Source organism: Stenella coeruleoalba (assembly GCF_951394435.1).
Source record: "Stenella coeruleoalba genome assembly, chromosome: X".
Taxonomy (NCBI): Eukaryota; Metazoa; Chordata; class Mammalia; order Artiodactyla; family Delphinidae; genus Stenella; species Stenella coeruleoalba.
In genome coordinates this window covers 110,185,219-110,257,307 of record NC_137152.1, presented here as the reverse complement: position 1 = coordinate 110,257,307, position 72,089 = coordinate 110,185,219, and the positions used below count along the sequence as shown (strand labels likewise).

Below are 72,089 nucleotides of genomic sequence, written 5' to 3'. Positions count from 1 at the left end.
TCAGAGAAAAACAGGATGCTCGACACCTAAAATATTCAGAACAAGCCCCGAGCTCATCGCTGCAAAAATGCTCTTATATAATGGGAAGCAAGGGAAAAGGGAAGGGAGCCATGGGCGGCTGCCGCTGCCCCCACCCCAGAGCACATAGCCCCTTGCAGCTGTCACTCCAGTGGCCAGATGACTTCATTTCAGCTTTCCCCTGCCCCAAATAAAGGGGGTAATAATCTCTCACTTGGGAGAAATACCATATGGTAGATGCTTTGAAAAGTTGTAAGAAAAGTAGAAATTACTTAGGGGGAAAAAGCTACTTCCAAAAGCATGAAATTTGTCTAGAAAAGGATCAGGCAGTTTCTTTGAAATACCATAGCTTCCTAGAAAATCGAGTCTAAAGCAGTGGATTAGGTAACAAGAGGGGCATTATCAAGGCAAATTGATGGGGAGATCTCTTTCTTGTGTTTACATACCTTTAGTACAGCCCAAATCCCCAACACTTATTCGCAAAGCCCTCCCGTGACCTGCTCCCGCTGGAATCTCCAACCTCAAGGCCCACCACTCTCTATCTTGTACTCCAGACTCAAAAATACATGACACAGTGACTTCTAATTCCCCAAAGGCTCAGGGCCATGTGGTTTCATGTCTCTGGGCCTTTGCTCATGGGGTTCCTTGTTCTAGAAGGCCCTTCCTGCCCTTCAAAATTCAGCCTCCTTATATGTACAAAATAAATAAGCTACAAGGATATATTGTACGGCACAGGGAATACAGCCAATGTTTTATAGTAATTTTAAATGGAGGATAATCTACAAAAATATTGAAGCACTGTTTTGTACACCTGAAACTAACATAATATTGTAAATCAACTACACTTCAATGAAAAAAGTGAAAATTCAGCCTCCTTTGTCTGTTCCCTGACCCTCCCAAATATGTTCGGCACCCCGTCTGCTGTGCTACTTAGGGCTCTTTTGTACATATTTCTCCCATGGTATTTACCACACTGTTGAGTCATTTGTTCGATTAAATGACTGATTTCTTCCACCAGATCAAGAGCTCCTTGCTGTCTGATACATCTCTGGATCTCCAGAGCCTAGACAGTGCTGGGTTCGTGGGAAAGAGCTCCATATTGCCCAGGTGTTCTCCTTTGAACCACAGCTATATTTTCCAGGGCTTGCTTAAGTTACGGCTCCAGGTTAAGGTCTCTAGAACACAACAATCTGTAGTCCTGGGTTCCTCAGTGTGAAGCTCCAGTCAACTGAGTCATTGGCATAGTTCCTTCATGAACTTTAACCCAACTCTTCCAGTCCAATTACTGAGAGTCTCCCAGACATCTCCTTCTTATCCTTCGGGTCTCACCCTCAATGTCTCCTCTTCTGAGAGGCTATCCCTGGACCCACAGTCTCGGGTAGGTCTCCCCATTAGTCTGTCTTGGCTCACCGTTCTTTGGCTTTATGTCACTCATCACAATCTGTAACGATTTGTGATATTTCTTTCTTTGTTTATGGTCTGCCTCTCCCACTAAAGGGTTAGCTCCACGAGGGGCAATGCTATTCAGTGTTGTAGTCCTGGCCTAGAACAGGACTTGGCATTTAGTTGGCATTTAATAAATACCTGTTGAATGAATGAATGCCGTGAGGTCTGAGTAACATAATACACCTCGAATGTCCCACACGTCACCATCGCCTAGAGGCATGCCGTAAATGTTTCTTATCGACATCTCTTCAAACACACTAATCCCAGGAAACAGCTAGGATAACGAAGCGGCATTTCCCCCATTACACGGCTTGCAAAAATGCTTCCCTCTGTCTACAGACAAATGAGAAGGGAGATGAAAGCCAGAAAGAAGGCAGTTGTCATCTTTCCTGGACAAATAAGATGTGTGCAGAAGTTGACAGCATTCATGTTTCCTGCAAGGGCAGCAGAAGTTAAATTCCCCACAGCTTAAGCAACTGGGAAAACCAGAAATGTTCACACATCACCTTAAAAGTGGGTCTGACCATACTGCAGAGGGAGACAAGCCCGGAGATTATGCCCATATAAGGCCCTGCAGGCCGCTCCCAGGGGAGCCTGAGATAATTTGGCGCCTCTCAGCAAAGACCAGCAGGACTGCTCTCAGGGCTTTGCTCACCAAGAACCCCAGATCTGCCGTCTCCATTTTCATCTAAACATTTGAGGAAAATTCTATTACTACCCTAAACATTTCAGGCCTCACAGACTTTGAAGGAAGTGCTGAAAATAAATCAAATGCGGCCACGGTGGACATGCTCGCTTGAGGCTCCCTGAGCTGCTAGGAGGCTGGGGTGGGAGGCCAGGGCTCTGGAAGCCACCTGAGTTCAGACAAGGGCTAAGAGCTGCTTCCTTTTCTGCCAGTGACCTATAAGGCCAGGGGATTGGCAAACTCTTCCTGTAAAGAGCCAGATGGCGTTTTTGACTTTGTTAAGGCCTCCGTCATAACTCCTGAACTCTGCCGTTGGGAGTGGAAAAGTCTTAGACCATAGATAAATGAATGTGTGTGGCGGTGTCTCAATAAAACTGTACAGATGGACACCGAGATTTGAACCTCGTATAATTTTCCCATGTCATGAAATAGTCTGCTTTTGATTTTTCTCAACCATTTAAAAATGTAAAAGCCATTCTTAGCTCTCAGGCAATATAAAAACAGGCAGGCGGTGGGCCCGATTTGGACTGAGGGCTGCAGCGGACTGCCCCCGGAAGCAGGCAGCCACGCACAAGGAACACAGCCTCAGGCATCTGGCCTCACTTGGATGTTTCAAGCTTACCTCTGCCACTTTCTGGCTAGGTGACCTGGAGCAAGTCGGTGGAATCTGAGCCTCAGTTTTCCGCATCTGTGTAGACTTCCCTGTCATCTGTGGAATGAGGATTTGAAGAGATAAGGAATGGGGAGCACTCAGCATAGCTCTTGGCACATAGTAAGCACTCAGTAAATGTTAGCTACTGTTATCTGAAATGCCCTTTGCTTGGAGCCGGGGTTCTCCCTTCGGATAACCCAAGTGCCTAGCACAGTGTCTGGAATGCGGTAGAGGCTCAGGAATTGTTTGCTGAATGAATGGAACTCAACTGAAATGTAGCAGCTGACATTAACTAACTAACTAGCTAGTTAGCTAGTCGCTAACTAGCTGCCCGGGCTGTCGAGTTTCAGCCTGTCTCACTTCCAGACGTTTAGTTTTGGCCCAGTGTCCTGGTTGGGTCATCACTGGGGACAAACGGTTGGTAGCTGCTCAGTAATCACTCGACAGATGAATGAATGAATGAACAGCTACTGCCTAAGCCACGCCTTACGGTGTTTGAAGTCCAAGAAAAGAGATTCCCTTCTCCCCTCCCCTACCAGCCCTGGGGCTCCCGATGTTGCGAGGGGTCATGAGGATGCGGGGGACCCCTCTGAAAGTCTGCTTGGGGAGGCGGTAGGTCATTGTAGGGCGCTACCTGTTTGCCTTCTTCTCTTGCCTCCCTCGGCTGGCCCCCCACGGGGGCTACTGGCCTGCCTACCACCTGCCTCTCTAGGAGACGTGGCTCTCACACAAACTGTTTGGGGCTTTTTCAAGGCAAATTGCTCTCTGCATCTGCATCCTCATCCAGAGGGGCCTTGTTCCAGCTGCTAAGGTAAAAGAGGGGTTAGCCAGTGATTTAGGCCCATGTGCTTCATGGGGGGAAGCCATTTATTTTTCTATAAACAGCATATGGTGCTCATCTACCCCTCCCAAGGAGGCTGTGGGGATTCCTGGCACGTGGGTGATTTTAAGTTTCAAAGATTCTCCTGGGTCCTGGTTAAAAAAAAAAAAACTGCAGAAAAGACGGAAAAGGAAATTATCTTGAGCAGTCCCTAAACCACGAAGAGCATCACGGGTGGATTGGAGGCTCCAGCACAGGCCTCCCTGGAGACAGGAAGGCCCTGGTGAGGCCCAGCCAGGCTGATACGGTGCTGGTTTTCCGGCCGGAGAAGCAGCGCGGGCATCAATGAGCGCACTGTGCTCAGCCTCGGGCGCCACCGAGAAGAGGCCTGTGGGCTACGTGAGCACTGACGAGACCTTTAAAAGCTTCCAGCTTTCCTCTAGAGGAAGTCTTGACTTGGCTCCGGCTACAAATACTGTCAACCACATCATAGCTGTTTCACAAAAGCACTCAGAAAATGGAAAATGTGAAGGGCATTTGTGGGAACCAACAAGGAGCCAAACACAAGCACGGCATCACTTTTCCCACCACCCAAGGAGCCACCTTCCTGAATCTCAAAGAGGCAGAAAGGGGAGCCGGGGGCCTCATGCCCGTTGAGCTGGTGAGCTCCGGAAGGCCCACGAGAGTCGGCATCTCAGAGCCTCCTTTGGACCTCTGAGCCCATGGCACCAGCCATCTCTTCCGATTAAGAGTAGGGATAATATCCGTAACAGCCACCACGGATAGAGTGGTCACTGTCCCCCAGGCACTGGAACTAAGCAGCCCTGTGACCTCGGACATTCACTGAACCTCTCCTAGCCTCAATTTCTTGCTTACCTGTAAAAGAGACACAATAATAGCGCTTACACCAGAGGATGCTTGTGAAGATTCAGCAAAGCAATGCGTGGGAAGGGCTTAACCCTGCCCCTGGCCCATACGAGGTACTCAATAAGCGGCAACTGTTATTATTACTATTCCATGTGAAAAGTATCAAATGATTAGGATCAAAGAGGGAAACGAGAATGGTCTTAACTCTGCCTTCTGTCTCCCCTCACCCTCACTCTTCTCACCTTACCCTAGCTCTTTAACACAGACCCTATCCATTTTCTCCCTATCCCCAGAAGGGCAGCCGGGACGAGGACTGACCTGACCGTCGAAAAGCATGAGCTAATCACTCACAGGTCTGGGTGCCCGTCAACCGCCACTCTGAGCAGACTGCCTCTTTCTTCCTCCCGGCCAGGTCCATTTTCTGCAGTTTACATCTCCTTGACAATGCCACTTTGGCCTGGTTCCACAGGACAACGCACGAGGCACGCCCTGGCAATGTGAAAAGGCGTCAGTTGGCTATCTTGCCAGACTGTGTAGCTGTGAATCAGAAATACCAAGGCAACTGAAAGCAAAAGCCACACCTTCTGTGATGGCCACCAAAAATAATGCCCCCAAAGGTATTTTTTCCCCTTCCTCTTCTGAGTGTAAAGCAGAAGAGAGGGAAAAAGAAAAAATGAGTGGCAGCAACCAGTCCTATGAAGAGAATGTTTCATCTTGGTTCGTGCATTTGTTCATTCATGGCATTCCTAGCGTCTCCTCTAGGCTGAGTAATATGCCACAGGTATGGGGAAAATGAGACGAATAAGACAACGGTGCCTGGGCCCGAGGGGTGCACCATCTACTGGGGGAGATGGACAAAATAAATGAGCAATTGTCATATGGTGTGGAAAGTTCTCTGCTGTTGGGCCCCAGAGGAACGGGCACTGAACTCATCCTGGGAGTATGTTTGTTTTAGTCTGAGAACAAGCCAGCGACAACAACAAAAAATAGGCTTTGATGAAAACAAATGGAACTCAGCAGCCAGGAAACCAAATACAGAGGGCACAGGGCCTGCAAAGGCAGCTCTGGATCTTCTTCCTCTGGGTCATGGTGATTCTGCTGCTATTTCTTGTCCATTCCTGAGCCTGCTGATTGGGCTCTTGCCTCCAACCCTCAAGAAAGAGTTAATCCTTAAGAAAATGCTCACAATACTGTTTTAAATGAAGTATAGTTGATATACGATGTTTTAGGTATACAGCAAAGTGATTCAGTTATACATATATATTCTTTTTCGGATTCCTTTCCATTATAGGTTATTACAGGATATTGAATATAGTTCCCTGTGCTATACAGTAGGACCCTGTTTATCTATTTTATATATAGTGGTGTGTATCTGTTAATCCCCAATTCTTAGTTTATCCCTCCCCCACCCCCTTTCCCCTTTGGTAACCATAAGTTTGTTTTCTATGTCTGTGAGTCTATTTCTGTTTTGTAAATAAGTTTATTTGTATCACTTTTAAAAATTCTACATATAACTGATATCATATGATATTTGTCCTTCTCTGATTTACTTCACTTAGGATGATAATCTCTAGGTCCATCCATGTTGCTGCAAATGGCATTATTTCATTCTTTTTTACGGCTGAGTAATATTCCAGTGTGTGTGTGTGTGTGTGTGTGTGTGTGTGTGTGTGTGTGTGTATGTGTATATATATATACACATACATACATACCACATCTTTTTTTTAACATCTTTATTGGAGTATAATTGCTTTACAATGGTGTGTTAGTTTCTGCTTTATAACAAAGTGAATCAGCTATACATATACATATATCCCCATATCTCCTCCCTCTTGAGTCTCCCTCCCACCCTCCCTATCCCACCCCTCTAGGTGGTCACAAAGCACCGAGCTGATCTCCCTGTGCTATGCGGCTGCTTCCCACTAGCTGTCTATTTTACGTTTGGTAGTGTATATAAGTCCATGCCACTCTCTCACTTCATTCCAGCTTACCCTTCCCCCTCCCCGTGTCCTCAAGTCCATTCTCTAAGTCTGCGTCTTTATTCCTGTCCTGCCCCTAGGTTCTTCAGAACCTTTTTTTTTTTTAGATTATATATATATGTGTAGCATACGGTATTTGTATTTCCCTTTCTGACTTACTTCACTCTGTATGACAGACTCTAGGCCCATCCACCTCACAACCAATAACTCAATTTCGTTTCTTTTTATGGCTGAGTAATATTCCATTGTATATATGTGCCACATCTTCTTTATCCATTCATCTGTGGATGGACACTTAGGTCGCTTCCATGTCCTGGCTATTGTAAATAGTGCTGCAATGAACATTGTATACCACATCTTCTTTATCCATTTATCTGTTGATGGACATTTAGGTTGCTTCCATGTCTTGGCTACTTTGAATAGTGCTGCTATGAACATTGGGGTGTGTATACCTTTTCGAATTACAGTTTTCATTTTTTTTGGATATATGCCTAGGATATATTTATTTTAAACATATTTATTTTAAACATCCAAAATAAAAATCCCAAATCCTGTATACAGTAGGATTCCAATCTTGTACTTGTTTGTTTCTGTATGTGGGAGTTCATAATGCACATACAGAAAAAAGACTGGAAGGAAACACATACAAACATTAACAATAGTTCTCTTTGGGAAGCATTTTTATATCTTCTTGTTTCTTAAATATTTTCATTTTTCTACGATGAACATGTATTAATCTTTGTTACCTGAAAAACAATGTTAATTTTAAAAGCGAAGAGTCTGTCTGCAAAAGGCTGCGTTGTTATGTGATTCTGTTTATATGACCTTCTGGAAAAGGCAAAACTATATAAACAGAAAACAGGTTTGTGGTTGCCAGGAGCCTGAGGTGGGGAAGGGACTACCTACAAAGGGACACATAGGGCTTCCCTGGTGGCGCAGTGGTTGAGAGTCCACCTGCCGATGACGGGGACACGGGTTTGAGCCCTGGTCCGGGAAGATCCCACATGCCGCGGAGTGGCTAGGCCTGTGAGCCATGGCCGCTGAGCCTGCGCGTCCGGATCCTGTGCTCTGCAACGGGAGAGGCCACAATGGTGAGAGGCTCGCGTACTGCAAAAAAAAAAAAAAAAAAAAGGGACACAGGAGGATTTTTTGGAGTGATTAAAATGTTCTGTATCTTGATTGTGGTGATAGTTACATGATCGTATGTGTTTTTCAAAACTCACAGAACTGCACACTTAAAAGGATAAATTTTATCGTATATAAATTGTTCCTCAATAAATCAGATCTTTTTTTGTTAGAGTCTGGATCATTTCTCCAGTTCTATTATTTTTTGAAGAATCTAATGGACCTAGGAAGATAATGACAAATCTGGAGGATATGATCTCAAAAGGAAGATTAAAGAAAGAGATAAAAAAATTTTCATATTCCTCTCAGTCTCTTCAAGTTCAGCCAGAAATGGCTGGGGCTTGAGTTTGGTGTTTTGGTTTTACTCCTTTTTTAAAGTGACTTGAGACCAGGATATATGAAAGACATAGTTTTTCTTGGTATTTAATGAGGTGACTTGAGTATGAATTCAAGTATATGATTTACAACTGGAGTGATAACTTTATGAAACATTTACATCTGTGACAACATCTAATAAAACTTTTTATTATTATTAGAAACATTGCTTGTATGGTTAGAACAGACTGTCAAAATAATCCCCCTTGGACCAGACACATCACAAATTGATCATTTACCTTGTTGCTCTTGCCAGTATCATATCTAAATTCAGGGGACTTCCCTGGCCGTCCAGTGGTTAAGACTTCGCCTTCCAACGCAGGGGGTGCGGGTTCGATCCCTGGTCGGGGAGCTAAGACCCCACATACCTCGTGGCCAAAAAACCAAAACATAAAACAGAAGCAGTATTGTAACAAATTCAATAAAGACTTTAAAGATGGTCCACATCAAAAAAAATCTTAAAATTAAATACATAAATAAATAAGTAAATTCAGTCTGATGGAGAATCGAGAAAAGGGCCAGCCACTGACACAATTTTCTTTACGAAGATTGGGGTTTTCATTTACTACAAGGGACACAACATAAAGACTATCTTTGAGTAGGAAACTACATGACCAGAAACTGGCAAGAACATAAGATTATCTGTAGAAGGAGAGAGGGATGCCTAGACACAGACCCTCCTTCACACGAAAGGACTTGAGGACCCCCTGTGTGTATGGCATAGGGATGGGTGCTACAATTCCTGTCCTGAGTGAGCAGGGTAGACACTGCTGTTCAAATTCAGTCATATCATTTAAATATTTGAGGCTGCTTTGCCCTTTATTTCATATCGAATCAGATCATTGTCTATAAACACTGACATTCGATGCTGTTATAATTGAGGTAGCATCGAAGCTACTTCCACTTCTTCCTTAGGTAAACAATAACAAGAGGAGATTCTAGAATAAATCAGTGTTATGGAAAGGAGATGGGCAACAGGCTCAATACAGACAGAAGAGCTGTTCCAGTTACTTTTTATTAACCTGTAAATTCTTCTGTTTCTCCTCAGAAGCGGCTTCAGATGTGTGGTACAGAAACTGCATGTACACATGCTCCTGGTTCAGATAAAATCAGTTGAGAAATCACAGAGAAATACCGAAAATTAGAAAATATCTAAGCGATGGGTCCTGGTTAAGGGCAAAATGAAAAGATGGCATGGAGTTTTCTACAGAAAAAAAATTGGCCATGTTAGTCTATTTTATTTACAAACTAGGAAATTCGAGCTCTAGACCCATAAAGCCAGAGGCCCACTGGACATCTCCACTTGGGTATCCCATAGGTACATCATGCTCAGTGTGTCCAAACCTGAATTCCTTCCCTTTCCCTGTCTCCCTGCTCTGCTCCTCCTGGGTTCCACATCTTGGTGAATGGAACCACCACTCACCAGTCACTCAGTCCAGAAACCCGACAGTCATCCTTAACCTCCCACTCTTCCTCACCTCCCATATGCAAGCAGTCAAAAGGTCTCCCCTAAACCTGCTTTGTCATTCGCTTACTGTTACCACTGGTCTCCATATTCCTGGATCCAATGGATGCTCTCCTGTCTTTGTATGACTTGATCTCTTTACAGAATTTGACACTATTGGCCATCCTTTCCTAATGAAAACTCTTTCTCCTTTAATATCTGTAACACTGCTTTCGTTTTCTACCAACCTCTCTAGTCTCTTTAAACATCACTGGTTTTGCTTGCTTGTTTGTTGTTGTTTTGTATTTTTTTCTAGGACTCTTCCTATTATATACTTTCTCTTGGGGATCTCATCTGCTCCCAAAGTCCAGATTTTTCTCCTGTGCTCCAGGCTTATATATCTAACTTATCATTTAAGGCTCAATTCAACATGAACTTCCTCAGGAATCACAGAATAGTAATTCATCTAATTACAAGTCTGTCTCTACTACTAGACTGTGAGCTCCCTGAAGGCAGGAACCATGTCTTATTCACCTCTGAATTCCCAATACCTTGCGTAGGCACTCAGATAAAGTTTGTTGAATGAATGAATGGTTAGTAGAATCAAGTCATTGGTCTCCTATGAAAGGTAGAGGTTTGAATCCCCCTACTGACATCCCTACCATTGGGTCAAAAAGAGTAGAGTTCAGCTGGATAGAGTATACTGTAATGAGAGCAAAGTTGCTGGCTACATTATTACCCAGACCAGCCAAATTTGTCCTGGACGGTAACTCTAGGCCAACTGTGAACTCTGACCAGCTGTCTTGAAAACGTAATGTTAGTCATCAAGAGGAGTGGGTGAGAATGCAGCATCACTAACCCAGATGGTGGTAGGGTCTCACCCCAGTAAGTAATCTTCTCCTCTCATTGGTGTCTCCATCTGAGCCCCCTTTTGGGGTGGGATTGGTGTCGGCTGAAGAAAACCTTGGGGAGAGGGAGAGGACACTTTTTCTTCCTAGTGTCTCCAGGGGCTACACATCTAACCCCGCCGTCTACAGGGAAAGACTGAGGTAAGCCAATGAAGTTTTCTGTCTAGGTTAAGGGCATACTTTGTGAGGTTCTGAGTTTAATATACATTTTTAGATCAGCACATCAGTCCTACAATCTCTGGATGGGGGAATAAAATCCTGCTGAGGAAGGAATGTAATCATGAGTTAACATAAAAGCAATTTTAGGAACTACCTATCGGGATCAACGTTACTTTTTTTTTTTAATGACAGCTCTCTGTGGATCATCTTTCTCTCAAGGTAGTTCTGAACTGACTTTTCCCAACAACTCCGGAGGCAACGAAGACTTCGTTTTGGAAACATTGGCTGGGTGAGCTGATGACTCACACCTCAGATGAATTAATAAAAGTTAAGAAAACAAAAACCAGATGTTTCCTTCATCTTAATATAGGCCTCTATGCTCTCTTTTGTCAGTTATACTGTCAATTGCTGGTTTCCTTCTCTTGGGGCAAAAATCAATCTTTAAAAAGTTTGAATCTCTCTGCATTTTTTGATGAACTCTGTCCCCACAGTTGCTATTTGGCTCAAATGTCCACAAAGACTGCAGCTCCGGCACCGACGGTTTCAGCAAGCGAATGGCACACAGTGCTTGAGGACAGCATACCAGAGGGCTTTGCACGCTACACTGGATTTGCTAGAGAACTCCTGCAACAGTCTCTGGGGAAAAGCACAAAGTGAAGCAGTCTCCTTGCTCACACGTAAACCTCCCCAGAACCAGAAATGGTCTGGCCAACTAGCCGAGGCTTCCTTTCCAGATCCAGGATTCATTCTTTGGCCCTTGACCCTCCCAGAAAATGCTAAGAACTGTATTTTAGAGTGCCCACAACATATATTTTCATTCTCCTGGCCAGACCAGTGGAGGATACACCGAAATCCAGAGTGACGCACTCTTTAAAGTTTCCTAGTAATACCACCCATCATTCCCGGAGAACGTCGGAAGCATTCTGTTTTTTGTGAGGGAAAATCATTTATTTTTTCCTCCATCTATTGTACTTTGCTTAAGGCAATTATTTTCCCCAGATGCCACCCCAAGCAGAAAGCTCCAGATGTTGTTCGGTCATAATGGGAGAATGGACTGCAAGTCCTAGTGTTTTCCAAGCTTGCATCCTCTCATGCCCTCCCAACTTTCTCATTCGGAGCCCTGAGCTGCTTTCTCTCACTCCTCTTTTCCTGCTTGGGTTCCATCTCCCCTCACCTTCCAGAGGCAAATTTAGATTTGCACCTTTCCTGCCTACATTTCTGAACGTCTTTGTCAAAAAAGGGATTCTCTAAAACTGCAGTACTACCAGTCCACACACCCATTTGCCCAACCCAGATCGCTGGGAATCATCGTAACCCACTTCACCCCTCACTCATTCACCGCATTTAGTTTCCAAGTCCTGTTGATTCTATTGACGACATGTCTCCTGCGTTTGTTCCCTCCGCTCCATTCCTCCTGACGTTTCTATAGTCCAGACCACACCCTCTTTCACCTGAACCACCATCCCTGTGTTCGCTCCTCCTCTGTCCGGAAAAGCCATCCTTCCCACTGCAGCCACAATGAGAGTGATCCCTCTAGAACCCAAATATGGTCATGTCTTCCACACACTGCCACTCCCTGGTCAGATAGTGGGCGTGGAGGCCTGGGAAAATCCCTTACACCAGTGAGTAACATGGAAGTGTCCGTTAAAGCTAGGCTAAAGCCACAGAAATGGCAGGGCATTCCCCAGCCTCCTGACCCCTCTCCCAGCTGGGCATTTATCATCCGGACTTTCCTCCATCCCAGTGCCATGTTGCCTGCGTACTTGCTAGTCTCCCTCACTGGACGGTGGACTCTGGATCTTGTTCAGTTCTGAACCTGCAGCACCATACACAGTGCCTGACACAGAGCAGACACTCAAAACTAAATAAGAGACAAAATCCCCTCTCCCTCCAAGGCAATGTGTTAGTTACCTACTGCTGCTATAGCAAATTACCACAAACATAGTGCCTTAAAACAACCTGCACTTGTCCTCTTACGGTTCTGTAGGTCAGAAGTCCGACACAACTTCACTGGGCTAAAATCAAGGTGTCGGCCAGGCTACTTTCCTTCCAGGGGTTCTGGGGGAAGACTTTGCTTCCTTGCCTTTTCCAGCTTCTAGAGACCGCCTTCCTCTCTCTTCAAAGCCAGGAATGCAGCATCTGTCTGCCCCTGCTTCTGTTAGCCATCTCTTTTTCTGAACACAGCCAGGAAATGTTCTCCAATGTTGCGGGCCCGTGTGATTGGACTGGGCCCACCTGGATAATCCAGGATACTCTCCCCATCTCCAGGTCAGCTGACTAGCAACCGTAATTCCATCTACACCTGTCTCTTTGCCATGTCACTATTCACAGGTTCCAGGCATTAGGGTGTGGACATCTTTAGGGTTCATTATTCTGCCCACCACAAGCAGTAATGGGTAAGGGCCCTGAATCCCATATAGCGGTCCCTTTCTAATGCTTTTTACATGATTGCAATGCTTTTACCTAATTGGCTGCGGCTGCCTTTATATCAAAACCATGATTTAAGTCACCTCTGTGTTCCTAGTGCCTGGTCCAGGGCTCAGACCCTGTGAGGTGCTCAGTGTTTGCTGACTGGAAGTTAGGAAGTAAAATACTGGTTGGCTGGAATGTTTAAATAGCAGCTTCTTGGTTCCCCTTAGAAAAGGGAGCTTTGATTGCTGGTCCCAAGAAAGTGTTAAAAAAACAATTTTATAGCACAATCAGGGGGTCCTATCACCATTATCTTGCTTTCTCACACTAAACCAGCTCTCAGATTGGAAAAACAGTCAGCTTCCATTATCTGACAGAAGTCTTCCAGATTTTTCAGATGAAAAAACAGCTCACATGCTTTCTGCCTAGTCCACATGGGAACACAGCTGTATAGGAAATTCAAGCGAACAAAAGAAAAAAAATCATGCAATAAAGCCTTGTGACTCCCCAGGCAACCAAGAACTGAATACTTCTCAAGCAATTTTGGTAGGATTAGTATTTAAACACACAGTGAACAACCTCAGTTCCAACAAATCTGGAGAAATTAAGCCTTGTTTCCAAGAAGCGCTCACAGAACTTTCAATGCGTTTTTCCATCACGGCGAAAAGAAAGAACTTGCACAGCTAAGCTGCATCTCTCGAGTGGGATCCCACGCCCACTGGACAGCAGCAAGTTTAAAACGAGCAGGACACCGGGGGCAGGGCTCCCAGGCTGCAATGGCGGTACGGGTGCCTGGTAAAGGAGAGGGGCTCTTTCACTCAGCAGACAGAATTGTCCAGAAACTATCAGGTCTCATGGAGTTCAGGCTCCAGCAATGACAGCCCCGGCTAAGCCGGTTCTCAGAGTTCAGCCTTCACCATGGCAACCGCTTGGGAAACCTCCAACTTGCTGAACTGGAGATTCTGAAGGAAAGTCACCCACAGCAGAAGCACGGTCTTCAGAGAGTTTTCCGTAGTTTATTCATATAGCACCTCATCAGCAAAACCTGACAGAATACTCAAGCTCAATGTCAAGAGCCTTCTGAATCCCGGTCAAAACGTTTCAAGGTACATCACTTCACCTGATCCCCCAAACAGGCCTGGCAGCTACTCGCGGCTGGAATCATACTCCAGTACCTACCACAGGGCTGGCACATGACAGCAGCTCAGTAAATGTTTGCGGGATCCGTGACCTGTCATCATTCTATAAAGGAAGAAACAGCCTCAGAGAGGCTCAAGCAGCCTCCTCAGCATGCCGAGCAGCAGGCAGGGCTGGCCTCCGGCCTCTGGCTTTCCCACTCCACCATGCTGGCCTTCTAAAATCCAACTCAGTAAAGGGCAGGAGGACGTTTCGCTCCTTTTCGACAAACATTCATTGAGCGTCTACCCTAAAGCAGACCTTCCCACCACTCCTCGCTGTCCTCTGCCTGAGCAGTTCCTTCAAGCCTTGGTTTTAGTGTCACCTCCTGAGCAAGGCCTCCTCGATGAGCCCTTCCACAGCCACCGGGCCACCACCGCCTCGCACCCAGTACCCTCTATGCCGTTTCCTGTTTGGTACTCATCCCTGTCTCTAATTACTTGATGTGCGTATTTGTCTATTTATGGTTGGCCTTCCCCGACTGGAAGCTCCGTGATGGCAGGGTGCCGGCTCAGGCTTTCTGGTGACGCCATAAGATGAGGGAGACGAGGCCACTGAAACAAACAGCCAATGTGCTCTCAGGTGCATTCATAAAGATGTCCAGAACAGTGGACTTCCGGCACGTGTCTGAAAGACAGGGAGGCGATGGGGTTGTCAGCACGGGGCGGAAAGACTCAAGGAAGACACACCAGCTCTTCTTCTCCAACGTCTGAAGGCTGCGACCCAGAAGAGGGCCGTGGACTTGCCTCAGAGGAGCGGTGGGAGAGGGCTGGAGGGACAAAGTTGCAGGGGCAGGCTTGGGTTCAAGGTGCTCCTCGTTAGGATTGTTGGGTACTTCCTGTCTTGCACACTGATGTGTGAGTACTAAGAGGGTGGCCGGCATCCATTTTATTCCTCTCGCTATGTAAATAGCGCAGTACCTGGTATGTTTGTCACTCCATAACTATCTGATTGAATGAATGTTGTGTCGAAGATCAGTTACAGGCGGAGGCTGTCACTGTTCACTCTGCCTGGAATGTTCCTCATCCCCCCCGCCCCCGCCGCCTGTCATCTGCTTGACCCTCTGGTTACTCTGTGGTCTAACCTTAAATATCCCGTCGTCAGGAAAAGCTTCCCTATCCCCCTATCACCGAATTACAGGGCCCTCTCAGAGCCTCCTGTATTTTTCTATCGTGTGATGATTGTATTTGACGTTATTTGCTGGTTATTTGAGGTAGATATTCCCCTACCCGAAGGCACTCAGTCTCTCTTGCCTGAATGATCCCCAACAATGCCGTGAGACAGCTGTTGGCATCCCCTGTAGAGTATGCTCTGTGAGAGCAGGAACTGCTGTTATTTGCTGCTATAGCCATCGCGTGGGGCACAAAGCAAGTACGCAAATATTTCTTGAATGAATTAACTTTACAACTAAGAAACTGCTGAAGGCTCAGCAACATGTAAGTGGTCGACGTTACACAATAAGCCAGCAGTAGAGTCTAGATTTGAACCCAGGTCTGTGTAACTCCAAACCCTGGTTTTTTTCTACTACACCAAACTCTGCGGGTGCAGAGCCATTGTTCAGGACCTCGCGGTCTGCCATAAAAGGTGGGCCCCTTGGTGGAAATGTTGGAAGGCAGAGTGTGAAGGCATGGCACCAGCCAGGTTGCCTCACCTATGGGCTCAAAGAGATACAGGAGGGCACTTCACTAAGAATTCGAGAAACTTCCCAACCAGGGGAACTTGTGTCTGGCAGCCAACAGTGCAGCAGACGGAAGGACTGAGCTGAGACTTCATGCCCTACCCTGGCCTGATGGCAAGCAGGTGGTGGATGGGCAGCAGGATGGACGTCTGCAACTCCTTTCATCATCCTTCTAGTTATACTCAAGATGGACTAGCCCATCGCGTGCTATTGGAGCTGGGAGAGTAGCAGGTAACAAATCTAGACTTTGGATTTGAATCCTGGATCTGTCACTTACTAGCACTGTGACAACTTCCCTCCACCTGAGTTCCCTTATCTGTGAAAGGAGAATAACACAAAGCATGATTAAGATTAGATTAAAATGTGGATGAAAAGAACACCTCCTATATACACTGCCTGGATCTAAGGGGGCTCAAAAAAATGAGCACTATTTTTATCATTCCCAGTTTATTTCAAGCCTCATACCCCAATGCTGCATCATCTGTGTGCAGTACTTCCTGGCAAGGACTTTCTGATTAAGTCAAGACATCTACATTTTCATCTCCTTACACCTGTGCCCTGAGTCAGGTAAACAAATAGACTTGCTCAAATCTAATGCAGGGTTTTATTTGTGAATTAGGAAACATGCGTTTGTTCAAGAAACGAGCATCAAAGCTGCTGTCACCAAACCCCAACCTACAAAACTTCTTACGTACAAAGAGAAAGACCTGTCTTTAACTTGGAAAAAGGACTATTTGTGTGATCGTGCTCTCAACCCAACTTGCAACTGCCTTTCTACCTAACTGGATACAGAATTTACTCCCCCCATATAATGGAACTAACATTTTCATGACATTATCCACCACTGAGCTAACAGGCTACAAATCAATGTAACAGATTCGACTGCTTTGAGTCGTATTTCTTAAATGGTCCCATAAGCAAATACATCCAGCCTCACACATAAGCACCAGAAATTTGCCACCCCGTAAGTTACGTTCTGTTAGGTTTCTGTTTGTTGCTTTTTAAAACATCAGTCTTCCCCCTTTCCCAGTAGGTATATAGGTAGAAAAATAAATGAAGTCAGCACTCTTCACTTCTCACTAGAATAAACTGTGACTCAAACACTGTGAGTGGTTATTTGCAAGGCTATAATTTTTTTAATGACAGATTTTCCTAAAAGAAACCACTATAACATCTGTCCAAGAACTCCAAGGGAAAACAAAAAATACATAAAAGATTAAAAGTCTATTACTTTAACAGCACATTGCCAAACACGGACAACTAGGATAAAATGCCAAGGAACCTTAAAAAATAACTTGAAAAGATGCAACGTTCAAGTCATTCAAACGTGTAGGGTCCACAAAGAACAGAAAAACAAGTCCGAGAACAGTTCTACTTGTGCATGATGGGAACTCAGACTGTACCTCATCCAAGTTCATTCAGGTGTCTCAAACCAATAGATGTATGAGCAGAGTTTGTTTTTGCTTCTTTGCTTGGAGATGCGCACGCAGATTAGAGAGGAGAATCTTCCAGGTGCTGATGTAAGCGCAGCAGACTTGGTTCCCCTCTGATAAAGTACGAAGGCAGATTTAGTTGACTCAAACTTTATCAGTTTCCCTAAGAAAAGGTCTTATGCATGCTGAAACAGACGAGTTACTGAATTTGTCATGCTAAGTATTTACAGCAATTTTCATAAAGTGAGCTCAGTAACTTGACAGGATAAAAAAGGTAGTTGTGAATTTCTTATATAACCTTTTACAACGTGAATGACTTCGTGGGTAAATGACGCTGAAGTTCAAAGCCCCTCAAACACACATTAACAAGAAATTATTGACTGCATGAAGAGGCACACATTGTAGAAAATGCACACTTCACGGGGTTCCTGCATAGCAGGAAAGTCACTACCACTACATAACAAATGGCTATGCCAACAGTTAGAGCTGCCACTCAAGGGTCCAACAGTAGAATTCCCTCAAAATCGCAAGGAGTGTTTGCATCACAGCAAGGAAACCTTTGGGAAGACAAGTACATATTTTGTTTGCAAAGATATTTTGTGTTGGACAATTTGAACATCGCATAAACAAATCCGTTTTTGAATTGGGTACGATTTAAGGCAATGCTACTCAGACCTGAGGGGGAAAAAACCCACAGAAGTTTCTAGTTTTCTTCTGAAACTTTGACGGGTCAGAATCAGTGTCGGAAAGGATCCCCCCGCTAAGATTCAATGCACCATTAGGTATCTGCAGCTTACAAAATAGGATCCACTTGCATACTCTGAATACGAAATGGGCAATGTTATGTACTCTTCCTTGAAAACTGTAAAAAAACAAAACAAACATGGCAGCTTAGGTATTTCATATTAAAATGTCACATGAGCATGAAGACAACTACACCTGGTGCACACAAAGGAGCAACCGCCCTCACAGCAAGCTCTCCGCAGCGCTGTACTTCTCTCATGACTGGCTGTGGTGTAGTGTGGAACGGTCATGGATTCATAAATTAACTTTTAACATCAACTACAGACTAATGAATGACAATTAGACACAAGTAAGTTCAAAAGTTTTACATTTTGCTCCTGTTTGGCTGCTAAAGAGCAGCGATTTAAATTCATATAAAAACTTCTGACCACAAAGCTTGCTATACACATAAAGTACATAATCAAAAAGTAAGCAGCAATTGAATTTCTTATTTAAACTTATCTGGTATATATTATTTACATATTTGGGGGGAGAGCTCTCCGAAACCACCATGCTCCTTACTCCCCTTCCTGGCCTCTGCCCCCTCTCCGCCTGCCCCAGCCCCTCCAAATCGAAATCAAGTGCTCTGAACTATATACAACTGTACTTTGGCTAAGTGGGCTGGATGGCGCGACTCCTTCCCAGGTCTTGGAGTGGAAGAAAAGAAACAAAGTCTTGGAAGTCATGTGCAGCCTTCTTTTCCGAGTAGCAGTGTACTGTAGCCAACAAATCTGTTCTTTTCATGGCAAGGGGGGCAAAGGGCCCCCGCACTTCACTCCCCAATCTGAATGGGGCAAGATCCAGAGCCACTGGCCTCTTGCACCACAACAGGCCACCGGACAAAAAGGAAAGGAAAAGGTCACGACAGAGGCAGCAGCAATCAACACAAGTTTCCCGACAAAGGAACTTCTCCTGCTAGCACTCCCCCCTCTTCCTCTCCCTCCCCTCCCACAAATTCATTGCCTTAAAATTAATTCATATCACGAGAACTCGGTACTCTGGTTAAGTGTCAAGTAAATATAAGAAAGAGTAAATCTGTCACCTTGTATACTTGAACTGGGACATAAAGCTGGGACACACGACATCACTGAAATTAACTTTCTAAAACAGATCCGGTCTACATAGTGCAGCCAATAAAACGTAAGAGTTTGTTCACAATCTGCCTTGTACAGGGTATTTATAGTCTTTCGATGCCATATAAATAGCATTTATACAGCTTAAACATTCAGAGACATGCACTGGGACTTTTTAGGTAGTACGAATTTCTTCACAATCACATGTGCAAATTTTACAGATCACTAAGTGAGTTATGAGTAAGCTTAGGCTGGACCGTGTCTTGTATTATCTAACAAATTTAACGGGGGTTCAGAGTCATCCATAGGAAGAACCAGGCGTGTTCCCCGAATGACCAGTTCATGGTCCCCGAATGCAAGTTCCCGATCCAGGGCATCTTCAGAACTGTTTCCCATAAATCTCCTAGGGGCACCGGACGATGCTGATTCAGTGTTCACGGTAGAATCTCCATACGTCAAACTAATATCACCATCATTGAGAATAAGATCGGAGTCATCATCTTTCAACTGTTCCTGGTTCTAAATTCAAATAAAATAAGTTTTGCGAATTGTTATGAAATTCAAGAAACATTTCCAATAGCAGAATTTTCAAGGATGCCCTATTTAAAAAGCTTCAGGATAAAGTCAAAAGTCCTCACCTTGGCTTAAAAGACACTGTGCGACTTGGGCCCCTCAGCTTCATCTCCCACCACCTTCTGTTTCTCTGACCTCACCCGCCTCACCGTGTGCCCGAAGACTGAAGTGCTGACAGCTGCCCCAAATCTCTCGTGCTTTCTCTTACGTCCTGTCCCCTCTCCCCTCCTTCATGTAACTAGCGCCTACTTATCACTGAGGTCTTGGCTGAAAAGTCACTTTCTCCCAGAAGTCTTCCTTGATCATCCAAGGCTAGCTTAGGGGTCCTCCTGTGTTCTCCCTAGCGTCCTGTACTTAGTCTTCTCCTTAGAGTGGCACTTACCCCTTTGCGTAACTGCTCAGGCAGTGGTCTGCGCCACACCCCACACCCCCCCCCGCACTAGACCCTAAGTCCCTTGTACGCTGTACTTCAATCACCTAACAGTTTGGGGGCACAGAGAAAGTATTCGCTAAATATAAGTTCAATTGATTGTTGAACAGATTTATATAAATGAAGCTTTTACTGCCGTATCAACAATACCTAGAAATACTGAACCCTCACTACACACTTGTCACCCAGCTCAATGGGCGTTGGTTCTAATGGAAACTTTGGGGCCAAAAAGAATATAAATAAAGTTCCAGAAAAGGGAAAAACGTCTAGCATATATAGTGCCACTGTGGCAAATTAAAAAGTGTACATGTGCACAGGAAAGTCTAGAAGGTATTCAACAAAATGATGATAGTTAGCTCTGCATGACAGAATTGCTAGTGGTTTTTATTTTCTTATGTTTTTGTACTATCTGAAATTTTATTATAATGAGTACATATTAGTTTTAAAAATCAGAAAGTCATTTTTAAAAATGTAGAGTAAGAATTATTCTAAATAGTCATATTGATCTAGCAAAAAAAAAGTCTGTGACTAACACTCCTTGAGGGAAGTAGAGCTGACAGAAACATCCTACACTCAGCTCTCCTATCCTGTGCGTGTTTAAAATCTTTAAATTTGTCTAAGATGGTCAAATAGACTGAGGGCATGATTGGACAAAAATTTTTAAACTTAAAAAAAATTTGCTGTTGCTAGAAATTTGCCTAAATACTCAAAGACAAAGACATGTGAATTAAAAACCAAACAAACCCATTCCACCAACCAGCCATAATCCCTTCCTGCCCAATCCATTTATAACAGTTAAGTCTAACAAGCGTGTCTAACGCTTAATTCAGCAATACTCAAAGCTCTGTGGCACCTTCACTCGTCAGCAGGGGCTCTTCAGCACCTTCTAATGACTTTATTAAGTTTCAGGTTTGGGGCAATATCTACCAAATTTTAAAATGCATATGACTTTTGACCTAGCAACTTAACCTTTAAAATCTATTCTTTATAACTTTATATTCTTGGGTAAATTTATATACACAAGGATATTCACTGTAAACATTGTTTGTAATAACAAAAACACAAAAGGAGGAACAATGTAAAGGTCTAGCCACAGGAGACTAATTAAATCAATCTTGGCAAAACCACACTGTGCAGCCACCAATAGAGAGAAGGTAAGGGATCTCATGGACTCTTAGAAACATATCCATGCTGTATCATTAAGTGAAAAAAGCAAGTAGCAGGACAATACTCTTATTATGATCCCATTTGTGTAAAACAATAAAGAGAGCTATATATACACATATAAGTTTGTGTAGATAAACTATAGCAGGGAGTATCCAAAATAAACCCTTAATAAAGACTGCCTCTGGGGGATGGAGGTGGGAGAAAGAGAGCGACTTTTATTTTTCACTTTGTACGTTCCATACTGTTTGAATATCTGGCTGTAAGCATGCTACTTTTATAATTTAATAAGTAGTTAACATAGCAAAAATTAAATTAAAAAATTAAGTTTTATGGTTGTTATGGGTTACATGGTATCTCCCCCCCGCACCCCCCCCCAAGAGATGTGAAATCCTAACTCCCAGTACCTGTGAATGTGACCTTATCTGGAAATAGAGTCTTTGCAGGTGATCACATTAAGATTAGGTCCTTGGTGTGGGCCCTGAGCAAGTATGACTGGTGGGTGTCCTTATAAAAAGGGGAAGTTTGGAGACACAGACGCATACGTGCACACAGGGAGAATGCCAGGTACAGATGAAGACAGAGATCTGTGTGATGCATCTTCAAGCCAAAGAATGCCAAAGATGGCCAGCAAACCACGAGAAGCTGGAGAGAGCCCTCGGAAGGCCCCAACCCTACTGGCACCTTGACCTCAGACTTCTAGCCTCCAGAACTTGAAACAGTAAATTTCTGTTGTTAAGCCATTCAGTTCGGGGTACTCTGTTATGGCAGCCCAAGGAAACGAATAGAACAATGCCGTATTTTGCTATCCACAGGACACACAGGCATTGTGGAACTCTTCTGGCTTTTGGTGATGGCGAGTGGGTCTTTGGAATCCCAGAGCCAGACCTCAATGACTTAACTGACAAAGCTGGCTGACCCCTCAGCACAGAGCCACATGGGCTAACAGGGTAAAGAGGGAATGGGGGCCGTGCTTGATATGGGAGCCTGGGCAAAGTGGCAGGGAGGGACAAGACAACACGGGGTGTTCCCCCCAGCCCACCAGTAGTCTGTCGGAACTGTGCACTGACTCAACATAATACAACGCTGCAGGGTGCTCCTCCCTGACCCAGGTGCCACCCCTGCTAAGACTCCTCTTCCCCATCCGTTCTCTGTGGGATCTGCTCGAAAACACCACAGAGGCGGTCACAGGGAACTGGAGGGTGCACGTCTACACTGCTTTACCACAGCCTCATCTCTCAACTCAAGGTGTTGCATCAGAGTAGTCAAAATTGGTGGGTTTTGTTAACATGGGTACTTTATTTGATGCACCAGATTATTTTTGAAGGGTTGGGTTAGAAGTAAAGGTTTTTAAAAAAGAACTTGAAAAATTAAATGTTCATATTTTAAAATAAAAACTGGTTAGCATTTGTCATTTCTTTCTTTGTGGCAATACCTGCTGAATCACTAATCTTATGTCGGCAGCTAAGGAAAAAATATGGAATCTAGATTATATCTAGATATATCCATGCCTCCCAGCAATACGGTACACAGGTAGATAAACTTTCCCTAATACCCGAAATAAAAGAGCATCTGTTGCACTTTAGGGGCATCAAAAAATGTTTTAGTAATCCTCTCCATATGACTGTGACGATCCTGATTTATAGATTACAATATACGCAGTTAGTACTAAGCTCAGGCCACATGCTGCAAATAAATGAAAACCAGCATGGAAATAGAATTATTTACTAAAATCACTGACAGTAAGATGAGATGCTATTCTGTATCTTTTTTCAAATGACGGCTCAAAGGCGGTGAATTATATTTATAGATTTCAGTGCATTTTCTGGCTGAGCAAAATATGTTTATATTCCTGCTTGTGGATTTTATACCTTAAACGCAAGCAAAGCAAAACAAAACAAAAAACCAGTAACCCATCCACAGAACAGATAGTTTTAAATTTAACTTAATGAAGAACTTAGGTTCTGGATAAAACCAACTTACCTCATAAGCCTGGGGGCTGGTTAGGCATCTCGCAACGGGTCCACAGCAGGCAGGGAGGGTTGTCGTGAGAGGAGGCCCACTGTGCGTCAGCAGAGGCTTCAGATAGCTGTGCCAGTTAAGGAAGAGCTGCGTTCCTTTCTTTACCAATTTAAAAGAACAATCTGTTTGATAACAATCACTGTCACAGTGTACCTACCAATTCAGATAGCAAATGTTGTCCCATTTCATGACCCTATTATGCAACGGGAGGGAGATTTTATTATTATCTCTGTTTTACAAATATGGAAACTCAGGCTCATAGAAGTCAATGATCTGCCTAAAGTCACACAATTAAGTAAACGGAGGACCAATACTCGAACCCAGATTGGCTTGATTCCAAATCCTATGCCCTTTCCACTACATCATATTGCCTTTCTGATTTTACTAAAGCCAAAAGGAAGACAAAATCACTCTCAATTTAGCGCTGAAGGAGACACGGAAGAAACTAAAGAATGGTAAGAGCCTAAAAAGAGATTAAGTATTCCAGTAGTAGAATATAGCAATAAAAATGGTTTTAATTATTTATTGTAGACTCAGCTGGCCTCTTCAATGAGTTGAAACTTTAGTATCAAAGGAAACTCAATTCTAAAAACATTAAAAAAATTATGCATCATGAGGTCCTCTGTCATAGACTCTTATTTCAGTATTCATCTATTCTCCAAAAATAAAAATAAAAACAGATGCAACAATATATTTGATACTCAGAAGAAAAAAAGAGGGAATCATGAGAAAAAGCAGAAAAAGGGAGAAAGACACATACATATTCGCTACTTTCTAAAATTACAACTTAAGGTTGTTCTCAATTAAAAATGAGGAGGCCAAAGAAATTTACATAAATTCACATATTTATAAACTCTAAGATTAAAGTACTTCATATAAACACACTTACAAAGCTCATAAAACATCTTGCCACACAAAACCACTGAAAATCTGGAATGATGAATTCTACTAGTGCATTAAGTACAGAAAGTACCAGATCGTAGTTTAGTGGTACTTAACACGCTAGTACACAGGCTAATAAGTCTTGGTATTTAACTCTATAAGAACAAATTCCCTAAAAACTAAAACTTACCAAGTATTGACAAAAGGAAATCTGAATAGTCCTGTATTTATTAAAGAAACTAAAAACCTCTTCATACAAAAAGTTCCAGGCCCAGAAGGCTTCACTGGTTAAAATCTTCCCAGACTTAAGAAATACACAAACTCCTCCAGAAAAATAGAAAAAGAGAAAAATTCTTCCCTACCTGTTTTATAAAACTAGCACAATCTTCCTATAGAAACTTGACAAGGACATTACAAGAAAAAAAAATCACGAGCCAATACCTCTCATGAAAAGACACAAAAATCAGACACAAAATACTAGCAAATTAAATCTAGTGACATACACAGTGAATAATATCATAATCAAGTGGGATTTGTTCCAGTAATGTAAAATTGGCTTAACATTCAAACAATTGATGAAAATCAGCAAGATAACACACTAAAGGAGAAAAAATAAATACACGATCGTCTCAGTTGATGTAGAAAAAGCGTCTAATAATATTCAATACCTATTTATGGTAAGAACTCTTAGCAGACTAGAAATAGAAAGGAATTTTCTTACATTGATCAAGGATATCTCAAAAACTGACAGCTAACATCATACTCAATGGTGAAATATTGAAAAATTTCCCCCTTAGGTCAGGAATAAGACAAGAATGCCCGCTATCATCACTTACATTTAACATTGTACTGGGAATGTCCAGCCAATATAATAAGACATAAAAATAAAACATTATTATTCACTTGGTTATGTGCATAGAAAATAGAATCTAAAAACTATTAGAAATGTAAGTAAACTTAACAAGATTGCTGGATACAAGGCCAATATATAAAAATCCAATTATATACCTATATATTAAGGGCAAAAATGTAGAAAATAAAATAAAATGAAATACATACCATTTACAATAGCACCCAAAATACCAAATATATAGAGATAAATATAATGAAAGATGTGCAAGACCTGTCACTAAAAACTATAAAACATTAATGAGAGAAGTTAAAGAAGATCTAAATGAATGGAGGATATATAGTGTTCATGGATTGGAAGACTCAATATTGTTAAAATGTCAGTTCTCTCCAAATTCATCCACAGATTTAATACAAATTCAATAATTTGCCAGCAGCTTTTTTTCTGTGTGTGTGTGAGCATGAGTGTGCATGTATGTATGGAAAATGACAAGTTGTTTCTAAAATTTAGATGAAAATGCCATGGACCTAAAATAGCTAAGGCAATACTAAAGAATGACAAACCTGTAGAATTTCTCCTATTGGATAGCAAGATTTATTAAAAAGTACAATAATTAAGAGAGTGTGGTATTGATGTAAAAATAGACAAAGAGAAAAGACGGTCCGGAAACAAGAGCCCCCCGACTTATACGGCCAAGTGATTTACAACAAAATTTCCACTGCAATACAGTGGGTTAAGGATGGCATTTCCAATAAACGGTGCTGGGTCAACTGAATACTCGTATGGGAAAAAATAGGTCTTGACCCACACCTCACACTATACACAAAAATCAATTTGTAATGGATCGAAGACTTAAATGTGATAGTTAAGACAATCATATGTTTAGAAGAAAACATAGGAAAATATCTTCATGACCTTGGGATATAAAAGATCTCTTAAGACACAAAAAGCACTAACCATAAAAGAAAAGATTAATGAAATAAACTTCATTAAAATGAAGAATTTCTGTTCCTCAAAAGACAGGATTACAAAAATGAAAAGGTGAGCTATAGATTGGGAGAAGATAGTCACAATACATATAACTAACAAAGAACTCAATTCAGGAATGTAGAAAGAATTACAAGTAAATAAAAAAAAGATAAGACAGTTCAATTAAATAGTGAGCAAAAGAACCGAACAGACACACTTCATAAAAGAGGATATCCAAATGGCCAATAAACATATGAAAGGAAACCTCATCAGAGGAATGCAAATTAAACCACATGAGATATCACCACGCACCCACTGAAATGGCTAAAATTTCAAATGCTGGCCAATGCCAAGTTTTGGAGAAGATGTGGAACAACTTAACTTGCTGGTGGGAGTGTAAATTGGTTACAACCACTCTGGAAAACAGGTTGGCAATATCTATTAAAGCTAAACATACACTTGCTCCAAATTCCATTCCTAGGTATATACCCAAGAGAAATGAGTGCCTATGTTCATCAAAAGATGTACAAACAGGGAATTCCCTGGTGGCGCAGTGGTTAAGAATCCACCTGCCAGTGCAGGGGACACGGGTTCAAGCCCTGGTCGGGGAAGATCCCACACGCTGCGGAGCAACTAAGCCTATGCGCCACAACTACTGAGCCTATGCTCTAGAGCCCGCAAGCCACAACTACTGAGCCCACGTGCTGCAACTACTGAGCCCGTGTGCCTAGAGCCCATGTTCCGCAACAAGAGAAGCCACCGCAGTGAGAAGTCCGCGCACCACAATGAAGAGCAGCCCCCGCTCAGCGCAACTAGAGAAAGCCCTCCCGCAGCAACGAAGACCCAACGCAGCCATAAATAAATAAATTAATTAAAAGATTATTTTTTTAAAAAAAGATGTACAAATGTTTAGCTTTATTTATAATCGTCAAAAGCAGGAAACAACCTAAACGTTTATCAACAATAGTTTCTGAGATATCCTTAACCAAAAAAAAAAAAAAAAAGAAAACCCCCAAAAACCAAAACCCCGTAGTATATTCATACTATTTATGGAACACTACACAGCAATGATAAAGAATGAATTACTGGTACAGGCAACAATATAGATAAGTTACACAATGTTGACTGAAAGAAGCAAAACATGAAGTAATACATAGTATATAATTCCATTTATATGAAGATCAAAAATAGGTAAAACTAATCCATGTTGCAAGGCATCAGAACAGTGGCCGCCCTTTTGGCTGTAAGGCCTTCAGGGAAGTCATTACTGACTGCAGGGAAAACAGGGAGCCTTCTGGGGTGCTTGAAATGTTCTTCGTATCTTTATATGGGTGGCAGGCACACAGGTGTATACATAAGTCAAAATTCATTAAGCCGTACCCTTAAGATTTGTATACATTACTGTATTTAAGTTATATCTCAATTATAACAAATGAACAAACGGACTGCACAAAGGAACTGAAATCTAGAATGATGAATGATTAATTATACTACGGCACTAGGTATTAAAATTACCAAGTCTTAGTCTAGTAGTACTGAGTCAAACAATTCTTGGTGGTCACTTCTATAAGAATATAAAAAAATATTATTCTACTCTTTCTCTGCATTAGGATCATTTAATTATTTTGTATATTATGCAGAAAATATACAAAACATTTATGAAGGAAAAACTAAACAATTTTTGTTAAATCAGAAGGATGAAAAAAATCCCAAGAGATATGGGAGTGGCTTATACCCAAAATGCTGATAATGGAGCCAAAAGTAATGACATAATCATTAAACAATTTTTTTTTTTTTTTTTGCGGTACGCAGGCCTCTCACTGTTGTGGCCTCTCCCATTGCGGAGCACAGGCTCTGGACGCGCAGGCTCAGCGGCCATGGCTCACAGGCCCAGCTGCTCCGCGGCATGTGGGATCTTCCCGGACCAGGGCATGAACCCGTGTCCCCCGCATCGGCAGGTGGACTCTCAACCACTGTGCCACCAGGGAAGCCCTCATTAAACAATTTTAAGGAGCCAGGATCTCTCTCCCTCTAATAGGAGTCTTAATACCATAGATAAGCGAGTATTCATGTTCCCGTATATTAATTTTGAGTCCTCGTAAAAAGTGAATGTAAAAATCTAGCAAACAGAATATAGTAAATAGTAGCTTCTAATGATAATTGTCAAGCGCATTTTTTGTAAACATAAAAGGTTTTGATCAGAAAGTCAAAAGCAAGGGAAAAACATTTTACATGGTTGTCCCAAATTTGCTTCAATGGAACATAAACCAGGTTTTGATTCCCTTACTGATAAGTCTCAGCCAGAAAGAACTCCATGGTCCCTTTTTCTAGTTCAACTTTCAAATAAGAAATTAATTTTAATAAATAGTGAGTGATAAAATGTTTTTTAAAAGGCATGATTTAAACAGGTTATTATATATAGCCCGACCCAAAGTATAGCTATGAAGAAGACTGTTACGATAGGACAAGAAGGAAATTGGTAAACAATGAAGCACTGGCATTCTGAATGGAGAGGAGAATCTCCCAGTCTGTGGAAAGGTCAGAGAAAAAACGACATCGCTGACTACTGCGGTACTAGCATCACTGAATTTCTCATTCTCATGTTTTTTCCTAAAGCAGTCTTTCCTCTTTTACTCTAACAAGCACACGGACAAACACCAACAAATCCCTTTTGCGGCATTCACTCGATTAGCTAAAGGACAATAAATATTAAAGTTTGCTCAATAAATAAACCTATATATCAAAACAAGTCTATCATAAGGGCTCCTGAGTCCCTGCATACAGCAAGCTTCTGCAATAACCAGTCCTTACTGGTTCCATGGGTTTTCAGAGGATTCATCTGTGTGGGTTTCCTCTGGTAACCTTCTCTACTACACTGAAGGGGAAAGGGAAGACCAAAGGCAGGTTTTATATTCCAGTTCAGGAAGAGAGTGGTCAAAACCGTTGTTCCATTAAACTCTAGCGTCCACGTCCACACTGCCATTTTTTTTCTCAGTTAAGGATACTTATGATCAAAGTTATACCATATCCGGAAAAGCCAGGCACTCTCTGCTTTGGTAGTTCTTCTTTCACTTTCAGGAATACCCTGCAAACAGATTATAAATCAATACATACACAAAGATAAAAACACATTTAGTTAAGAGTCATTTCTTTGTAGAATCAGGAACATAGCCTACCGCATACGAGATACTCTCCAACATGGGTAACATGAGAAATTTAATAGCTTGTACACTGCAGCTTGGGAATAAAAAATTGAAGTGTTTTTCTGAACACTTCTATTACTCAGGCTGCTTACTGATTTATGAGTCTACTGGCATTTAAAAAAATCAGTGTGGGATAATCCATCCCCTAAATCTGAAAGGCTTACACCCATGTGAACTGCACCTTAAGTAGAAAACATCCCATCAACATCCCGATCTCTGGGAGTTGTCATGGGTCCCAAAGTTAACTGGCATTTTCAAAGTTGCTACTATGTTCTTAGAACACTAGCAAAATGTAAGTAAGTAGGGAAATTCCATGTTAAGCCTGACTGGGTAGGAGGGAAAAGTAACAGCAAGCAGCTTCAAAAACAGCTCCCCCAAAACATCAACTGGGTCCTTATGTGTAATATGATGCGGTCGGCCAGCAGTGGCGCTGTTAGGCCACCTGGTTCCTCTCGGCTCTGACACGAACTAGTTGGGCAACTCCCTTTCCCTCTCTCCAGCGGAGTTTTTTCATGTATACAATGTTACTCGAAGGCTCTATCCAGCATGAATGTTCTATGTTTCCGGGATTTTCGAAGAGTACGGAGTTTAGATTCTGGCTTTTGGTTCCTGTTCTTCCTGGTCTTCGAAATAAATGAATCTTCCTCTCAACATGTATCAAAACATAGACAATATAAAAATGTTTGAGAACACTGTATGGGCTTACAAGAGCGAAGAATCACCCATATTTCCTTTCACATCAGGAGGCATTGGTTTGTATGTCTCCGCTTTTTGAAGAGCGACGAATCTGTAAATCTCACATGATCCTCTCACCACATGAGCACCTGTACACCCAACTCCCACACGCTCTGTAGTTACTAAAATCTTCCTCTGGGCTTCCCAGTGGACACTCGAAATACTGAGTAAACAATATACTGAGCCAAGGCATCCATACGGTTTTGAGGGCAAGGTAAAAATGAGATTTTTTTTCCTGGATGTCACAGCTGCTACTCACCTACCTGGCTCTCTCCCTGTCACTCCATTTCCATTTGTCCTCTGTGGCGACAGAGGGGACATAGCAAGTGGAGACTTTCGCAGATGGTGATCAAGCACTTGTCCGAGGGCCTGTTTGGTAACTCTTCTTGTTTGGCCGTGGGGGTGGAGGCACTGAGGAGCTATTGCCCCTTGGAAAGCACCCCAGCAGCTCACCGTCATGGGAATTTATCCAGCCTTGTTGTACAAATAGTGCAAGCCCATGAAATTATACTTTAAGGTTCTGACCACAAAAGGGGCAAGTACTTACTATGTCACGTACACACTCAGCACTCAATAGCTAGCAAAATTAGCATTCAGGAAATGAATCTGATAAAAAACATTTTTAAACTACACTCTGAAGACAAATAAACCAGGGCTTGTTTCAGACAAGAAAAAGAACTGTGTTTTTAAAGAGATGCTTTCCATCTTCAAAAACCTCATTTCTGTGATTCCCCATCTCATGTCTAGGGCAGAGGCATATAGTCAGTGGTGCTCAGAAAGCATTAACAAGTGGCGGGAAAATACCAGAAAAGGGTGGTCAGTCTAGGGAAGGCACTGAGTCACACTGCATTCAGTCTACCAGGTTCAGGTTCAGAGGAACAACTGAGAAAGTGACACATGGAAGTAAGCAAGGAAACATGGGCAAGGCTGAGGCACGGGGTAAGAAAGCACATTCTCCTGAACAGGCAGGAAAGACTGGCTGAAGAGTCCAACGCTTCTGGGCAGTTCTCAAGGGCAGCTGCTGGTCATCCAATTTGAAAGTTACACAGGAAGAGCAGCTGGAGTGGGGCTTACATCAGAGACAAGCCTTCATGCGCAAACCAAAGTGGAAAAAGGCTCCCCGTGCCAGAGCAGTCACTTGAAAACCCAGGAGCACTTAAGGGACTGCTCTCGTCTGTGGCCAAAGCCCAGGTTGGCCCAAAGATAGGAGAGCTGTCACCCTTGATAACCACACGCTGCCTAAAATTCAGTTTTGTCTCTATCGAGCAGTGAGAAAAGCCAGGAATGATGTCAGTTAAAAGCTGATGCAAATAGGACAGGATCTAAATAATAGTGACATGAAGTCTACAGTAGATTTGTTTTCTTTCCAAGCGACTACACATTTGACAGAAATGCCAGAGACAACACAAATGCATATTTACCAAATGTTCTTGGTCTGAATCAACACCAACCCTAAAGGAGAAACACAAAAGGAAAATGAGATCTTGCAGTCAAAAGAAAAATTGTCTATTCACATATGGGCACTGTCAGGCAACTACTTTTCTCAACGCAGAAGCTATGGAATGCTTAATATTCTCGTGCTTCTCGATGGCTGGTGACGTAGACTTTTGGCTCCCACCACTCTCCTTAGCACGGCTTGGACCCTAAGGCAAGCAGGGTCTACTAATATTCTCTTCCTGCAATCCAATCCCACTTACCAGTTTCAGAAAAAGAACTTTTTCTTCTGTAAGTCCACTACAAGCAGGAGTCAGGGAAAGCAGCATTGCCCCAGTGGTTGAATAAGAACTACAACGTAGTTCCAAAAACAAGGCTGGCCCAATGCAGTTCCAGGAGGGAGCTGCATGTTTTCGGACCTCTTGGCTCTCACGACAACATCCTCTTATGACTGCAGAGAGGGTCCAATTACAGGGGTTTTCCCATAGGCTAATGGACAGACATTAGCCTTGGTTCTTCAGAATTCTTTCTTATCTGCTTTCCGTATCCCAGGGAACAGCTTCATTATGAAGAAGCTCTCTTTGACTCCTCTACCCCCTCAGCACGAGCACTCACCAACCCCGCTCATTCTTCCCCTAAACTGTTTCTCAGGTCTTCTCTCCTTTCCAACTGCTCAAGCTCGGGCCTCATTCTGACTCGTGGGGTCTGGAGCAACTGGCTGTAAGGTTGCCCAGCTGCCAGGCTCTCCTCTAGAGTTAGCCATCTAAAGCAGAGAACTAACTCACTGGCTTGTTCCCTGGACAAAAGACTCTGAGAGCAGCTTGCAACCCAGAGGGTCAAGTCTAAAGTCCTTTGTGTGGCATGCAAGACTCTACAAGCTAGCCTCCCCCGCTGCTCCAGCCTAGCTTTCCCCTCATCCTCGCCCACATACCCGCTGTTAGCCAGACCGACTGCTCCTCTCCCCAAATCCTGTCCTCCCCTGAGCTTCCACGCCTCCGCTCATGGTGTTCCCTCTATCGGAAATGTACTGCCCCTTATTTTTTTTTTTTGTCCTCCTTTTTCAAGTTCCAAAGGAACCATTCTATGGCCCCTTCAGGCGGGACTTTTCCTTTGTACTTTTACAGCACTTTCTAGATTCCTTTATTATAATACTTAGCACAGTATAGTTATTTACCGGTCAGTCTCCCCCAAAAGACTGTGAGCTCCTTGAGGATAAAGGCCATGTCCCAATTCATCTCCGTATCCCCAGAGTCTAGCACAGTACCTGACACACAATAGGTGCTCAAATGTTTATCGATTAAGGTCACTACTACAGACAACACAGTAAAAATAGCAGTGTGAGAAGCTGTAGCAGGAGCAGCCCAGTAACACCGAAGGGAGGAAAATGATGCACGACCTTATCTGGAAGGCAAGTGAATCAGGGCCAAAGACTTGAAAACAGATGGCCACGACCAGCTTCAGAATTGAAAGAAACGCTCATTTCTTCCTTGTTAAGATGGCCAGAAGCTGTTTAATATCTTCTTAGCCAGATTAAACTCTAATCACATTTGTGTATCTCAAGTGACATCTAGTGGTCTTGAAGACAGCACATTTGGGTTTTTTTGTTTTTCTGGTTTTTTAAATAAATTTTATTTATTTATTTATTTATTGGCTGCATTGGGTCTTCGTTGCTGTGTGCGGGCTTTCTCTAGCTGGGGTGAGCGGGGGCTACTCCGTTGCGGTGCGTGGGCTTCTCATTGTCGTGGCTTCTCCTGCTGTGGAGCACGGGCTCTAGGCGTGTAGGCTTCAGTAGTTGTGGCACGTGGGCTCAGTAGTTGTGGCTTGCGGGCTCTAGAGCTCAGGCTCAGTAGTTGTGGTGCACAGGCTTAGTTGCTCCGCGGCATGTGGGATCTTCCCGGGCCAGGGCTCGAACCTGTGTCCCTTGCATTGGCAGGCAGATTCTTTTTTTTTTTTTTTTTTGCAGTATGCGGGCCTCTCACTGCTGTGGCCTCTCCCATTGCGGAGCACAGGCTCCAGACGCCATGGCTCATGGGCCTAGCTGCTCCGCGGCATGTGGGATCTTCCCAGACCGGGGCACGAACCCGTGTCCCCTGCATCGGCAGGCGGACTCTCAACCACTGCGCCACCAGGGAAGCTCGGCAGGCAGATTCTTAATCACTGCACCACCAGGAAAGCCCCCTGAAGACAGCACATTTGTAATTCTCAGATGGAACAGTACTGGAGGCCAATTCAAGGTAATAAAATTTCTCAGAGCAGTTATTATCTGCCAGGCACTGTGCTAAGCACAGGGCATAGACATGAATTAGACACGGCTCTGCCCTCAAGGAGCTCACAGACTAGTGGGGGAGACAGATACAACTAGAGCATAATCCCTAAGGGCTTTGCAATCCAGGAGGGCTGGGTTCCAATCTGACCTCATCTCCTTTCTAGCTGTTTGAATTCAGTCAAGTTATGCGGCCCTATGAACCGCAGTTCGATCACCTGGAAAATGGGGATGACAGACCCCACACAGAGTCGCTGCAAGGATCAAACAAGAAAATGTGTCTAAAGATTTTAAAACAGTGTCCCATACATCACTAACATTCTCTAAATGGTAGCTCTTATAACAATATCATTATTACAAGGCTGACCAAAACACGTGCTGTAACAGAGGTACTCCATGCAGACGGAAGAGTGGTGCTGAGAGAAAAGAAGAGGGCAAAAGGAGGAGGCGTTTGAGCTGTGCCATCTCCTGGGAGTGAGAGAATTTCAGGCAGAGGCAACAGTGTGAGCAAAGGTTTGGAGATGGAGAAATGCAAAGTATGTGGTAAATGACAAGGAGCCAAAGGTGACTGTCACAGACTATGCGAAAGGACCTACGAAGAGCTGGCTGGCTCTCACTCACTGAGGAGCCGTTGTCCACGCAACAGGACAGATCATGTCACTTTCTTGCTTTCAAATCCTACAAGATTGCCAATTTCGATTTAAAAAAAAACTCCTTACCGTGTCCTACAGGACCCGATAGCAGGGGTCCACAAACTACAGCCCACAGGCCAATTCGGTGCACCTCCCGCTTTTGTGAATAAAGTCTTGTGGGAACACAGCCACGGCAACTGATTCACATATTGTCTATGGGACTTTCACGCTGGAGTTGAGTAGCTGAGACAGAGGCCATACAGCCTTCAAAGCCTAAAATATTACTCTCTGGCCCTTTACAGGACACGTTTGCCAACCCCTGCCCCTAAAGGATCTTGCCCACCTCGTTTCCTACCTACCCTTCAGTCACTGTAGTCCAGCTAGGTGGGCTTTGTTCCTTTCCATTCAATAGGCTACATTTGTGCCTACCTCAGGGCCTTTGCACATGCTCTCCCCTCTGCCTGGACTGCTCTTCCTCCTGCTCACCATTTAACTGGCATCATCTTGTCATTCAGGTAGACTGAGCTCAAATCTAACCTCAGAGAGACCTTTCTTGATCTCCACCTATAAAATACATCTATCCCCAGCTACTATCATAGTACCTTGTTTGCCATCATAGCATTTAACATCATCTAAAATTGTCATCTTCATTTATTTACTTGCTAGCTTACTATCTGTCTTCTTCCACCACAGTATAGACATTATGAGACCAGGGACCTCTTCTATCTTATTACTACCACTGCACCTCTCCAGACCAGGGTCTCTTAACCTTCGCATTACCAACATCTTGGTCCAGATCATTCTTTGTTGTGAGGGCTGCTCTGGGCACTGGAGGACGTTCAGCAGCATCCTTGGCCTCCCCTCTTAGATTGTGACAATCAAAAATGTCTCCAGGCACTGCCAAATGTCCCTGGCGGGGGGGATCACCCCCAGTTGAGAACCACTAAGTTAGAGAACCATGGCACATAGTTGGTTCTCAATCAGTATTTATCGAATGAATGAATAAAAGGCTTTACAGACATTAATTAGCTCACTGAATCCTTACAACAACCCTGGGAGGGAGGTACTGTTACACACGTCACAAACAGGGAACCTGAGGCTGAGAAAGGTTAAAGAACTCGCTCAAGATCACAGAATTACTAAACGAAGGGGCAAGAACTCAAAGTCAGGTCTGATCCTGCATGAATTTTAAACCTGGAGGACTTTTTAGTATCCTCACAGTTGTACTAGACAAATTTGGGGGGAGGTAAGAAAAACTTAAATTCCAGTCTCTGTTTGAAAAGAGGCCAAAAAAACCCCCCCAAACAGCAACAACAGTAACAAGAGTTAACCTAAGACTGTAAAGTAATGGATACAACTGAATGCCAAACTATGCTACAGGACAGGCAAGATGGAGCCAAAAAGCTTGCAAAGCTGGTGAGGTAGATTCGACTTTATGTGAATAGGTAGGTTTTTGTGGGGGTTTTTTGGCGGGGGGTAAGCGTGGGTATTTGGTTTGGTTTACGTGGAAGGCAGTTAGGGAAGAGAACTGATTCTACTTAAACACTGAGACTCCACTTAAGACTGTTATTTTTCCTAAATTATCTCACATTTAATTTTGTTGTTCTTAGTAGAATAAGGAAGAGCCTTCATTTACAAGCTCTTGAGGTAAAAAAGGAGTTTAATCCTTCAAAAATGGACCACCCTCATTTCTTGATGCAGCATTCTAGGAGAAATTAAGTGAGACTGGAGGCTCCTCTGTCCACCACTTAATGATATGTATGACCTTGAATAACTTAGAAACTTTCTAAGCCTCTATTTCCTCACTTGTAAATGGAGCGATTGTCATTAGACAAATACGTAAAATGTACCTAGCACAATGCCTAGCACATAGTAGGTGCTCAACAAATGCCAGGTCCTCCCTGAAGTAATAATCAGGGTTACAAGAACATTATTTTGGTGTATTTTCAATTATCTACAATAACAGCACAGGAATTGTAAGAAAGGGATTTGAACAGTAAAGGGAGAGAAAGGCAGTAACAACGTTCAAAGTCTGAGCGCCGGCTGCAATTTAGAGTGTTAAGAGAAAGGCATAATAGAATGAAAAAAAATGGAGAACAGATTCTATAAGATGTGAAATACTGTTTTTGCTAATGAACCTTACACATGCTGGAAGCTCAGTAGCTCTTAAGGTCTATGAAGTTACAGCCAAACACAGAAGTAAAATCTACGAAGGCTTTAGCAACATACACTGCTATACCCATGGAAACAAAGGCAGAACTCTTGAGATACAAGGGAGTTTTCCAATTGAGTACATTAACTAGTGTGCATTCAAGACTAAGACGTCACAACCTTGGCCTTGGATTGTCAGGTCAGGAACCATGCTGATCATGAAGATGAGAAAGAATGACAATATCCAGTTGTGATTGGGGTTGGGATAAACCGGACTGCCTCATATACTGCAAATATAAGAAGATTTTTGATCCGGTCTGGTAATACGGATCATAAACCTTAAATAGAGGCATATCCCTTGACCAAGCAATTCCACTTTTTAGGAATGCATCCTAAGGAAATTGATAAGTGCACAATGGTGTATGCATTTACAAACGTTCACACTCAGTAAGAGCAAAATCCTCAATTGTTAGCCATAACAGCAAAATCCTAGAAACAATACAAAAGTCCAATGGTAGGGATTTGGTTAATAAATTATAATATATGCAGCCACTAAAATAATGATATTTACTAACATAAATGTCTATGCTATATTACATTTAAAAATCAGTTTACAAGAGTACCTGAAGTGTTGCCCCCTTTTGTTAAAAAAATATGTAAAGCACAGCAAGAGGTCTAGCAAGACATCCCTCAAAAGTGTTAACAACAGTTTTTATTCTTCTTTTGCATGTTTTCCATTTTTTTCTGTACTACATGTTATATACTTTTGAAAAGAAACGAAATATTAGAGACCTGTCAAAGCTCAAAATTGTCTCATGATTAAAACAACCCATATTATATTTTAATATTAAAATGAGGGCCCCTCACTACTTACCTTATATGCAAGCATGACAGCATGGCGGTGGTACCACCACCAAACACCCACACAGTAAAAAACACAATCAGAAGTGTGGTGCTGAACATCATTTGGCGGGCGTAAGTGGCAGTATCTCGAATGGCCAAGGCAAATGCCATTGCACCACGAAGGCCTACAAGGGAATGGAAGGACAATGCGAGCTTCATAAATTCAGAGAAATAGGGCACATTCTGAGACCTTAGAAGAGCATGAACAAATACGTAATATATTTTAACATACAAAAGTATATACAAACAAATACAAAAAGAATTAGCAGATGATACAGGCATTGATCGTTTAACAATTTTTTGAAATCTGTTTTAAAATTTACTTACACTAAAGTTCACTCTTTTGGGTGTACAGTTCCATGAATTTTGACAAATGTATAGAGGTGTGTGACCACTACTACAAGTGAGACACAGAGTGGTTTCATCGCCCCTCTCCCAAATTCATTTGTGCTACCCTCATTTTAGTCTAACCTCTCGTCACCCTACCAAACCCTAGCAACCACTGATCTGCTCTGCATCGCTGGGCTTTTGTCTTTTTGAGAATGTTGCGTAAATGGAACATATGGTATGTAACTATTTGAGCCTGGCTTCTTTCACTCAGCATAATGCCTCTGACGTCCATGCATGTTGTTGTGTGTATCACTAGTTTGTTCTTTTTAGTGCTGAGGAGCATTCCATGGCATGGATGTACCAGTTTGCTTATTCCCTCACTCACTGGAAGACAGACAGTTGGGCTGTTTCCAGGTTTTGGCAATTACAAATTGCCGTAAACATTCACATACAGGTTTTTGTGTGAAAATGCATCATCTTTACCTCCTCCACTACACGTGACATAGTTCCGAACTGGGAATTTGGAACCAGAACATGAAAAAATCCCCATAGAAGGGAATGGCACACTTTTAAAAAGAATTTTCTACTGGAGGTTGCAACTTTAATATTTAAGGGAGTCTCACATTATCAGCATATCATTTCCGTCCGAAATCAAGTTGGTGTATGCACTGTGAGTTGTTTCTTGGAGTAAGCAAGAGAGGGAATTATAACTTACCAGCAAACATCATCATGTGTTGAAAATTTGATCCAATCTTACTTCTTCTACCCAAATTAAGTAGGAGGGACAAGGGATAAATATTGGCAGCTCTTCCCAAGAAAATAGCAATCTAAAATTATTAATAGGTTAAGGATAATTCTTTTCATTATTAACATTCTTTACACTATACCTTCAAGATGGTGAAACACTATCTTAGGGAGCTCAGTTTCTAACACACAGTCTTTACTTATTTTTTTAATTTAAAAACTTTTTTAACATCTTTACAAGAGTATAATTGCTTTACAATGGTATGTTAGTTTCTGCTGTATAACAAAGTGAATCAGTTATATGTATACATATATCCCCATATCCCCTCCCTCTTGTACCTCCCTCCCACCCTCCCTATCTCACCTCTCTAGGTGGTCACAAAGCACCGAGCTTTTATCCCCCTGTGCTATGCAGCTGCTTCCCACTAGCTATGTATTTGACGTTAGGTAGTGTATATATGTCAATGCCACTCTCTCACTTCATCTCAGCTTACCCTTCCCCCTCCCTGTAACAGTCTTTAGATTCCACTGTCTGACTCAGCACCGTCCAATGGAACTTTCTGCCACGATAGTACTATAGCTGCACTGTCCAACATGATGAGTGCCTGAAGTGTGGCTAGTGTGACTGAAATTTTCATTTAATTTCATTAACTTAAATTTAAATAATTACATGTGGTTAGTTGCTACCAAAATTGGACAGTGCAGGTCTAAGATATAGGATATTCATTAGATGAATAGGAACATGTTTAAAAACAGAGCTTCTTTGGCATAACCTTAAGATTACTAATATAACAGTCTAGTTCATCTTAACTGACAGTGTTGGTAGGGGGAAGAGTAATACTGGCTAAACTTGCCCTTGCTTCCTCAGAACAAAGGGCAGCTCAAACACCTCATACCACTGAAATTCCTGCTAACCTTGATGTACTTCTCTGAGTTTACACTTTCACCCTGCTTCAAAGGGAAGGCTTAATTGGAATTAAGAACGGTTTTAACTAGAAACCAATTTTAGTGTCTTTTTCTCCAGTTTGCTCTCTATAGAGACTCTTGCTTTAAAATACAATTTTGGTTTCAGGGGTTACAATACAGTCTCCACCTCATTTTCTGAAAGGAATATAAAGGAAAATCTAAGATTAAAAACAAAAGAAGGTGGGGGAAAAAAAAGAAGGTGGGGGAAAACAGTGCTGACCTAAGTAACTTTGGAAATGCGTGGAGTTTGTAGGACTAAAGGCAAAAGGAACTGCAGATAAGCATTACATGCTCATTGATAAAGTTGCTTCCCATGGGAGCACTGGGTAACAATCCTGATATTACTATGCATGCTGGAATGGAACAGTTAAGTAATGGATGGTAGAAGGTGGGAGCCAGGTTTCCCACTATTGGAATGGGGATTCACAGATCAGCAGGGGAGGAGGCTAGAATGACCCATATGGTAACGGATTAGAGTTGGAGACATTGGTATCTGGCTTAATAGAAATACAGATGGCTACCTATGTAAATATTTATAGATACACATATATTCAGGAGCTAATATATACATATATATTCCTCCTCTGTCAGCTGGAAGGGCTTAGAAACCAGGACACCCAGTAGCACTGAGCATACCTAGAGCCCAGATCTTGGTTTCTAACACCATTCCCCAATAAAAGGAACCAGGGCTCCTTGGAGAAATGGCTGATTCTAGGGCTGGGGCAGAAAATATATAAGATGAGCCTGAAGCACCTTATAGTTCCAGAAAGTGAGGAAGCACTCACAGAAAGTTAAACAAAAACAAAACAAAACTAAACAAACACAAGGGACACCAGAGCCCATTGAAAGAGCTTCTAGTGGCCAAAGCTGGAACAGGTCAAGCAACACAATTTTAAAAGAAGTACTGTATTATAACCTGAAGTATAAAATAAATATCAATGAGTTCGTACTGATATAAATAAGTGATAGCTTCAAACAATAAATGGGGGAGAATAGAAAAATCTCCCGTGGAAAGAATTTCAAATAATTTTCTAGATACTCTGTCTTCGAGGCGGTGGAACTGAACTCCCCAGTCCCTAAGTGTGGCTCCCTGTAGTGACTCCCTTCTAAGCAGTACAACATAGAAAGGGGGGAAATTGAGGAACTTTACAATGGAGCAACCTGACAAACACTATCTAGGCTAAGTGATTAAGACCCAACACAGCCAAAAATAAATAAATTAATTAATTAATTTAAAAAAAACGAACAAGAAGTAGTGAGGCATAAACTTAGGGGGAGTTTTCCTGGCACATTCCAGGCTAACTTACAACCTAGGAACACAACTTCCGGGAAGGCTCTGCTGCCCTAGTAACCAGACTTGGGGAATGGAGAAACGCTGCAGCCTTTTGGCCGTTTCCTGCAACAGCAGATTTAAACACAGTGCTAATGGTCACTTAATATTCACAATAATTGCAGACCCATGAATGGCACCTCCCCTCAAAAAAATTGGGGGTCAAAAATCGACCAAAAATTTCCAAAGAAGGCAACCTTTCAAGAAGACAATTTCAAGAGGCATATTTTACTCACATGTTTTCTTTTCCTTTTTTTTTTTTAACAATAAAGGGCATGGAAAATGCTCAATATCATGAATTAAGAAAGACAGGCAAATCCCACATTATTAACATGCTGATAAGTATGTGCCCTTACCATGATGTGATGAGAATGGCACATTACTTCTGTGGTCTTCCTCCCAAAGAACACACAAGCCTGGTCTAAACACGGGAAAAACATCAGGCAAATTCCAGTCGTGGGACACCCTGAAAAATACCTGACCAGTACCCCGTCAAAATTGTCAAAGGTCATCAAAAACAAGGAATGTCTGAGAAACTGTCACAGTCAACTGGAACCTCCAGAGGCATGATGACTCGACAAAATGTGGCAGCCTGGATGGGACTTTGGATGAGAACAAGGACATTAGGGAAAAACTCTGGGGATCTGAATAAAGTATGAACTTCAGTTAATAATAATGTCTCAAGGGCTTCCCTGGTGGCGCAGTGGTTGAGAGTCCGCCTGCCGATGCAGGGGATACTGGTTCGTGCCCCGGTCCGGGAAGATCCCACATGCCGTGGAGCGGCTGGGCCCGTGAGCCATGGCCGCTAAGCCTGCGCGTCCGGAGCCTGTGCTCCGCAACAGGAGAGGCCACAGCAGTGAGAGGCCCACGTACCGCAAAAATAAATAAATAAATAATAATAATAATGTATCAATATTGGTTTATTAATTGTGACAAGCATGCCATGCTAATGTAAGATGTTAACAATAGGGGAAACTGGGTGTGGGGTATATGAGAACTTTCTGTATTCACAATTTTTCTGTAAATCTAAAACTAGTTTAGAATCCAAAGGTTATTAAAAGTAGTGATTCCCTGGAAAAAAAAACAATAAACAAGAAAATAAAACAGTAACAACAAAACATGTGGGTCAACGTGGCAGTGACCGCTAGTTATATCCCCAATATCTATTTTTCCTTCCCTCAATAGTAGTAGATACTCTTCCCCATCACCTCCAATTTTCATCTGAGTATATAGACACCCAGCCTCCTCTGCTGGGAGGTGTAGCCCATGGGTGTTAGGTGGAAGTGATGTGTGCATGTTCTGGTGGGGGTGAGCCACCTGGGACCCTAAGAACAAGGGCAACTCCCTAAGGTTGCTCGTAAGGCTGCTTGGGTCCCTGCTGACTTTGTGGAGCAGAGCTTGCCACATCAGTCCAGACTTTCCCATGAGAAAGAAACACATTTCTATCCTCTTTAAACCTTGGTTAACTTGGGTCACTGCCACATGAAACCAAACCTATATCCTAACAGACACAGCCAGCAAGAGAGCAACTCTCTCCTGGTAAGAGTCAATTTCCATGGTAGGATTCTGTATTGAGGAACTTCAATTCCTAACAGACTCAGAAACCTATAGAGAATATTTAGCCTTGTTTCTGGATAAGTATAGTGGATCAAACCACTTGACTGCTCAAAAAATTTCTCATAGACTAGCAGGATATGAAGTTACTGATCTCATGGGAGTCTTCCAGCTAAGGTTCTTCTCTTATGAATAAGGCTTTATCATTTTTTGCCTGAAGTTAATTCTCAGAAGACTAAGACTGCAGAATGGCATTTCAGTAATACTTTACTTTCTAACACAGATCCTACTTAGAGCTTTAATTAAAGAAATATTTCTGCCAATCTCTTTTGGCAGAATCTTCATTCTGAGGTGTTTTTTTAAAAACTGTACTTCTTTTGAAAATCACTAATTCAAACATCCCTCTCTCTGACCACAATGTTTCATGTTCACCTATCCCGGATAATTCTTCCACCTCACTGGGACCTCCAGTCCAAAGATCCTGCTACTTTTCCATCAGTCAGTCCTCTCCCTTCTTCATTTCCTTTTTTAGCCACATCTTAATAAAACTCATTCCAATACCTTGCATTCACTTACCCCTCTGTTTTCATTGCACCGACTTGACAAAACACCAAACTCAGACGGACTCAGCTATCTATTTTCTCCACGCTTACAGCTAAATTCTCCTGGACAAAGTCATACAACGGGGCAGATTGATTCTACTGTTAATACTTATTCCTCAAACTCAAATGGGTCCCTAACACTGCTCAGCGATTCTACTGCATTCCTTTGGTCAACTCACTTTCCCACTCTTGCAACCACTATTTCCAAACCTTCTCCTCAAAACTCCTATCACCTATGGGAGCCAGCCTCCTAGAGGGTTCCCTAGTATTCACACCCTTGTGTAGCCTCTGCTAACACTGTACCAGGTTTTGTCTGTGTGACCAACAGAAAATGGCAGAAGGGGTGATGGTACATCACCTCCAAGATTAGGTCACAAAAGGCACTTTGGCCTCCATCTTGGTGCTCTCTCAGCTCACCCACTCTGGGGAAAGCTATGTTGTGCGCTGCCCCATGGAGAGGTCCACGCAGAGAAGAACTGAAGCCTCCAGCTAACAGCCATGTCAGTGAGGTTGGGGTGGCTCCTCCATCCCCAGTCAAGTCTCGAGAGAGTGAAGCCCCAGCCCAGAGCATGACTACAACCTCAGGAGGGATCCTGGAGCCAGAACCAGCCAGTGAAGCTGCTCCTAGATTTCTGACTCTCAGAAACCATGTGAAATAATGCATGTTTGTTGTTTTAAGCTGCTAAGTTTTAGGGTAATTTGTTATATAATAGATAACTGATAGGCCACCTGCTCCTATCTCACTTTCAGCAGATGATCTCACCTCCTACTTTACAGATAAAAATAGAAGTAATCAGACAGGAACGCCATCTTGCAAATGTACCCTCATCTCTACATACCCTACCCTTTCCTGGAACAATGGCGGAGCTGTGCTCCCTCCCACTGAAGGCCTGTCCCTCCCCACGTGCTTTGGGTTCCATCTCCTCCTGCCTTCTCATGAGGCTGGCACTATTGATTGCTGTCTTTCATGTAATCAGCTTCTCCTTTTCAGCTGGGTTTTAAAAACTCAACGAGAGAGAGAGAGAGAGAGAGAGAGAGAGAGAGAGATGGGGGGAGGGAGGGAGGGAAGGAAGGAGGGAGGGGTGGGTGATCCTCCTTCCATCTTTCATCATCTTTCAACTACTGCCCTGTGGCAGACTGCAAACTGCTCCCCACCATCCAATCTCTCTTTCTTCCCTTCAGTAATCAAGGACAAACAGTTTTATCTTTTGGGGTTGGCAGAATGGCAGGAGACTTTTTTTCTGTCATTTCAATCTGTTAGTATTATTTGTGTGATAAACAAAAAATGGAAATAGAATAGAATAGATAAAAAAGTTGAAATCCTGATTTGCTTTACTCAGAGGAAAATTTTATATATTTAACTGTATTCTTATCAATCACCCCTCCAGAAAACCCATGCAAATCTCAATTTAAAAAGAAGTTTCCAAAATGGAACACATAATAAAGGATACAAATGCTCCTACCACAAATGTTGGGTTAAAGACATGATTCTGGAATGTGAACAGTGTCAGTCCCATGTAGGAGAAGATGAAATTCTCTGCCAAGAAATTGAGAAGCTCAAACAACTGAAACGAAATTTTAAAAGGTTAGTCCAGTAAATAAAGTTACATAATTTGAAAACATGAGTATTACTAAGATATTGAAACAGATACTTCAAATATGTAACGTTCATGTATATCCCCCCAAACTCATGATTCAGAGGGGAGCAAATGTAGAGATGACATTTTTCTGGGCCCACAGAAAAAGCCAGAAATGTTACCCCTTCACTTCCCCAGTCAGCTTCCCTTCTTCAATCCCCATATTCAGTCATTCTTGTCCTCATCCTGCAAACCCTGCCAATTTTTCTTTTGCAATGTTCTTTGCTGTCCCTGCCACTGCCTTAGTCTAACTTTCATCAGTTCCCACCCATAATGCTGTGAAAGAGCCCTAACTGGTAACCCTGCAATCCCTAAAAATATGGCAGTTCCAAGACACGTCCCTCTTTACGGGCTGTAAGATCCAGTTCAAATCCTTTCATCCTGGCACAGAATGCTTCGTGACGACTCTCACAACAGCACCTTGCCATGTGATTTCACTTTTTACATGGGTCTCAGCCCTCACTGAGGGAGTAGGGCTTACACATTATAGCCTGGTGCTCTGTACCCTCCCCTGCTGCCTGCCCACCTCCACCTGTTCACATCACTGTGATGAAAAGGCCACAACTAGAAGCATGAAAATTACAAAAGAAGAAATCTCATTGGTAAAGGCAAATATACAATAAAGGTAATAAATCAACCATATATAAAGCTAGTAGGGGGCTTCCCTGGTGGCGCAGTGGTTGAGAGTCCGCCTGCCGATGCATGGGACGCGGGTTCGTGCCCCGGTCTGGGAAGATCCCACATGCCGCGGAGCGCCTGGGCCCGTGAGCCATGGCTGCTGAGCCTGCGCGTCCGGAGCCTGTGCTCCGCAACGGGAGAGGCCACAACAGTGAAAGGCCCGCATACCGCAAAAAAAAAATAAAATAAAATAAACATGGTGGGGGTAAAATGCATTTGAACTTAAGAGCTCAGCAAATATATGCACCCCACTGTTCACTGCAGCATTATTTACAATAGCCAAGGTACAGAAGCAACCTAACTGCCTATCAATAGATGAATGAATAAAGAAGATGTGGGGTGTGTGTGTGTGTGTGTGTGTGTGTGTGTGTGTGTGTGTGTATACCCAATGGAATATCACTCAACCATGAAAAGGAATGAATTCTTCCCATTTGCAATGACACGGATGGACCTAGAGGGTATTATGCTAAGTATAATAAGTCAGAGAAAGACAAATACTATATGATTTCACTTATATGTGGAATCTAAAAACCAAAAAAAAGAAGAAATATAACAAAACAGAAAAAGAGTTACAGATACAGAGAACAAACAGGTGGTGGCCAGAGGAGTTGGGGGTGGGGGAAGGAAAGAAATAGGTGATGGAGACTAAGAGGTACAAATTTCAAATTGCAAAATAAATGAGTCGTGGGGATGAAATGTACAGTGTGAGGAATACAGTCAATAACTATAATATCTTTGTACAGTAACAGATGGTAATTAGACTTATGGTCATCATTTTGAAATGTATAGGAAAACCAAATTGCTATGTTGTATAACAGGAACTAACATAGTGTTGTAGGTCAATTATACTTCAAAACAAACAAACAAACTCATAGAAAAGAAATCAGATTTGTGGTTACCAAAGGCAAGTTGTGGGGAGAGGGGGAATTGGATGAAGGTGGTCAAAAGGTACAAGCTTGCAGTTATAAGATAAATAAGTACTAGGGATGTAATGTACAACACGATAAATAGAATCAACACTGCTGTATATTACATATGAAAATAGTTAGGACAGTAAATCCTAAGAGTTCTCATCACAAGAAAAAAAATTTTTTTCTATTTCTTTAATTTTGTATCTATATGAGATGATGTGGTCGTCATTTCATGACGTATGTAAGTCAAATCCTTATGCTGTACACCTTAAACTTAGACAGTGCTGTATGCCAATTATATCTCAATAAAACTGGAAGGATAAAAAGTCATAAGACAAGGGAAACAAGGAAAGGAAGTTAACTGACTGACCACTGGAGCCACAATAATAACAGCCCCTGGCTATTCTGCTGACCTATCTATACCCTAAAAGCTGTCACCCTTCAATCTGACAATCCCATCTATCTCTGGAGTCAACAGAAGAGGAGTTGAAATGAGCAGACATCACTTTGAACAGAACAAAGATTATTTTTCAGTAAAGAAAAAATCTGTTTTGCTGCAAGGAGGAAAAGTTTATTCACAAACTATAAAGTTTCTCTTACCTGTTTAGTTCTATGCTGAGACTCCGTGGACAAATTATTGTATGTATAATGGGCCTGTGTGATGCCACAAAACAATACTGCAACCACACCTATAAATACAACAAGTTCCAAGTTCACATAAAAGGAGAGTTCCCAACTTCTATACGGAGGCTCTTATTTTACAGAAGTAAATTAGATGCTTAGTGTTAAAATTTTCGGTTGTGACTTACTTTGTTGAGAGGAACCGCTTCCATTGAAAATCTTTTACATTCTAAAGTGACAGCATAAATCCCAACCCTAACAAGTGTGTTCAAACACTAGAGGGGTTGGTCCACACACAGAAAAAAAATCACTGGCTAAGTCCCTCCTTGTAAGGGTTTACAATTAAAAGGAAAAAGTAACCTACCTGTGAAACCCCATGCTTCAGCCAAGAGGAAGGTACTCCAGGACATCAAGAAGAACAGGCCTGTCTCCAACAACTGGAACTCTCGTAATTTGGTGAACTTTGTCACGTAAGACTGTCAAGGTTGATAACACGATCTCATAATACAGAAGTGTGACTAGAAAAAATAGTAGTCGAAGCAAGGCAAGCATAAAAGCAAAAGAAGGGTTCTCCAGTCTCTAACACAAAAGTCACAGAATAAGGAGGTACCAAAGCAAAGAAACTCTGAATACAAGCATTGTACTAAGGAGTCAGCAGCCTTCCCTTCCATGAGAAAGTCCTATAGCTTAGTCCATCCAATTGTTTTACGGGTATCCCATGCCTTGCTAGAAACCACACAGTAAAGAATAGACATGACAGTAAAGGACAGGAGTGACAGATCAGATACACAACATGCCAACTCTATTAATTTGTGACCCAAAGCGAGACAGCTTCCATAATGATAGCAATTTATATCTATTAAGAAATATGTCATTTCCATGAGATTTCATGTTCATTTAATCCTCTAATACCTCTGTGATGTGGAGTATTCCATGATGAAGAAACTGAGGCACGTCCCTCACTCATACTAGTCTAACAAGTATATGTTACTTGCCAGTGGAAGGGCCCGTGTCAAGCTGTGGCGAATCTCAGGCTGGAGTCTACATTCTCTTCAAGAACTGTGTACTACAACACAAAGATTAAGTTCCTCAAGGAACTTATGCTAGGGAAGAAATCCTGGTCCTTCTTCAGAACTCTTTTCACTGTCCTTTTATGCCTCAGTTCGTCTGTAAAAAGCCCGAAGACAAGTTTCTTCCACCACAAAACTGAAGTATAGAAAATGAATATATTCTCAGAAAAAGTACTTGTTTTATATGAAAGTACCTTAGAAGTTTTAGAGCTGGAAGCTCTTTAGAGATCAAGCCCCACTCATCTTCCCTGCTGTCCCAGCCCTCTACCTTCCTACACTGAGGTCCCATGAGGTGAAGTGTCAATGCTTCTATATCAGAAGCTCCAAAAGGCAGAGGCCACGTCTGTCTTGTTTATCTTTGATACACAGGGCATAGCATGTGGCATGTAGCAGGCAATCAAGAAATTTTTTTGAAGAATGAAACACTGATATAAAAAGGAAAACTGAAGTTCCAGAATTTTAGGGATATTTGCACTTAAAGAATCCAATAACAGAAAATTTAGATCCATTTATTAAACTATCATTTTCTATTATATTTTAACTTATTATATTTTAACTTAAAACTACAATGAGTAAAAAAAAAAAGAGGGTTGTTTTTGAATGAATACAAGATTGACTTACTCAATATTTCTAACAGCAAATTAGTGGCAGTGCATAGGACTCGAGAGCGGAAGGTTAAAATCGGTGACAGCTGAGATGAACTCCCAGCTATCCTAACCTGGGAACCTTATTTTGTTCAACTGGCATCGAGGTCATACATTCCTATTTGTCCTATTAAACGAAGAGCAAAATACTGCGAGGATGAACAGCCGTACAGAACAAGCAGAGGCTCTTTGGAATATATCTACCTTTATATCAATTTAGTCTACAACCTTAAAGTTCACCCCATATAAAGCAGAAACTAACACACCATTGCAAAGCAATTATACTCCAATAAAGATGTTAAAAAATAAATAAATAAATAAAGTGGATGGATCTTAAAAAAAAAAAGTTCACCCCCAAAGGGTCACTATGTCCAATTAGAATTCTGTAGTGAGTGTTTGAGGGCATGAAGTCCTACACAAAACAATGAAATTCTTTTATTTATTGGTAAAGATGATTGCCTAATGTTTTCAAACCAAGTACTTGTTTATAAGGTTCATAATTATAACACTATGTCAATTATGGAACTAGTGGAGACCATGGAACACAGTATTCAATGACTCTGTGAGGTTAACAAGAAAAGATAAATAGAATAAAAGGATATTAAAGCTGTCACCACTCCAGTAGCAGCACCCATCGCGAAAGAGCCACTGAAGATTCCAAGGAAAATCCCGATAGACTTGAACATGGCTGTGACATCAAAGGTGTGGCTGTTGTCTCCGGCTGGCTGGTATGCTACTATTGAGCTACAAAAGAGAGGTGGTTCTTACTTCTAGAGGCAACTTTTACTTTTAAAACATTATCTAAAAAAAGAGTAAAATAAATTTTAAAAAATTACCTAGTGTAGAGCTTGAAGATGAAATCAGAGGGCGTAAAAACCAAAAACTTTGGATTTGAATTGCCAAAATAAGGTTGGACCAAGCCTTTTCCTCCAGCCTCAAGATACTGTGCAGTACTATTCTTTTGTGACTCTGTTTATGACTTACTGGTACTGAGTGCCTGAAAGCCCTAATGTACTAATGTGAACAAACTAATGAAAAATTCCCCGTTATTTCCAACAGAGGCATAAGAATATAAAGAATATTGTTCAATACTCAACCCGGTCACATTTTGTTTTTCCTGTGGGAAAAAAAAAAGATGACTAAAGTACCCTTTCAACTTTTAGAATAACAGAATGGGCCCAATGCCTCCTATCTATTCATTCACTGAAATGGACTTTTACAGATAAAAGGGCTTGAAAGGCCTGCCAAGGAATTAGAATCCACTTGACAGTACTTTTAGCATACCCAGCTGGATCCTCCACCTCGAACTTCTGAAAGAAAGCCACTCTGTAAGAGGCCAAGACAAGCAATTAGAAGGGACACTCTCCATCTTGAACTCACAGTTCAAACCTAGTCTAAAAATACTTCTTTTAAAACAGTCGCCCCAGGAAGTAAATACAGCGGAGAAAATCACTGTTGCTAGTGGGTCTCTGGCAAGAGCACCTACCATTACTAAATCAGTTCTCATCTCAGTTAATTGAGGTGCCAGTGTTTTTATAATAAATCCAGACTCAAAGACATCATGCAAGTCATGTTGAAGAAAAGAAGCAGAAAAAACACATTCCGAAGAATATAATGAATTCTCCCTGTGGTTACTGCAATGTTTTTTATGGTTCAAGGCTAAAAAATGGCCTTGCTATACCATGTTTACCAAGTTCTCTTCATACCTCGCTGGTTAAACTAAAAAGCAGAACAAAACAAAATAAAATCTAAGACCAAGCTAAAATTTCCTAATTTTACCTATTTTATTGAAGTATGACTCTAACATGAATTTCTGGTAATGGCATCTAGAAATTTCTGAGACTCAATCTGAATTGAAAAATTTTAACATTTGCATTTAAATCTTCAAAGTGACCAGATCATTTTGGGACTGGTAGATTTGATATTATTTCAGTGAATAGGAAATGGCCTTTAATGTCATGCTATCTTACCTACACATAAAGGGCTCCACCACTGTAAATGAGATTTGACTACATTATAGCATGAAAATATAGTGGCTGGCTGGAGAAAAGAAAGGATATTGCTACAATAACCTTCCTCCCTGGCGATAGTTTTCAAAATGCCGGCAAGAACAAAATATCGATGCCATGCCTCCTGAGACTGCTTTCCCTGGATTGGTTCATGGAAATTCAAGATTCACACTAATCATTATTTTATTCTTTAATCACTAAAATGTATAAGAACACAGGAAAAGCATGGTGGGCTGAGAAGAGATGACAGGTTTGTTTTCTTCCTTTTCAGTCAAATGTTGGCCTCTGGATTGAAATCTTAATTCATCTTTTCTACATCAGTCAACATTTTATCTTGAGGCAGTAGCATTTTTATGAATACTTAAAAAAAATCCTGAGAGTAATACAATGTACAATTTAGGGGGGGAAAATCACCCCATCTGGATTGAAATCTTAATTCATCTTTTCTACATCAGTCAACATTTTATCTTGAGGCAGTAGCATTTTTATGAATACTTAAAAAAAATCCTGAGAGTAATACAATGTACAATTTAGGGGGGAAAAATCACCCCATCATTCCACTACCCTGACAGATCTATTATTTTCCTTCTGTATTTCTTTCCCCTCTTTTTGTTACATGCATGCTATTTCATGTTTAGTTGTAATCATAGTGAACATATGGTTTTGAATTCTGCTTCTTCAACTGACAATGACATAAGAATTATTACAGTCTAACCATGGTTTTTTAAGACTTCAAAAATGATCCAAATGGATATAACATAATTTATTTAACCATTTCCTCTCTGTCGGACATTTAAAAGTTTTGCTTCTATTATTTTTGCTACTATAAATAACAGTGTGAAAGAACTTATTTGTGCTTTCTACAAATTTTGGACGATTTTCCTGTGCTACATTCCTAGAAATAGGGTATTACTATACCTATGGCTCCTTTTACATGTTGAACAATGGCTTTCAAATAGATCTGTATTACATTTCAGGAGGGAAATATGACTACATCTCTCAATGTTTTAGTGATCATATCCATTGGCCTAGAAATTCTACTTCTAAAAAATATCCTACAGAAATACTCTCAAGGATTCACACAGATTTACACATAAATATGTTCACTGCAGTGCTATTCGCAATAGTACGATATTAGAAAACACCAAATATTAATCAACAGGGGGTTGGAGAGGTAAATTTGTAGTGCATTCATACAATGGGATAATGGAGGTATTAATACAGTACAATGTCTATGTGAAAAAAGCAAGTTACAGAAAAGCATGTATAGTGCTATGCCTCTTTCTGTTTAAAAGTTAATATATTTATATGTATGCTAATATCCTAATGGAAAAAATCTGGATTAAAAACCTTAATAGTGGTTATTTCTGAGAGCTGAAATTTCAGGAATTTTCTACTTTCTAAGTCAACTACTTTGAATATTAATTTTATTATCATAATGATAAAATATAAAAGAGTAGGTAATACCAATTTCAATGTCAACAACAATGTACAAGTGATATAGTTTTACAACTCCAGGGTGTCTCAATCCTGGCATTATTGATATTTGGGGCCAGATAATCATTTGTTGGGTGGTGGGTGCTGTCCTGTGTATTGAAGGATATTTAGCAGCACCCCTGGCTTCTACCCACTAGATGCCAGTAGCAACCTCCTCCCATTCATGATAACCAAAATGTCCCCAGACATTGCCAAATATCCCCTGGTTGGGGGGCGGGGGGCTGCAAAACTGTCCCCGGTTAAGAATGACTGTACTAGACCATTACCAGCAGTAACTATTTTCACTAACAATTTTTTTTCTTGTTAACTGAATAGGTAAAAATGGCCACTAATTTAATATGTATATCTCTGATAACCAGTAAAGTTAAAGAGTTTGTCAGCCATGTTTGTTTACTCACACTTATATTCTATAAAATGTAAATGACCCTAAAAACATATTTTAAAGTAGTATGAATTTAGGTCTCCAGGGTAATCATGGTATATCCATTCAGAGGTATGCTATGCAACTTAGACTTCATCTCTAACTAGGTATGTATGACACTGTATCAGTACACACAGCTCTACCTCATACAGCAATATATGAGGGAACCAGTTTCACTCCACCCTCACCAGATTAAAAGCATTAACGTTAACAAAAAAAAAAGTCACTGCTAACCTAACAGGTCAAAAAGCAAACAAAAACAACTTCCAACATAAATTTCAAGAACAGATGACTTAACCTGTTAATTGCCAAGCAGAAGTCCTTCAGAAAGGGGCCCCCCCTCTTTGTAAAAGGCTGTTTCTATAGAATATACACATTAGAAAATCATCAAACAGAAATCAACACAAGGTAGACTATTTCTATCTAACGTACTTTTAGAGGCAAATGAAAGATGATGAAAATCATAACGCCGAGCACTCCAGCTAGTGACCTCCCATAGCCAGCAACATCACTGGTTTCCCTTCATCTTTTGGGCAGGAACTCATTTGCTCACTTCTATTAAGATACTTACACAGCTAATGATTCCCCGGGTATGATACTCTTTAGATACAGTCCTTCTCCACCACACTTCCAGCAGACTATGGAATGAGTTAACTCATCGCCTGTGAATCTAGAATAGTACTAGCTATGTACCATCCTTAGGAAAATTGAGGAAAGAATCACTTGAATCGTTCTCTACAAGGCTTAAATTCTCTCACACGACCCTGTTTGAGAAAGGTTGCAACAGAAGGACAAGAAGTCCTTTCCTCTTTGTGAGACGTGTAACGGAAAGGGCATTCTCTTTCTAACACATTTATTCTTCACCAACACTGATACGTACACCCCCAAGCTCAAAATTTTCCGATGAGTTTTCTTCTTTTAATACTATTCAACTGTTCTTAAAGTTGCAGGAAATAAGTTACTTTATTAATGGAAAAACTAAGGCACAGGGCACATCAGCTTAAGATAGGACCAGAAAGGAGATTTTTCTGACTCTTAATCCATTAGGGCAATGAGGAAGGAACACGTATTAGTAAATGATTAAGTAGCAGAATAATTATCTAGGATGGCGAATTGATGCTAAAAGTAACTGCCTGTACCCTATTCTCTTCGTCTGGTAGCACTGGTGATCTTACATGTTCTTATGTGCTGAAAACTTCAACAATCTTTGTAGCTTCATTTTTTTTTATAACATGTAAGTTATAACCACACTATCCATTTCTTCCTCCCTTCAAACAATAGAAAACTTTTACTTTGCACCTATCATCGTTGAAGGTACATACATTTAGTATCAATATTAGTTCTAGCCTTTGGGCTTTATTTCTTAAATTAAATTTACATTAGTTGTAGACAGCTGCAAAAAATCTGGCAATAAATATGGTGGAGGGGGTAGAATTTATATACATTACATTCACAAAAGAAGATTTGATCTTTTGCACATCTTCATAAACAACATTTAAGGGATTAGTGTTACATCTCAGAAAGGATAATTTTCACTTTGCTATTAGACAATGGGGGCAATCAAGCTGTGTAAACCAGAGTCAGTGACTGATTACTCTTTTATAGTTAATGAAGTGGAAATTAAGGAGAGAAATAAAAGTAAGGAGGAAAGGTGAAGGGGTTTTACTTCTCTCTTGTAGAAAGTTCTGGTGTGGAGTAAAGGCAACTGTCTATAGGGTTAGATATTTGCTTAGCAGGACTGAGTTGGCAGGACTGAGTTCCTCAGAGGTTCAGACCCATTCTTTCACCTGCAAACACCTTCTGGTAGCATGTATAGTAATTTCTATAACTAGATTAAAATATTGCTCATTTTCATTATCTTTAAAAAGTGTATTATTTAATACTTCTAAAAATTAAAAAGTTTCTGAAATGATTATGTTAAATAAGAGAAATATGAATTAAACTATGAGGTATTTCTCAATCATCAAATTGGCAAAGATACCAAAGTCTGACAAATACTCTGTTGGTGAAGCTATGAGGAAACAGGCACTCCCACAATTTGGTGGTTAAAATGCAAAATAGCATAATACCTTTGACAGGCAATTTAGCAATGTAACAAAATTACAAATGTATTTACCCTTTAAGCCACTCATCTCACTTCTGGGAATTTATCCTACCAATATACCAGTGCATATATAAAACAGGTTAAGTTCAAGGTTAATCACTGCAGCATTATTTGGGATAGCAAAGAATTGAAAACCCTTTATGATTCCACCAATAGGAGACTGATTAAATAAACTATAGTACAGTTCATAGAATACTATGCACCTGCAAACAAAGAATGAGAAAATTCCTTGTTTTGATACAGAAAGATCTCCAGAATATAGTTATGTGAGAGAAAGTCAGGTAGGTATAGAACATATACAGCATGCTACTTTTAAAATAAGAAATAAGAGGCAAATAAGAATATTTATTCATATGTGTGCTTACATTTGAATAAAGAAATACTAGGATACACAAGAAACTAATAAAATGGTTACCTATGTAAGGGGCTACGGGGACAGGTGGATGAGGACAGGAGTAAGAACGTGACTTTTCAATGTATACCCTTCTATATCGTTGTGATTTTTGAACCATGCGAATATATATGTACGCCAAAAATTTAATTTGATGAAAAACTAAAACGTCCATGTTATAATATTAAAACAGAATACAAAATTATGCATACACTACAATCACAACTATGTAAAAATACTATGCATAGAAAAAAAAGAATTTTAAAAAATGTCCTAGAATGTTTACAGTAATTGTCTTTAGGTGTCAGGAGTACATATCATTTTTTTCCCTTCCTTTTCTTCCGTGCATTTTCCACGTTATCTATAAGTATATATTTCTTCAAGAGGAAAAAAATGCTTCAGTTTTTCAAATGTTTCCATTCATAATGCACTTCACTCAATAAGTGACTTTTGGTTCTTAGAACCCTAACATTCAATATACAGAATATAATAAGAAAACAAACACTTACGAAGACAGCACTATGGCAACAGCATCATTGAGGACACTTTCACCAAAAAGAAGTGCATAGAGTTCAACATCAACTTGAAGCTCGTGGAATATGGCAAGAACAGTCACTAGCAAGTAGAAAGAGTCAGAGGAATATTAAGACATTACAAATATAACATTTTTCCCTTCACAGATGATCGTAATAGCTATTTAGAAATTCATTCTTCATCTCAGAATTCAATCCTAATAAACATTCTCTTACCATATCAAAGATTCAGTAATTTTATGTCAATATTTTTCTTTTCCATAACTGTGTACCTGTAATATCTCCCTTCTCTCTCTTACAAACACCTGAAAATAACCTTGGAGGACTGAGTTGGCCTACATTCTTCATGCAAATGCTAATAATCTTGTCTTGTACATTTCTTTTCCATAAAAAATACATGCAGAATTTCTTACAGACCAGGTGATCATTAATCTTTGATGAAGAAAACTATTATGAAAAGCATTTCCTGCTGCAAACTTCATTTTTTCCTCGGAGCCTTACAACTCACTTCTATTTGACTTACAAATTTCAAGCACACCAGTTTAGCAAAGACAGTAGGAAATGAAAACACAAGTTTGGTTTTCGGTTGGGATAAAATTTATGACCAGAATTACAGCTGCTATATTTAACTTAATAAGAATCCAATCATCAGGCTATTACAGCTTGAGAAGAAAAAAAACCTTCTCTTAGGAAACAATTACATGAGAATTCTTAGAAAATCAGAAGAGACTGAAGTTGCATTATAACTTTAATTGCTGAGTCACGTACAGCTCGCTTGCTAAATAAACCCAAGCAGACATGAAAGATTATTATAACCAGAGTTGGGAGAGCCTCTTCAAATGCCAACCAAAAAACAGGAAGCTTGTATTTTAAAAGATATAGTTTCTACTGCAAAGCATTTCATCTGGAATATCCTGATATCAAAGCTAACCAAGAGAAGGAGAAAAGGAGGGCAGGAGCAATGCTGTAGAATTTTAAAAAGAGAACCTATGGCTCATCCTTCTATCAAGTGAACAACTGCAAAATAATAGAATTATTATATGGGCAAATACCTATATAATTCAGAAGAAATATAACTATCCAGCTTTATATAAGCAGAACAGTTTTGCTTGAGCCATCCAGGCAATACTCCCACCAAAACAAAACCAGTTTTAAGTAATGTAGCCAGTCCAACTGACTCAGGTTTCTCATAGATTTTGAAAAGTCGAGGACCTTGCTTCTAGTAAGAGAACACGGAAAACAGAGACCACTGGCTTCCTGCAAAAACCATCCCAACTTCATACTGATAATGGGAACAGCTACAAACAGTAAGGGGGCAGCCCTGACTATCTTTAAGGAGGCGATTTGCTTTTCAGTTCTAAAAATGCCAAACTATACAAATATCTCTCTAAAATGTCCTCTGAGCTTCTAAAATCATCTCTTATAGAGTACAGAGCATATTTTCCTACTTTCTATAACACCCTGTGTTATCAGAGTTAACATAGGAATTCAGAGATAACCTTTGACTATGCTGGATGATAATTAAAGATTATTAACTTACAAGGTCAAAGGGTAAAAGAGAACAAACCTCTACCAAGGATCTGAAATCTAGCATCAGTAAAAGAAAACTTGCATCTTTAGTTCAAAAAATGCAGTCTCTGCTCTTCAGCCTATATATTCTCTAAGTTCTTAATCTGAATGTAGCTGTGAAGCTCACCAATACTACATTAGAAAAACTACAATCTAACTTATCTAACTCAATACAATTAAATTCATTCTCTAGTCATGCTAATATCAAAACTATTTTATAATCCAAAAGCCAATTTTATAAAAACAATTCTTTAATGTATATTACTGCCCACCAATGACCCCAAATCACACTTGTTCTAGCACAACAGCCTTCTAACAATCATTTTAAAACTTTTTTTCTTACTCTTAAATGCAGATAGCTGAATGTAAACAGATTTTTAGGGATCTGTTTTCTAGAGGCTTGAAAGGAAATGTATAGTTATTACCCATCTTAACTAATATAGTTCATCTTCTATACCCAGTCACTAGGGATAGAGACCAACCTGAATTTCTGAAGAAAATACCTTACGGCCCTCATTTAAACATCATCAAATTGTGGACTAGTAATAGGAAATACAGTAAAAAGAAACAAATGTGTGCTTAAGCCAAAAGGAGCCATCAATTTTGTTTTTTTCCTCCACAGTTGGAAAGTATAGTAAGATGGGGAGTACCTAATCCTGAATTCTACACCTCAAAGGAAGAAATACGTACATGTGTGTTGATGGAAAACCACTGTACAACTTAAGTACTTAAGCTCCACACTCATGTAAAACATACCTGGATCAGTTGCTGATACGATAGCACCAAACAGCAGGCAATCTGTAAAGTAAAAATCTCCCGCAAGTTGTCCAGTTACTTTCATCAGTGTTACACAGCCATACATTATTGATCTGTTCAATAAACATATGTCTACTTTAGAAAAAAAATCAACTGTTAAAGAAGTTACAATACAGTAAGAACAGAAAGATGGGTCTACTGTAGTACTTTGTGACTAATCCCAAATTTACTGCATGTCATTTAAATATGGTAACACCTTAGCCTTAAGGAAAATTCAAACAACTTATCTGTGTGAATACATTTTACTGCAAAAGTTCTTGGACACATTCGAGAATACAATACTGCAGAAGTCAAATATGTATTATTGTAAAATGATAATTTGAAGGCTAAAAGTGTTTTAAGCTTCAAGTACTTACCCAATTACGAAACAAGAAATTGCGGTTCCAAGAAAAGCATACGCTAAGATAGACCCAAGGTTTCGAAAGAAATGTCTCTGACGGAAAAAAAAAAAAGTTACACCGTGTTAGAATACTCACCAATTATTTAAAAAAGAAAAGGTTTTCTATTCTAGTGTGCTATGCTAATATTAAATGCATTATTCATTCAAGGAAATAAGTAAGAGAAAGAATTTTTGTATGGGCATAAACTTCAGCATGTGAAAAGGATAGGAGAGGGAGGAGGGAGAGGAACCTGGAAGGAACTGCCTGTTTCTGAAGGTGTCGAAGATGATAAAGTCCATGGAGTTTAAGGCTGTTCAAAGTATATGAAATACAAAAGCACTTACTCTTTTCAGACTATATCCCGCATAAAATATGATAGGAGGAAGTAATATGTTGAAAAATACTTCTGGATCAAAAGTAACCTGTTAAAATAAAGAGTTCTTTTAGATGAATTCCCTCAGGAGATTTCTTATTACATTATCAAATGAGCAAAAAGAAAAAAAGATTAAATGTTAAACTGGCAAAAGGCAAGAATATTACCACTGTGGTAAGTGAAAAATATTTCATATAGGATAGCTGTTATTCCACTTCTCAACCAAATGACAAGGAGATGATGGCGTTGGAACAATCAGTTAAGTCCTATCTGTGCAAAGTATCTTAAAATACTATGATAGCAAAAATTTTTTAAATAAGAGAAAGTATGAACATGTCTGCTTTAAATAAGAGACCCAAAACTGGCAACATAAAATTTGGGGGTACAGCATTGTTGTTGGCAAGAGGAAACAGACTTCTTGCATAGGTAACATCTCTAAAGGTATATAACATAATATTGTGGTAAAAAGTTTCTGCACAAGTCAGATTTCTAGTCCTGACAGCCCATTCCTTTTTTTTTTCTTTTGCGGTATGCGGGCCTCTCACTGTTGTGACCTCTCCCTTTGCGGAGCACAGGCTCCAGAAGCGCAGGCTCAGCGGCCATGGCTCACGGGCCCAGCCGCTCCGCGGCATGTGGGATCTTCCCGGACCGGGGCACAAACCCGTGTCCCCTGCATCGGCAGGCAGACTCTCAACCACTGCGCCACCAGGGAAGCCCCAGCCCATTCCTTTTAATACCTATTTCCTATAATAATACAGACGCCCCCTTCTGTTCATAAGGCTGTAGTATTTGACATGAACACAGAGCAGCTACACATACTCATGCTAAAATTTCATTTCCTAGAACTCTTAAGGAACTGGAATTTTCCACAGGTGGAAAAAAACCTCTTGCTGCAAAGTAAACTGTAAGTTAGTATGAAATTTTTAAAAGCATTAAAGATGGTCAGGAACACAACCAAGTAGCTATAAAAGCCAAGTCCTGCCAATGTAGAAGGCAGAAGTGGAGGCAAATGGCCAAGGGTGGGCGAAAACAGAGACATGAGCAAAGAGGCCCTGAGAAGCTTCAGGATGGCAACTATGGGGAGGACAGGAGAAAGCAGCTCCAGGAATGTCTGGAAGCCAGTAAGACTGCAACCCAACCTACATCAAGCTTCACGCACACCATGGTACAGTACCTGATACTCAGGCTGAGGCCCCTGAAGTTGTGCCAGATTATGAATCAAAGAAAGATTAACTTGTGCTCAGCACAGAACACAATCAAGGCAAGAAAGAATTCAAAAAAATATTAATGGAATATTTTAGGTATTATCAAATAAACTCAATGTGCTGAAGTACTATAAAACTCTAAGGGCCATAAGCAAATTGAAAGAAACACTTATAAATTCTGCTTCACTCAATACTGGTCACCATTTATTACAACTGTAAACACTACAGAGTGAAACAAAAAGGGTTGTAGTACTTAGCCTCAATCAGAAAAGCAAACTATAGACATGTCAATTTCCTTAGCCTTGCATTACATTCGTTAATTGAGGTTTTACTCCATTTGAAAAGACTGATTATTCTAAATATCATTAAAAATGCATTATTTTTCTCCTGAATCACTTTGCTGCTATTATATACCTTAAAAAAAATCCAAAGATTCCCTTTAACGAAGAACTTACCTTTCTAAGCATTTCATTATCTTGAACGTTATTGAGCTCATGTGAACTGATCTCTCCTTTCAGCGTATACTCATAAAATTTTCCACTAACATTTACCAATAAGGTAGTTGGGCTTGACTGCACTTCACAGCTCAGGGTCACATTATTCACATCACTTGGAACATGAATGCCATATCGAAGCACAAGGCCCACCAAAAGACCTGGAAATAATAAAAGAATAATATAAGCTCTTCTTTCAGACAGAGACTACTTCTTTTGTACCCCACACATACCTTTGAATTGATAACAGAAAACCTCTTATCATAGTCCCTTGTGATTCTAAACTCATTTTTAGACCAAATGAAGTTACATTTTAAAGTATTACTAAATTCACAAATCTAAGAGTTCGATATTCATATAAGCCAGTGGGACAGGAAGGGAAAACATTCCCTAGGGTAACAACGTGTATCATTGCGTCCCTAGATCAAGATATAAATAAGTGATTAGGAAGGTAACAAAATGAGGAAATACCTTCAAGTCATCTGTACACAGAATATGCTCCAAGGTGTCCCAACCTAACTGTGTAATCATGTTAGAAATGTGTTTACCACCTCCATCCATCAATTCACAAGACTTAAACACATGCATTTTTCAAGTTATTCCTAAATCACATGGCTGGCCAAATAACACAAATTTTACAAATTGGAAAGTCAATAATTTTTCTAGATTGAGTTCTTCTAATACTAAAAGGTGAGATTTTAATTTTAAAATATGTTTCAAAATCAAAACATGGAACAGAAGTCCTGACTTTGACACTATGATGTCAATGTATTGCTGGAATTTTACTTAGATCATCATATTGACATTCAAATATGCACAATAATCTAGGTACTATAAACCTATACTGATCAAAATGTTTAATAATGATTTTATTGAGATATAATTCTATACAAAGTTTACCCTTTTAAACTGTACAATTCAGTGGCTTTTAGTATATTCACAAAGTTGGATATTGATCACTACTATCCAATTCCAAAACATTTTCATTGCTCCACAAAGAAACCCTAGACCTATTAGCAGTCACTCTCCATTTCCCCCACACTGACTCCCATCCCCTGGCAACCACGAATCTACTTTTTCTCTATGCCTATTCTGGACATTTCATATAAGTAGAATCCTACAATATGTGACCTTTTATGTCTGGCTTCTTTTACTTAGCATAATGTTTTCAGGGTTTATCCATATTGCAGCATGTATCAGCGCTTCATTCCTTTTTACGGTCAAATAATGTTCCAGTGTATAGATATACCTCAACTGCAAATTGAACTCAAACGTCTGGAACTTTCCTTAACTCCACTATTAGTGGCATTTTACCTTCCTGTCTCCTTTCTCCTTTCTCTTTCACCCTAACCAGTCAGCCTTTCTTTTAATATATATGATTGGACTACTATGCTAAGTAGGCCCCCAGGGTTCACAGATGAAAACAAGGTCCCGCCTCCAAGCAGCTCTCAGTCCAGTTGGTGAAAACAGACTGAATAAACAATTATAACACGATATGTGTGTGTGTGTGTGTGTGTATGTGTGTGTGTGTGTGTATATATATATACACACACACACACACACACACACACATATATACAAGGTATTATAAAAACAGAAAAGATGTACCTAAGGAAGCCTGAGGGAGTGGGACATTAGGAAAGTCTTTCCAGAGGTGTCACCTAAGCAAGTAACAAAGTAAGAGAAAATGGTTGTCCAGGTAGGAGGAATAGTAGTACATACCCAGTCAAGGAAGAGTGAGAAAACACAGCCCGTTTAGGGGATCATAAATAGTTCAGTATGGCTGGGATATAAAGTGGCAAGAGTTGAGGTGTGAAACAAGAGACCTCGCATGTTGGGGAAGGGAGTGTAGACTTTGTCCTGAAAGCAAAAGGAAGCCACAGAACCATAGATGTCAAAGGGCTTGACATCAGATTTTTATTTTAGCAAGACTGGTCTAGACTACAGAGGTTCAGAAAGGCCAGATAGAAGGCCACTGAGGTCATTCACGCACTAAGAGTGCAGGGCCTAATCTAAGAGAGCAGAGATAGGGAGAGAGGGGGATTTTTTTTAGAAAGTATTATCTTGTAGAAGGATGTGGTGACTGACTGGACTGGGAGGAAGGGAGATGAAAAACTAAGAGGAACCTAAATTGACTTGGCAACTAGGTGGGTAAGCTGGCCTAGGCAATCGGGGGGTAGGAGGGCCAGTCAGTGGGACAGGGAACAGACTTACAGGGGGAAATGCGCAGCTCCGTTTTGGACATGTTGAGTTTGATGTACCTGTGACACATGCACAGTTGAGTATGTGGGATCCGGACCTCAAGGAAGGGGGTGGATCTGGACTGGAGATATACACTTAGCAGTCATAAGATGGTTGAAGTGAAGCACAGATGGGATTACTTAGGGAGCAAACAAAGCGGGAAGAGGACTATGGATATATGCTCGGAGTTTTATGCCAAAATTAAGGGGTTGGTAGAGAAGAAGGAGATGATGAAGGAGTCTAAGAAAGAAAAGCCACAGGAGTAGGAAGAACAGAGGAGGAAGTGGTGAAAACTAGTAAATGCTGCAGCAAAGTCGAGGAAGACAGGCATTAAGAAGTGTCCATTGGGTTTGGCAACAAGGAGGTCATAGGTGACCTTGCTAAGAGCAGTTTGAGTGAAGAGGTGGGAGCAGAAGCCAGAGTGGGAAGCGATAAAGCAGAAACGGGGAGTGTAAGAGCAGTAGTTGGCTGAGAAGGGAGGAGGAAGCAGAGATGAAGGATCCTTCTGGTCAACTTACAGTCACATGTATTTTTTTTAAGTGAGCAGCAACGAGTAACTGGTAAACAATACAATGACATCGACTCTAAAAAACGTTTTAACAAAGGTTCAGATTTAAAATAAATGAAAGATAAAATATTTGCAAATCATATCCTGATAAGGGGCTAATATCCAACATATATAAAGAACTCATACAACTCAAAACCAAAATAACAATCTGATTAAAAAATGGGCAGAGGATCTAAATAGACATTTTTCCAAAAAAGACACACAGATGGCCAATGGTACATAAAAAGATGCTCAATATCACTAATCATCAGGGAAATGCAAATCAAAAGCACAATGAGATATCACTTCACACCTGTTAGAATGGCAATTATAAAAAAGACAAAAAATGGCAAGTGTTGGCAAGGATGTGGAGAAAAGAGAACCCTTATGTGCTGTTGGTGGGAATGTAAACTGGTGCAGCCAGTATGGAAAACAGTATGGAGGTTCCGCAACAAATTAAAAAAAGAGCTACTATATGATCCAGCAATTGCACTTTTGGGTATTTACCCAAGGAAAATGAAAACATTAACTCAAAAAGATATACGCACCCCTATGTTCATTGTAGCATTATTTACGATAGCCAGGATATGGAAACAACCTAAGTGTCCACTGATGGATGAATGGATAAGATATGGTACATATACACCATGGAATGTTATTTAGCCATGAAAAAGAATGGAATCTTGCCATTTGAAACAACATGGATGGAGCTCAAGGGCATTATGCTAAGTGAAATTAGTTAGACAAAGAAACACAAATACCGTATTCTCTCTCTTATATGTGGAATCTAAAAAAAAAATAAAAAACAAAGCTCAATAGATACAGAGAACAGATTGGCGGTTGCCAGAGACATGGGGATGGGGATGGGAGGTGGTAGAAATGGGTGAAGGGGGTATAAATTCATTTAAAATTTAAAAATAATAAATGAAAGATACACTTTGAAAATATCTCACCTCCAAAAAAAGAAACAAAATTAAAAAGTGATGGCTGGATATCAACCGTGTTTGATAAACATAACCTGGGAGAGAAAAGGCTATCAATCCATAGTCATCCTGCCTATATGATATAGGGACAGCTCTTTTCTCTACTATCTCACAAGACCTTCTAATTAAGATGTTCAGTAGTAGTAAGTTGTCCCATTACATTTATGTGTAAAAATCACAGTTAAGCTACTACAAACAGTAAAAATATCAGCATAAATTCTTTCCATATCCCCAAGCTTGACTGTGTAAGGAAGAGTACCCACTGGTTCTACCACGCCCTGACCCAATGCTGAAATGTCACTGGGTGCCCTGAGGAGGGCTCAGCACTTGGACAAATCTGAAACACACACCTTGGCAGTTAGAACACCAGCAAGGAGAATAATTACTTAGGTTGGAAAAAATCAAGATCCTTTTATAAAAGCATCAGACAGCTGAAAAATTGGAATTTCCTTGAATACAGTTGACAGATCAAGTTAACTTGGGTTCTGTGAAAGGTCAAATCCTAATCACAGAGTTAAAGCAATTCTCACTAAACAGAAAGTACACAAAAGGAGTGCTTTGTTAAGGGGATAAGGCAGAAAATTCTAGCCTCCTACATAGATAGAGGCACAAAAACTACTGATATCATGAAATTTAAAATTATCACTAACAGGCAACAAAGAGTACAACCACAAAGAGATATCTTTCACAAAACAGAGAAGTCCCATTCCTCCTACACATTCCTGACCCTCTTGTGCTGGAGACCCTCCCAGGGATACAGAACTCAGTATCACCCAAGGCCACAACACTGTATGAGCCTCACAGTGGAAATTGGTTTTCTAATGGATTTCAGCACATTCTTCCAGATTATCACACTAGAAGCCTCTAATAGTCAAAAATATGGAAGGAATATCACTGGGGTATTGAGTGTGGCCAAAATTGATAAGATTTCTACAGATTAAAAAGTACATGTATGTGTGTGTGTATTTATTTATGTGTGTGTGTAGATTGTGTGTATGTACATATATAACACTTATCTACTTCTTGAAGAATGCTGTTAGATTCTGTCTGAAAAGCTAATTGAACTACTACAAATCTCTCAGTCATTATTTTCTCATCTATAAAATGGGGATAAATGACTTGCCCAACATTACTTGGCATTAAGTGGCAAAACCAGAACTGAAATCTGGGTTTTCTATTTCCAAAGTCTCTATAATTTTCTAATCACCTCCTTGCTCTCTCATCACTACTAACTTGCTCTCTGGTGGTTATGTCTCCATTCTCTCATAAGCTTCCCTCACAACTCACCTCCAAAACCCTTGTAACTTTAAGTGTTAACTCCCTTCATATCCAACCTTATTAAATTTAGTACAGTAGAGTGTAGGAGAAAAAGCACAAGTTTGGAAGGCAGACAGAAGTATGAATTCTGGCTCCATCAAGTTCTAGTCTGTGATCCTAGGGTACATAACTTCTCACTGAACCTCAGTTTCCTCATATGTAGTGATGATAATACTAACCTGTTTTGTCTTTATAGATAAGTTTTATCTCTTCAACATGAGGCAATATGGTTTTAAGGGGCTAAGAGAATGGGGCTCCTGAGGCCGATTGACTGTGTTTGAATCCTGCCTTAATACTTACAAGTTATGTGACTTCGGGCAGGTCATTTAACCTCCCTGTGCCCCAATTTCCTCATCTGTAAAATGGGAAAGATAATAGTACCCGTCTCACAGGGTCGTTATGAGGTTTAAATGAGATGATATTTGTTGAGCACCTAAGCAGTATCTAACACATTATAATGCTCAGTAAACACTACCTATTCAGTCACTAGATTGTAAGTGCTTTGAGGACACGGATGATGACTCATATCTGTATTTCTCATCATATCGCATACATCAAAGACACTTAATAAATATTTATTGATAAATCGCATTAGTTAAACCTAGGGCTCTGGATGCTGTAGTTTAAGGCATAATAAATATTGCTTCCCTGTCTTCTGATTTTTATACCATCTGTAAGCATACTGCAGTGAGTGATCACTTTTCAGACTTACTAACGGTGACTCACTTTTAAGCTTCTTAAGCAAGCTAGCCCAATGAACAGAACACTTGGGTGCTTTGACATTGTAACTGGGGCAATTAGGCTATATTACAATCTAGAAACTGACCACATTGGCAACTTAATCTCGCTCTCTCTTTTTACCCCGGCTTCTCAAAAAAATAAAGGAGAAGCTTATTTTAAGTAGCATTTTTCTGGGATTTAGATAGCTAAATCATCAGTGGGCTGAATCCTGGAGGTCTGGACATTCCCAGAGTAAGAAGCCCTTTCATCTGGAAGTCAAGCTGAAAAATAAAGGTCTTAAAATAATACATTAACGTAACAGCTATAATGGTACAAGAGTCGTAAAAATAGGTAAATGGCAGATGGTAATTAGGATTAGAAAATGTCCATTTCCATGGCAGTAAAAATACTTTGACCCAGCCCCATCTTTTCTCAAACTGGACTTGGAGTTGGTCAGGAGGCTGTTCATCCACAGCCCCCATCACCCATATTGAGAAAATGAGACAGGCTAAAGAATGCCAAGTCGTGGCAAATCAACCCAAATCGACTCACAGATAACACTCTTTCACTTTATATTCCACAAGAGATACCCTTGCTTTTCCTTCACAAAATACCAACACTAAGGTACTCCATCACTTTTCATTAACTTAGAAACATCAGAGAAAGCAATCAGTAATCCCATTTTTCTCCTTTAGCCCAAGAGTTAGAGGAGGTTAATGATTATCAACTACCAAAGAGCAAATATTTTCAGGGAAATTCTAAGTCCCTATTTGATTTTTATAAAAAATACTATATCTGCCTCTTAACTTACAAGACTGAATAATTAAAAGAAATATTCTGAGCCTAATCTGAGAAAATGCAGTTATAACAGCAATAATAATAATAGTATTGCAGCTCTCATTTAATGAGCATTTACTTAGGGGTCAGGTACTAAGCTAAAAACATTTCTTCCTCACAATAATGCTACTATCATTGTTCCTAACTTATAGATGACAGTGTAAGAAGGTAAGGGACTTGCCTAAGATCACACAGAGTTATTGGCATAGTAAGGCAGGAACCCAGGTCTGACTCTAAAGCAGGGGTTGGAAATCACAGTGATGGTCTGTTTTTGTATGGTCCAAGAGCTAAGAATGGCTTTTAAATTTTTAAAGGTTTACAGAAAGGAAAAAAACAAAACAAAGAAAAAAACGCAACACATTTCCACAACACAGAGATTGATGTGATCCACAAAGCCGACAATATTTACTCTCTGGCCCTTTACAGAAAAAATCTGCAGACCTCTGGTCTAAAGCCTTACATCTTTAACCACTTCATCACACTATATCTCTCTACAGGAAAGAGGTTTCTGTGATCAGTTCCTTCTTTCAACACCGTAATACTTACTTGGCATTTAATGGAATTTAAGATGCCTTTATTTTCTTTATATGACCTGTCTACCCAAGAAGGATAAGTTCCTTGAAGGTGGGGATCATATACTTCTTTGTATTTTCTGTGCATAACATAGTAGGCTGAGTAGCAAAGGTTTGTTGAGGATAGTAAATAAATCACACACAGGTATACAGAGAAATTATATAGAGATATATAGCTTATCTGGCTAATTTAGCTTAAGGAGCACTGCAAATAGAATGCAAAAAAAAACCCCATGAAATATGAAAACCACCCAATACGTCTAAAAACTAAGAATCCTAGGGAGCAAAGGTATTTTGCACACAGGCTTAGAATTTTATTACCTTACAAATGAAAAATAAGCCTGAGTTCCTGCATTTTCCTGATGGACACAACTACCTTTCCTTGCTATGCTACCCTTGAGCTGCACGTTCCAGAAGCCTGTATTTACTGGAAAGGGGCGGGGGGGGGGGCGTGTGTGGAGAAAGGTCCTTTTGTGCCAAGGCTTCTCCCACCTATCTGCAAGCCTGAGACACAAAGCTCAACAAGCTCATCAGTTTAAGCCTGTTCCAAATGAAGATAATCTTCGCTCGTGTACTGCACAGAAAGGATTGTTTGTCTGCCCTCATCTCTCCAGCCATATATGCCTCCGCGGTCATCTTAGATTAAGACAGTCAGCAATATGCATCTTTTCCTCTCATGAGGCCAAAATGCCTCCGAGTCCATGGTTTGATTTGCCCTTCTCTCCTCATGACCAAAAAATAAAGATAAATAAGAAACCTCGCAAAGAAAGCACACTAAGACACAAGAACTGAAGCCATTTACTCAACGATCTGTCAATAATCTTATGCTACCAGCAAGTCACCCATAATACCGCATATGCGTGGTGTTCCTAATTACTGTTTGGCCGAACTGTCCTGATCATCCTACAGTACAACATGCTGCTGGAAGATCTTTACCTCTTGTCCTCACCGCGGCACGGCCTGAATTAGAAGAGGCAACCATACGTATCCATATCAGATATTACAGGCATAGTACAATACATCAGGACGTCATCAAAAATGCCCTAAGCCTTCTTCGGCTTCTTTCCTGTTCAGGTTTTTACTTGGGGTACACGGGAGTCAGCTTTTCATTCTCAGCCTCCAAAGGACAGGGCGTAGCAAGATCTGGGTGATGGGGACAGGTGGACTCTGGCTCCAAAAGAACGTCAGATGCTGAGCAGCAGAGATACTACTGCAGCTTCAATGGACCTTAAACGAACTGACACCCAGAGAAATGGATCGCTATGCTGGCTTCCCCTCCCCCAGTCCTCAGCCTAATCTGAGACACCGCACCCACTCCCTTCCCATCCTCAGTCCCAGGTCCCGAGCTCGGTAGGCAGAGGCGGAGGGGGTGGCGGGTGCGGAAGAAAAAGGGGGTGGGGTCGGAGGAAAAAAAGGTGCGGACCGGCAGAGGAAAGGGGGGCGCGAAGCGGAGAAAACGGGGGGCGACGCTGAGGAGGAAACGGGGTAAGGCAGAGAAACGAGGGGCGTAGCAGAAAAAAGGGGCGCGAGGGAGAGAAACGGGGGTGGGGGAGAAAGGCGAGACGGAAAATGGAAGGAATTGGAAGGGGAGCCGAACGTAGGCCGTGCAGGGCCAGGAGAGGAGGCGAGGCAGCCGGGTAGCAGAGAAGGGGGGGAGCGCCAGGGGCGGACACGGGCTTGAGGCACTTGCCATAAATCATAGCCAGGCCGGTTTCGTGCAGGAAGCGGGCCCGGCGGTGCTTGAAGAGCCAGATCGTGAGAATGGTGAGCGTGAGCAGCAGGATGAAGATGAGCAGATTGGCGCTGTCCTGCCGGTGGCTCTCCTCCGCCTGCTTCTCTGACACGATCTCCTCGTCCATGGCTCTCGCTTCTCCGCCAGCGCCGTCCGAAGCCCCGGCCCAGCGAAAGACTCCCACTGCGAGGAGCAACCAGAGCGGCAGCGTGAGCCGGCGGGCCCGGGGGCCACCGCCGCCGACGCCGCGGCGGAGGGGCGCCCGCAGCCAGCCGCGCCGAGACATAACTCCCCCCGCCCCCGGCCCCGCTCCTCACCCGCAGTCGCCGGCTGTCGGACCACTCCCCGAGGCCTCACGGGAAAGGGGCGGGGCCCCAGGGAAGCCGTCGGAGCGCGCGCCGCCGCCGCCGCCGCCGCCGCCGCCGCCGCCGCCGCTCTTAAAGGGGACGCGACACTCCCAGCGCGCTGGGCCCCAAGCCTTTGGCCTTCTGTCCCCCACTGCACCAGCTCCCCGCTCAGGCTCCGCTGCCAGGCAATGAAAGACCGTCGAATCTAGCCCACTGCCTTCTGGAAAAGAAACCTGGGCTCAGCGTAATCAAAGCGTGGCAAATTGCGCTCTGTCTAGTTCGATCCTATTCTTAGAGCTCTCAGGGGAATCGATCTTTCATAACCCATCTCAATATTGTCCCCCAGTGTCTCTTAACAGGATAAGAAGTTGTCCTCTTGGGAAGGGCCTAAATCTCCATCTGTAATTTAAATCGGATTCTGCTTGTTCTGTCCTCGTAGGGAAAAAAAACAACAGCACTATAGTAGTTCACAAATAATTGACTCAAAGGTAAGGATTATGTGTGTGTCTGTATGCTCGGTTTTCTCTACACGTAAATTACCTGGTGTGAGTCATCTCTTGCAGATAAACTCTTCAATCTCACAAAGATTCAATCGGTTTGTGCTCAAATTCACCCATGCTCCAAACACTCCCCTCCCTCCCCAGGAAGAAATCTTTTGTGCTGTGATCAGTTTCTCCTTCCCCTCTTGCTCCTTTTCCCTTCTATCTTAAAGCAGATTTCCCCAGCTCAGAAGCCACCTTTGACACCATATCTCATCTCTCTTCCTCAAAGGGTATTTTCCCTGTTCTCAGCCTCTCAACCTTGCACACCAGAATTTTCACAGTCCTCACCTCTTTGAGAACAGCGGATTTCTATTTTCTCCATTCTCCTCAGATCACTCATTAGTCTTTGTGGGCTTTTTGTTCCCTCTAGACTTTCTCTAGAATGTTTCATTTCTACCTCTGCAGGAATGAACTCCAGATCCCAAGCCCTGACCTGCCACCCTCCCTTCAGGCCTCTACCTGTTGGATGCTGAGCATATCCTGCTGAGGCTCCTACCAATCTCCAAAACTAAAAATGTTTTTAAATGAGCTCATTTTACCCCTACCGATATATAGTCTTTCTCAATTCTTTCATACCATTGATGATACTAGCTATCAATCCAATTCCTATCATTCTGCCTAGAAGTCATGACTCTCAAACGTTTTGGCCACATTACGGCCATATAACCTCTTTGCTAAGGCAAACAACATCCAGGCAACTCCCAGCTGTCCCAGTGTGGATTCACTCCCATTAACCAGCTCATTAAGTTCTGTGAGGATGGTGAGCTAAAAAAAAAAAAAAAAAAAAAAAAAGTGCTGGAATGGTGCTTAAGTCCGAATTCTATCCCTGTTGGGTCAGGAGCTGTGCCAGTGACTGAGCCCAGTCTCTCCTCTTAGTACCTGGGTCTGCCTGTCCCTTCCCAACCTCATGGCTGCCCGTCCCCTATACCCTGCCTCCAGCCTAACCTCACTGCCCTGTGTGAACAGGGCTGGGCTGTGTAGAGACAAGAAACCCAAGTGAGGATCCTTCCCAGTCTCCCCACTGCCCCCCCCGCCCCAGACCTATCTCTGTCACACCAGAAGACCTAGCAAAGAAGTATCCCCGCTTCTTCAGGCCTAACCACCCAACCCAAGGCTGTTTTGCCCCGGCACAAAACCATTTTTCATTCTCCTAGTGTTTGGAGCTCAAGAAAAAACCAAAACAAAACGAAAGTCACAGATTGCTTGCCGGGCGGGAGTTAACAAACGTCTCCAAGCTCCAGACTCTACCTCTGTTTACTGGCCCCAGCGATTTAGTATCCCCACTCTCACCCTTTCCCCAGCAACCTCGTTAGAGCAGAGTTCCAGGAGGAATCTTGAGAGGCCGAAAATTTTATCAGGCAGGCCAACTCCATGAGCCCTTGGCTCCCCTCAGAATGTACTTCTTTCTCAACCCAACAGTGCCCTGTGTGCCTCTCGCCCTCCAGTTTCTCCTCTCACTACTGCTGCCCCCTGCCAAGCCTTGTCATGTGCTTTCTGGAGTACCCTCCACTAGGAACAAACTGCCCAGCCCTCTCAGTTGCTGCACCGATGCCCTCTCCATCTCCTCCTTTTCCCGGTACCTGAATCTTGCTCAGGACATCACAAGCTCTGCCGCTGTTTCAAGTGGAGGCTGCTTATTTCCTCACCACTCCACTGTCCTACACACCCACACACACACACTCACGCTCACGCCCTGTATCAGGTGGCCTGAAGGAGGAGCGGGAACTCTGCTCACTCCCCATTGATTGTTGTTCCAGGCTCCTTACTGCTCCACCCTGTCTCGAAGCGCTAACACCCTCTCCTTTCCCGGTCTTCTAACGACTTCCTGGTCTCTCTTGCACTTTCACCAAGCACTTGGGTATATGCTTCACAGCTTCCTCTCCCCTCCCCCCCACCGCCCCGCACCTACACACCTCAGCCCCGCCTTCGATGCTCGTACAGGTAAGTCACACGGAGTTCGAGACTTGCCTCCTTTTTTACTGGGAAAATCAAGATCCTCAGGAAAACAGTCCTCACCGTCCTCACCGTCCTCAGCCTGCGGTCTCCCTTCAATATACCAACAGTGCCCACGCGTTCCTCCTGCCCTCCAGCCTCAGTGCTAGCGCTGTTCCCTCCTCCCTTATGAAACGTA

At 41.5% G+C, this 72,089-nt stretch overlaps 1 protein-coding gene across 1 annotated transcript; it reads right to left on the bottom strand.

The window, feature by feature from the left end:
- Positions 1 to 19,259: 19,259 nt before the first annotated feature.
- On the bottom strand, positions 19,260 to 69,376 carry SLC9A6 (solute carrier family 9 member A6). The gene is made up of 16 exons (XM_079910679.1): positions 69,028 to 69,376; positions 60,082 to 60,281; positions 58,393 to 58,470; positions 58,025 to 58,101; positions 57,609 to 57,721; positions 55,260 to 55,365; positions 48,931 to 49,072; positions 46,979 to 47,084; positions 46,594 to 46,682; positions 44,219 to 44,332; positions 38,287 to 38,398; positions 37,213 to 37,366; positions 31,280 to 31,310; positions 28,926 to 29,005; positions 23,181 to 23,286; positions 19,260 to 19,549 (listed from the first exon to the last, which is right to left on the bottom strand). The coding sequence occupies exons 1-16, from the start codon at positions 69,353 to 69,355 to the stop codon at positions 19,277 to 19,279; spliced, it is 2,109 nt and encodes a 702-aa protein (XP_079766805.1). The 5' UTR covers positions 69,356 to 69,376; the 3' UTR covers positions 19,260 to 19,276.
- Positions 69,377 to 72,089: the final 2,713 nt, after the last annotated feature.

What these genes read in the sequence shown, in the direction of transcription:
- SLC9A6 (XM_079910679.1), bottom strand. Translation starts at nt 69,355, where the DNA reads ATGTCTCGGCGCGGCTGGCTGCGGGCGCCCCTCCGCCGCGGCGTCGGC. An exon ending in CTCAGCATAGAACTAAACAG is followed by an intron (nt 44,333 to 46,593) that starts GTAAGAGAAACT and finishes ATTTCGTTTCAG; the next exon opens with TTGTTTGAGCTTCTCAATTT. An exon ending in CTGTCATGCTTGCATATAAG is followed by an intron (nt 31,311 to 37,212) that starts GTAAGTAGTGAG and finishes TTTCTCCTTTAG; the next exon opens with GGTTGGTGTTGATTCAGACC.